Source organism: Hippocampus zosterae, chromosome 2, assembly GCF_025434085.1.
Source record: "Hippocampus zosterae strain Florida chromosome 2, ASM2543408v3, whole genome shotgun sequence".
Classification (NCBI taxonomy): Eukaryota; Metazoa; Chordata; class Actinopteri; order Syngnathiformes; family Syngnathidae; genus Hippocampus; species Hippocampus zosterae.
In genome coordinates, this window is record NC_067452.1 from 17,718,489 (window position 1) to 17,790,577 (window position 72,089).

The 72,089-nt window shown below is 43.9% G+C and overlaps 1 protein-coding gene and 1 long non-coding RNA gene across 3 annotated transcripts; one reads left to right on the forward strand and one right to left on the reverse strand.

Moving 5' to 3' along the window:
* Positions 1–3,154: 3,154 nt before the first annotated feature.
* ccdc28a (coiled-coil domain containing 28A) lies at positions 3,155–9,675 on the reverse strand. 2 transcript variants are annotated; one of them, XR_007961335.1, is made up of 6 exons: positions 9,538–9,674; positions 9,120–9,376; positions 8,611–8,792; positions 4,610–4,764; positions 3,901–4,139; positions 3,155–3,458 (listed from the first exon to the last, which is right to left on the reverse strand). XR_007961335.1 is itself a non-coding variant. In XM_052057766.1 (5 exons), the coding sequence occupies exons 1-5, from the start codon at positions 9,311–9,313 to the stop codon at positions 4,085–4,087; spliced, it is 609 nt and encodes a 202-aa protein (XP_051913726.1). In that variant the 5' UTR covers positions 9,314–9,675; the 3' UTR covers positions 4,043–4,084. The 2 variants fall into 2 exon arrangements, 1 of the variants encoding a protein (XP_051913726.1); XM_052057766.1 differs by lacking the exon at positions 3,155–3,458 and adding an exon at positions 4,254–4,276 and having other exon boundaries at positions 4,043–4,139; positions 9,120–9,675.
* A 9,522-nt stretch (positions 9,676–19,197) lies between these two features.
* LOC127595858 (uncharacterized) lies at positions 19,198–27,090 on the forward strand. Its single transcript, XR_007961340.1, has 3 exons — positions 19,198–19,354; positions 23,309–23,480; positions 26,832–27,090. It is a non-coding gene; the product is annotated as an uncharacterized LOC127595858 (long non-coding RNA).
* The last annotated feature ends 44,999 nt before the right edge of the window (positions 27,091–72,089 follow it).

A 72,089-nucleotide genomic window follows, 5' to 3' on the forward strand; every position in this document is an offset into this window, starting at 1 on the left:
GTCTGCAGTTTTGGATGTCCATCAGGCTGGTGGTGTCTCTCGGCTCCGTGGAGCGACCCCATTGTCACTACAGCTACCTGAAGAGGATCCTTCCATTGTCATTCCCCATAGCCAGTTACGCGATATGCAGCAGCAAGATGCTACAATCAGCAGAGTACTCTTCTATGTTCGTCGGCATATGAGACCCACTGCACGCGAGAGAGCAGCTGAGTCGAGCTGTGTGCTTATGTTGTTGAGGCACTGGAAGAAGCTGAAAGTCCGTGATGGGACTCTATACAGAGTTAGGAAAGATCGCCACACAAACCGTAAGGTCTTCCAGTTTGTCATACCTGGGTCTCTGAAGCATCAAGTTCTGCGTGGAGTTCATGACACAGCTGGTCATCAGGGCTGTTCGAGGACGCTCTCTCTGGCGAGTGAAAGGTTCTTTTGGACTGGGATGGAAAACGATATCACAAAGCATGTGAGGCAATGCCAGAGATGCATCGTGGGTAAGACCCCTGAGCCAGACGCCCGGGCACCCCTGGAGAACATCCGCACTTCCTCTCCAATGGAACTGGTGTGCATCGATTTCTGGACAGCGGAGTCGGGTGACAAGAAAACCACTGATGTCCTTGTTGTGACAGACCATTTCTCAAAGTTGGCTCTTGCCTTCCCCTGCAGGAACCAGTCAGCAAAGCAGGTTGCCCGCTGCCTGTGGGATAAGTTTTTCTGCATCTACGGGTTCCCCCAAAGGATCCATTCGGATCAGGGAGCTAACTTTGAGAGTAGACTTATCAAGGATCTTCTCGAGTTGGCGGGTGTGCACAAGTCCCACACGACGCCGTATCACCCCATGGGTAATGGGATTGCGGAAAGATTTAACCGGACTCTTGGGGGCATGATCAGAACACTTCCCCCGAAGTCCAGGTCCAAATGGCCACAGATGTTGAACATGCTGACTTTCTGCTATAACTGCACAGTACATGAGACCACGGGCTTTGCACCATTTTACCTGATGTTTGGACGAGTCCCTCGCTTGCCCATTGACATTATGTTCCATCATGTCTTGGAGAATGCCAATGTTGTTAGTCACAATGAGTTTGTGAGCAACTTGAAGAAGGATCTCTCTGAGGCCGCACGGATTGCTCAACAGCATGCACTCAAGGAACAGACCCGTCACGCCCGGATCTACAACCGCAAAGTCAAGGGCTCGCCGTTAGCTGTCGGTGACAGGGTGCTACTAGCTAATCGAGGCGAGAAGGGAAAAAGGAAAGTTGCGGATCGTCGGGACTCGACCCCTTATGACGTAGTGTCTGTGAGGCCATCGATCAATGTGTACAGGATCCGGGACGGTGCCACAGGCAGAGAGAAGGTCGTACACAGGAACTTACTGCTCCCAGTTGACTTCTTGACGTTCTCAGGTCAGATGGGGCACGGGTCATGTTCAGATGGGTCGGAAATGGATGTATGTTGTGGGAGTGACAAGAGCTCAGTTTGTGATGATCAGGAGGACGCTCACCTGCGCACTGAGAACTGGCTCATGCAGTCACCAATTCAGGCCGAAGTAGAACATGAATGCTTCTCTGCGGAACCCGGCTCTGTTGTTGCGCGTCAAGAGGACGTCAGTGAGAGAGGTCAGTCAGTGGGCCATGACATCTACACCGAACCGTTGACAGACCCGGTGCTTGACATTATACACTCGTCTTCCGACTCGCCCCCTATTTAGACTGAACTAGAGGAGGTAGTTTGCACACAACCTCAGGTTGCGCAGGGCCCTGTCACTTTCACAAGGTGTGGTAGAACAATTAAGCCCCCTGTTAGGCTTATATGCGAGATGTCCTATCAAAGTGTCGGGCTGCCAACATCGATATGGGTTTAGTACGACCATTTAATTCATTTTTTTTGTTGCTAATGATGTGTGCCTTTTGTCACCATTATATCTTAATGGCTCTTTATTAATGGGTGTTGTTATGTGCAGTTTTGTGAAATGTAAATGGCATTTCATCTGGTCTGTGATGTGAATGGATTTTGGTACCAATCTGTTCCTTCACGCTTCTCTAAGAAGAATTCCTGTTATTGACTCTCTTGCACATGCTTGCCCGATAGCCATGGTTTTTGTCTGGTTGTCTTTCTGCTGTCTTTCATGTGTTGCCTCACTTCTGCATAATTTAAGGGGGGTGTATGTAACGGAGTGATATATTGCGGTTATTAAATTATGACGGAAGTGACGCAACAGCGCACGGTATGGCACCAGCCTCCCGCCGTAGTTCAGGTAGAGCTACCAGGGAAGTCACAGGGTAAGTCGGGTTTCATTGACGGTCCGGATTCATTCTAGTTTAATTACAATATTTCACTTTTTTTTCCCTTTTTCTACGGCGCGGTGTATTTAATTAGTTCCCGGATTTGTTCCGAGTCCACATTGCTTTTTGTGTCGTCATTTAATTTAAGTTTTATCGAATGAAAGTTTTTACCCATTGAGTTAACAGGTGGGTTTTCTTTGTTGCGCAGTTATTTACTCGACTGAAAAGCCCCGTGACTTCACCTATCTTGGCATACTGTGTTGCAGGTAATGCTTCTTTCCTTTTCATTGTACTCTACATAGTTTTTCGTGTTGTTTTTCATTTGACTATTAATGTGGCTGGCGTGTACCCGCGCGGTTCGTCGCGGCCGCCATTACTGTGCATTGTGCAGCCGTTCTGCTGCGTGTGATGCGTTCAGTGGCGTCATGTAGATACCAGTGAATGTGTTTTTTTGTCCTTTTCTTTGTAAATAGTTAATATACGATCACCTATGTTGTATATTTCGTTTTGTTATGCTTTTAGTTTCTTATGGATGATGTTTAGTTCAGGTAGAGCTACCAGGGAAGTCACAGGTTATTTACTCGACTGAAAAGCCCTGTGACTTCACCTATCTTGGCATACTGTGTTGCAGACAATAAAAAGAAAAGAAAAGCCACATCCTAGTGTCTGGTATTCTTGAGGCGGCAGCGACGTGGAGCTTGAGACCATCATAGTGGTGACCCCCGTCACATATGTGTGCCCTGCGATTGGCTGGCAACCGATTCAGGGTGTCCCCCGCCTACTGCCTGGAGACGGCTGGGATAGGCTCCGCGACCCTAGTGAGGATCAAGCGGTACGGAAGATGAATGAATGGATGTGGAGAAGTAGACAATTCATTTCAACCAATAAAGCTTTAATTACCCCATAAGAAATTAAGGCGTGGTAGTGACATCAATATTTGGGTTACTGGACTGCTTGCAGCCAAATAGGAAGCAAATGTGTGGACACAAACGATTTAATCTTGATGCTGAAAATGGTTAAACTTTTTTTTCACATTGTAACTACAATTTGATAAATCTGTTTGATTACACACTGATGGGTCTGAAGATATAAAGTGCAACAGAGTGCCATACAATTATTTGCAGCCAAACGATCTGTTAAGTTATTTGGTTAGAACGTTGCACTTCCTCTTACAGGACATGGTCTAGAACAGGGGTGCCCAAACTTTTTGGATCGAAGATCTACTTTTTGATCAACTAACCTGACGGGATCTACCCTTACCGGCGCGCGCACGCGGGCGTGCGCGCACGCGGGCGTGCGCGCACGCGCACACACACACACGCACGCACGCGCACACGCACACACACACACGCACGCACGCACGCGCACACACACACACGCACACACACACACACACACACAAATTTAAGATTTACCTGCTTTATTTTATTTTTTAAATATTTTTTTAGTGAAAATGAGACTGATTAGTGTGCAGTGTATATTAACACAAAAAAATATATTACTAACATGTACAAAGACACACAAATGGTTGTTTGTTTGTTTTCTTCTCGACACTCCTCGGATCTACTTGGGACCTGTCTTCGATCTACCGGTAGATCAGGATCTACCTAATGGGCACCCCTGGTCTAGAACAAGAAATAGATGCTGGTGACCAGTCAGATAAAATGATATATAGTGCCTAAACTACGAGGATCTTGATGTTTAGTAATATTAGATTGGCAGCGCCTTCATTAGGCGCATCGCATTTTGTTTTTGCCTTTCACGGGCAATAAGCGGGTTTCTGGCAACGTCTGGCAGAGAGGCATTCACATGCTGGCAGACCTCGGAATCTCCTGGCTGTCGGTCAGATTTAGTTTCTGGCTGGAAGTGGCAAGTTCAGGGAGAACACAAGCACAAACTGTATGCATTCCTCGAACGCAACAATAGGCATTATTTACATTTCACATGAGGTCTGGCAGATGCCAATAAGGATACATAGATGAACTCAACTCCTCCAGCTGAAAAGGAAAATTATAATTAACTTTTCATTTTTTAGAATCAGAAGCATATAGACATACAGTATATCTGTTGGTTTTCAATGAGGGTTGAGTTTGGGGTGCTGAGATGTCATGGGATGAGCTTGGGTCTGTATCTGATGAGCCATTCTCAAAACGAGAGAATGCCTGTGTCATAGAAATTGAATTTATTTTAAGGATTTTAACACCTCTTAACCAGGGGTGCCAATTATAAAGGGCATTGTACATTTACTACTGAGGAAAAGGGGCCTCCAAACAATAATAATGGTGCTCCAAGAATGTTTGTACAAAACTGTAAAATGTCCAAGGTCTTACATTCAGAAGCAACTTGTCCATGTTGGTATCCCGGGCTGTTTTTCTCTGGTCGTCTGGCATTTCGTCCTCCTCACCATACAGGTCAAAGTGTAAGCGGGCCAACTTTTCCTGCATCTCCCGCACATGCTCCATCTGCCCAATGGAGCACTCATTACCTGGGACAGACAAAAGAAAACTTTGTAAACTCTGGTGTATAAGTTCCTGGTGGGAAGAAAATACTTTAGGCTGAATTCTAACTGCAGGTGGTCACAATTCGAATTTCGTGAAGACGTCTTATTTTATGTTAGTTTTTTTATCTTTTGAAGACACACAAAGACTCCCACCAAAATGCAGCTGGAAACCCTTGAAAAAGTAAATTTAATTTGCGGCCTGCGAAAGATTTTCTCAAGCCCCATATCGGTAACAGGGCAATACATCAGATTTGGAAACACTGACCTGGAGTAAAAACCTCGCTGAAGGTCTCCAATTCCAACATGACAACATGCATTTTTTAATTTGCTTGTCAGATTTTATTTTTTCTTTACTCTGCCATGTTTGATGTGTTACATTTGACAAGGCCCCTTCGTGAGTCGTCACCTTACCGTGGTGGAGGGGTTTGTGTGTCCCAATGATCCTAGAAGCTAAGTTGTCTGGGGCTTTATGCCCCTGGCAGGGTCACCCATGGCAAACAGGTTCTAGGTGAGGGGCCAGACAAAGCACGGCTCAAAGACCCCTTATGATGAACAAAATATATGGACCAAGGTTTCCCTTGCCCGGACGCGGGTCACCGGGGCCCCCCTCTGGAGCCAGGCCTGGAGGTGGGGCTCGTTGGCAAGCGCCTGGTGGCCGGGCCTACACCCATGGGGCCCGGCCGGGCACAGCCCGAAGAGGCAACGTGGGTCCCCCTTCCCATGGGCTCACCACCCATGAGAGGGGCCAAAGGGATCGGGTGCAATGTGAGCTGGGCGGCAGCCAAAGGCGGGGACCCTGGCGGTCCGATCCTCGGCTGCAGAAGCTAGCTCTTGGGACATGGAATGTCACCTCTCTGGCAGGGAAGGAGCCCGAGCTGGTGTGTGAGGCAGAGAATTTCCGACTGGATATAGTCGGACTTGCCTCCACACACAGCCTGGGTTCTGGTACCAGTTCTCTCGAGAGGGGTTGGACTCTCTTCCACTCTGGAGTTGCTCACGGTGAGAGGCGCAGAGCAGGTGTGGGCATACTCATTGCCCCCCGGCTCAGTGCCTGTACATTGGGGTTCACACCGGTAGACGAGAGGGTTGCCTCCCTCCGCCTGCGGGTGGGGGGACGGGTCCTGACTGTTGTTTGTGCATATGCACCAAACAGCAGCTCAGCATACCCACCCTTTTTGGAGTCCTTGGAGGGTGTGCTGGAGAGTACTCCTGCTGGGGACTCCCTTGTTCTGCTGGGGGACTTCAATGCTCACGTGGGCAATGACAGTGAGACCTGGAGGGGCGTGATTGGGAGGAACGGCCCCCCCGATCTGAACCCGAGTGGTGTTTTGTTATTGGACTTCTGTGCTCGTCACGGATTGTCCATAACGAACACCTTGTTCAAACATAAGGGTGTCCATATGTGCACTTGGCACCAGGACACCCTAGGTCGCAGTTCGATGATCGACTTTGTTGTGGTATCATCGGATTTGCGGCCGCATGTTCTGGACACTCGGGTGAAGAGAGGGGCGGAGCTGTCAACTGATCACCACCTGGTGGTGAGTAGGCTCCGATGGTGGGGGAAGATGCCGGTCCGTCCTGGCAGACCCAAACGTATAGTGAGGGTTTGTTGGGAGCGTCTGGCGGAATCCCCTGTCAGAAGGAGTTTCAACTCCCACCTCCGACAGAGCTTTTCCCATGTTCCAGGGGAGGCGGGGGACATTGAGCCCGAGTGGACCGTGTTCCGTGCCTCTATTGTTGAGGCGGCCAATCTGAGTTGTGGTTGTAAGGTGGTTGGTGCCTGTCGTGGCGGCAACCCCCGTACTCGCTGGTGGACACCAGCAGTAAGGGATGCCGTCAAGCTGAAGAAGGAGTCCTATCGAGCCTTTATGGCCTGTGGGACCCCAGAGGCAGCTGACGGGTATCGATTGGCCAAGCGGGCCGCGGCTTCGGTGGTCGCCGAGGCAAAAACCCGAGCGTGGGAAGAGTTCGGTGAGGCCATGGAAGCCGACTTCCGGACGGCTCCGAGGAAATTCTGGTCCACCATCCGACGTCTCAGGAGGGGGAAGCAGTGCACCACTAACACTGTGTACAGTGGGGATGGGGCGCTGCTGACTTCGACTCGGGACGTTGTGAACCGGTGGGCAGAGTACTTCGAAGACCTCCTCAACTCCACCAACACGCCTTCCTTGGAGGAAGCAGAGCCCGGGGGCTCTGAGGTGGGCTCTCCTATCTCTGTGGTTGAAGTCACCGATGTGGTTAAAAAGCTCCTCGGTGGCAAGGCCCCGGGGGTGGATGAGATCCGCCCGGAGTTCCTCAAGGCTCTGGATGTTGTGGGGCTGTCCTGGTTGACACGCCTCTGCAACATCGCGTGGACAACAGGGAGAGTGCCTCTGGATTGGCAGACCGGGGTGGTAGTCCCTCTTTTTAAAAAGGGGGACCGGAGGGTGTGTTCCAACTACAGAGGGATCACACTCCTCAGCCTCCCTGGTAAGGTCTATTCAGGGGTGCTGGAGAGGAGGGTCCGTCAGGAAGTCGAGCCTCAGATTGAGGAGGAGCAGTGTGGTTTTCGTCCCGGCCGTGGAACAGTGGACCAGCTCTACACCCTTAGCAGGGTCCTTGAGGGTATGTGGGAATTCGCCCAACCAGTCTACATGTGTTTTGTGGACTTGGAGAAGGCGTTTGACCGTGTCCCTCGGGGAGTTCTGTGGGGGGTGCTTCGTGGGTATGGGGTACCGAACCCCCTGATACGGGCTGTTCGGTCACTATACCACCGATGTCAGAGTTTGGTTCGCATTGCCGGCAGTAAGTCGGAATCGTTTCCAGTGGAGGTAGGACTCCGCCAAGGCTGCCCTTTGTCGCCGATTCTGTTCATAACCTTTATGGACAGAATTTCTAGGCGCAGCCGAAGCGTTGAGGGGGTCCGTTTTGGGGGCCTCAGTATTTCATCCCTGCTTTTTGCAGATGATGTGGTGCTGTTGGCTCCTTCAAACGGGGCTCTCCAACTCTCACTGGAGCGTTTCGCAGCCGAGTGTGAAGCGGTTGGGATGAAAATCAGCACCTCCAAATCTGAAACCATGGTCCTCAGTCGGAAAAGGGTGGAGTGCCCCCTCCGGGTCGGGGAGGAGATCTTACCCCAAGTGGAGGAGTTCAAGTATCTTGGGGTCTTGTTCACGAGTGGGGGTAGGAGGGAGCGGGAGATCGACAGGCGGATCGGTGCAGCGTCTGCTGTGATGCGGACGTTGTATCGGTCTGTCGTGGTGAAGAAGGAGCTGAGCCAAAAGGCGAAGCTCTCAATTTACCGGTCGATCTACGTCCCAACCCTCACCTATGGTCACGAGCTATGGGTCGTGACCGAAAGAACGAGATCCCGGATACAAGCGGCTGAAATGAGTTTTCTTCGCAGGGTGTCCGGGCTCTCCCTTAGAGATAAGGTTAGAAGCTCGGTCATCCGGGAGGGGCTCAGAGTCGAGCCGCTTCTCCTCCACATCGAGAGGAGCCAGATGAGGTGGCTTGGGCATCTGATTCGGATGCCTCCTGAGCGCCTCCCCGGTGAGGTGTTCCGGTCATGTCCCACCGGGAGGAGACCCAGAGGAAGACCCAGGACACGCTGGAGAGACTATGTCACCCAGCTGGCCTGGGAACGCCTCGGGATCCCCCGGGGAGAGCTGGAAGAAGTAGCTAGGGAGAGGGAAGTCTGGGCTTCCCTGCTAAAGCTGTTGCCCCCGCGACCCGGCCCCGGATAAGCGGTAGATGATGGATGGATGGATGGATGGACATTTGACAAGGGCAAAAAATAAACAACAACAAAAACACAATTGTGTCACTTGAGTCATCCTTAAATCAGCTAACCAAAAGCTTGCAGTTTCCCTGAATGGAAGTCATTGAGAAGGCTGAGAAGTCCATTCTCCATCTCCTGCACGTCAGAGACATCCGTCAAGAACGAGTGCTGAATGATGGGTGCCACCTGGTTCTGATTTGGGCTGGGACGAACACTGGGACCCATTTGATACTTGGTTTTGTCACGAACTCCCCTGGAAAAAAATAACACAAATTAAAGAAGGCATTTCAAGCATACAGCCCCGGGCAAAAACTGGCTACTGTTGCAACACTGCAGGTAAGCATTGTGTTCAGCAGTCTACAATTTAATGACTAGGCATACGATTGTATGATTTTTTTGGAGTAAAAAAAAAAAGACGAAAAATAATACAGCATCGTATTATCGCATTCCAAATATCTGTGACTTTATGTTTGGTGCCTCTATGTATAAGCCTTTTAATCGTATTGCACACAACCGATTTGACACATTGAACTGAAAGTATTACATGGTAACTCAAGTGGTGAGCACATGTTGCTGCTACCTTTTATTCTTGCTCTTCTGGCTCGAATGGGGGCCCGTGCCGTGGCTGCAGCCGACATGTTTCCCCCCGATTGAAGCACCGACTTTCCGAGCAGAGCCGCTGGTGGGAGTCGGCGTTGCCACAGTCACCGTGGCCGACGCCGCTGGGGTAGTGGGGGTCCTGGGGCTCTTTCTCTTCAGTTTTCGCTCCTCCATAACGGCAGGCAATGGTGGTGACCGGTTAGCAGGGTCGAGCGCACGTCATGACAAGCCAGCACTCAATACAACAGCCGTATTAACCATAACCAGAACCCACATAATCGCAAGGGGAATGTAGAACGTCCGATGTTAGATGTGAAATTTAAAAGCATATGACACGCTGAAAAACGCATGTAAACAAGATTGTCAGTCAACGTCTACACCCTAGCCGCATGTCTTACCGAGTGAACCAATCGGTGCAACGAATAAAACAAATACCAACAAAAAGAAACCAGGAAATAGGCGCTTGTTTCTCGTCAATACCGACCCAACAGTTGCTGTTGTTTCTTCTTCTTCTTCTTCTTCCGTCTCCTCTTCTTCTTCGTCCTCTTTTTCTTCTTCTTTCGTATTTTGACAGCTGTTGGAAAATACCGTTGAAGAGCATTACCGCCACTATTGGTGCAGAGTGCGAATTAAGGATAGAAATACATTAAATACATACCTCATCCTAAACATCAGATTTGTTGGCTTTAAAATCCGACACAATATTTAAAAACATTGGCTTTTTCAAAACATTTCTATGATATCAAATCACGTTTCTCTTTTTTTAAAATCTCAGTTATGTTTCGTCTTCCGAGAGCACATACACTAATTAGTATGTGTTCTGGGAGGTATTGCTAAATGTTCTGCGGTTTCTTCTTATCAACAACAATGTCATTTTCATGAATTAATATTTTTCTTTCTTTATAATGGTGCTATTCACTCCGTGTATACAAGTGTAATCTTGCATTGGTTCTTGTTTCCTGTCTCTTGCTGTCTGTTTCTTCATCTCTCGATACGTTACTCCCTATTTTAAAGAACAAAGCTTATTTCCAAACTTGTTAAAATAACCCCAGGAACCGACACAAAAGAGTCAATTCAATTCAGAACTTCATTTGAATATGTCAAATTTAACCAGGAATACACAGATGTCGACAACAGAATTACAAGTCTAAACCTCATTATAAATTGAAAACCAGAGTCCACTTGAAAGGAGAACGTGGTGGGTTGGAAAAAATCTGCAATCCATCAGAATCAACATAAAAAGAGAAGAATACTTACATCAAGAGTTAAAGCAGGTTGACTTGAGTCTACTTAAACTCAAGTTCTACCAATATGTTGCACCCATTCTGTAGTTTAGTTTTCATTTGCTAAGGGATATTTCTTTTGTCTATGAATGTTGACGAAATTAGTGTGTTGTTTAGGGCTAGTTTTTAGTCTTTTAGAAAACTTTTGTTCGCCATCTGTTTGGAGTTTTTGCTGCTTTTTTTCTTCGTCTTTTTTTAGATGTAGTTACCGAGAGTAGTCACTGGATGTCGCTAAACAAACACTCGATAAAAATACCAATTTGCAAAAAAAAAATCTTTGCAGGTTTGTCAAATTTTAAGTGATCAATTTTTCTTGAAGAATATATTTAGAATGCCTGTTTTACGTATTTAAAGTTGTAGTATTTGTTAATATAGCGTGCAGGCTATTCTGTACAAGGCACACATATTGAAAATCGGCAAAAAAATAAAATAATCCTGGAATAAGACGCAAAAGAGTACGGTTAGACAATTTTCTCGGTCCACTTGATGTCCCTCGACTCTCCCTTTTCCCGCCTTTGTGAGCTTGTGTGTTTGTGCTGCGTGACAGAGATTGAGTGAGGTGAACCATGGCTAAAATTCCACAGATGAACACATTTAGACTGAGTCCTCACAGCCATTAGGAGAAGCGCGTACCATAATTGCAATGTAGGATGCTGTTTTCAAAGCTAGTTCAGTCCTTTCTAATGCTGTTCGAATTATGCATTCAAATTCAGACGAATGACAACTCATCTAATTACACACTTCCTTTTGCAGCTAATTTTAAGTTACCGGTACCTGCAGTTTTTTTTTTAATGTGAGAAAAGAACCTGTGTTACTTTACTTAGATGTATTAAAGCTACCGGTACTCTATATTATTATTTCACATGGGAAATACATGTATAAGTTCTCCCTGTGGAAGTGGCCTTCATTGGCAAAGTAGTACTTTACTTTATATTAGTTGGAAATTGTGTCTTTGTAAGAGCTATAAAATCTGTGTTTAATCACAGCGTACAGTACTACCAAAGGTTGACATTCCAAACGGCGTGTCTTGTATGTTTGTTAGCGGGGCTGAATACGATCAGGGTTGGTGAAATTGACTACATATGGAAATGCTTTGCGCTTTGTGTACAGTAAGTGGTGGTATGTAACAAAGAGCTGTTATACACCAATGAACCGAAAAGAAGAAGAAGAAAAATAAGACAAAGAAGATGATGATAATGGATAGACAGGAATAGGAGTGCAAGCGACTGAAATTGGATTCTACCCTTGGCCACAATGCGCGTTAGGATTCTTGTCATTCAAAACGTTTTTGGCATTTCAGGAGGTAAAACAGCAGCAGGCAGGCCCCAGCATGCCCCCGGTGCACTTAACAATTCAATAGATTGGCCAATAAGTGTATGTGAAATGTATGGAGTGTATGTGTGTGTGGGGCAGCATGGTGGTCGATTGGTGAGCACGTCGGTCTCTCAGTGCAGAAGTCCGGAGTTCGATTCTGGCTCCGGCCTTCCTGTGTGGAGTTTGCATGTTCTCCCCGTCTCTGTGTGGGTTTTCCCCGGTTATTCTGGTTTCTTCCCACATTCCAAAAACACACATGGCAGGTTAATAGAACACACTAAATTGTCCCGAGATGTGATTCTGAGCGCGAATGGTTGTTCCTGTATGTGTGCCCTGCGATTGGCTGGCAACCTGCCCGAAGACAGCTGGGATAGGCTCCAGCATGCCCGCGACCCTTGTGAGTTGTGCATTACCGTTATAAAGTCAAATCAGGTCCCACCCGGGGAACAGAACACAAGAATAAAATGCACCAGATTTTGTACTCTTCACAAGCTTACCATCATTAAATGTGATGTAACTAGCTCTATTGCGATATTTGTAAATTCACAAAAATTATCTTGACAACCCCGAATATAGTTCCCCACTGCTCCAATTCCTCAGCCACTCTTTTTGTCTTCAACGTTGGACTCCGGCATACCCTATCGCTTGTCTCCTCATCACTCTGTAGAGGGTCCAGCTGACATTTTGTCTGTCCGTTGCCCTGAGGATATCCAGGAGATGCAGACGTTCTTGGCGGATTGCCACAGAGTAGCCGATCATTCCTGATGAGGGCCTCCTGGACAAGGAATCAGAAGACAACATTAAAAAAAAACCAGCGCCTGTCAGAAGCACTTCGCATATTATCCGTGTGTAAAAAGTAACTTTTAGGACTTTTGGAGGGGCACATGCACAGCAAGCAGTCCTGGCCTCAAAGCCCATTCTTACATCCTTTTGCTTAATCTTGCATTGGCCTCTTCATTATTTTCCAGATCTGTTACTTGCCACAAGCTGTGCCTACAGATATGAGACCAATTGATGATAGACGGACAAGAAGAATGTTGGATGGCAGGTCCTCAAATCTGGATACAAACTTCTTCATCATGCTTTTCAATTCATTCTCAAAACCAGCATTTAGTTTTTTTCACCTTGCTTGATGTTAAGAGATCATTTTGTGAGTGATAGCTTAGACAGCCTCTCTCCATCTATCTCAAGTACATTTAATGATTGCATGACCGCGTGTGTGTGTGCGTTTGGATGTGTGCGAGAGCGAGCGAGTGCATAAACTTGATTATTTGCGAGTGTTTGAATAGATCCATGGTAAAATGGTGCAGCCCCCCACCCCCAGAGGCAAATTGTTATGGATGCTGTGGTGCTCAAATCACTGTAATTTGGTTCTTTTAAAACATACTAATTACAGCAGTGTGTGTGTGTGTGTGTGTGTGTGTGTGCGTGTTCGCGAGTGCACTCATGTGCGCATCAATTCGTTAGCCTACCCTTGATTGTTTGTTGCCACCAGTTTCTTTAGCATGCCTTTGTTTACTGCTGCAGCTGTTGCATATCACTTTGGTTTCTAACACAATAACATCAATACTTTGGACCCACTGATTGAAAACAATCCATTAAAGCTTTGCAATAAAAAAAAATGATGTTTCCATCACTGCCACAATTAATTGAAATCACCAACAAATGAAATGATACACATTCATCTTCAATGATGTACTGTCCACATACAGTATATATTACTATATTTAATTGAATTAAAATGAAAATGTCATAATTAACTCAAATGAACTCAAAATTAATCGTGATTACTCACACATTTTTTACCGTTTCTGAATTTCTTTTATATTTTTTGTCCTATTTTTCCCCGTTTTAATGCTCTCATCAACATGGAAACATGAATCTGTTTTCTATGTGCAAAATGCAAATATTTACTGAAACAACGATTTTCAATTTTACATGAACATTTTTCACTTGGAGCAGTTATTCACACATAATCTCTCACACAATATTTCTGTCTATCAACAACAGTGAAAAAAATATTTTGCCACACAACAGCTCCTTCAACACCTCTTTTTAGGGAATCAAAACAGAGCAATATAAAAGTATAAAATGCACATCTAAGGTAAACTAGTACTCAGCCTATAGTGGATTTAAGCCATGGTTGCATATTTCGCTTTTCTCAAGTTTCCTTTGAACACAGCAGTCAGGCTATGTTGATTCAGTTGGTCCTTCTTGCACGAAAGTCTCTCTATGGATTTGTGTAGACATCATTTCAGATGACTACACTTGTTTCAAGGCACAACACAACAGTGGAGACGTTTTATTTTCAGTGTATTCGCTACGACTGCCCCGCTGAACTCTCCACGTGGCTCAGCGCACCGTCTCTGTCAGACAAACACAGAGAAGCTCCACACCCATTATTTATATGGACACGGAACACGGTAACCTTCCACACAAAATAGTTCCAAACAAATAACTATGGCGTCAGTGGCATACATCGTACTCAACAGGCTACCTGCTCTTCATTCACCAGAGGCTCATCAACCAAGTCTCTTATTTCTCTCCCGAAACAGTGTCTTCTCCCGCTTAGTGTACCTTAGCCTTCTCCGCTACGTACAATCTCTGTACACAGCTTGTAATGGAGGCTCTCGCTGGCAATCCGTAGTGGAGTCGTTCGACGCAATGCAAATGATTTCAGCTTGAGTCTGGCTGTGGACAATTTTGACAGGCTTGTATGCAGTAGCCATACATTTAGCTATGGCTTCAGCAAATTTGTTTTTCGTCTTGTCATCCATTTTCTTCGCTTTGAAATGATCCATAGCTGTCTGTCTGAGATTAGGGGGCAGAGTACTCACGTCTGCTGTGTGCTTGGCCATTAAGTGGTATTTCAGACTCGACGTGCTATGATGAAAGCTCAGTTTAAATTTCCACTGACAACTGCAAGAAGGAGAGATACCGACGCTCGTTCCTACCGACTACTGTCAGGCTGATGAATAAAAAATAACAATCATAATAATAATAATAATTAAATGATGTGAAGGAAAATTGTAAATAGTACTGCGATTTATCCATTTTGTGTTCATATTGCATTTAATTGAAAGATGTTTGTTGTTTTTTTTTTTCTCTTTCTCCTTTCTTCTTTCTACATACATTCTTGCTGCTGGAGGCTGTAAATTTCCCCAGTGTGGGACGAATAAAGGATATCTTATCTTATCAAGTTTTCTTGTCAGTGGAATAACTTTTTAAAAGTAAACTTTCCATTCATAAACTCGGTTTATCGGTTTCTCGTGCTGCCATGGCTGGCAAAACAGACATGGGTCTGGACTTCTGCAGCGCGCTTGTTGTTTTGATTCCGGTTTATTTATAGAGCAACGTAAAATCCGCTGTGACGTATGTCACGTTAATCTCGCGAGAAAAAATGTAATCACGTTAAAATTAATGCTGATAAAAATGCGCTAAACTGACAGCTCTAATATATATACTGTATATATAAAAAAAAAATCCTCATCTCACCCCTCGGGTGGTGTCCGTCCCTCATTCAGCTCGGGTCCTCTACCAGAGGCCAGGAAGCTTGAGGGTTCTGCGCAGTATCCTTGCTGTTCCCAGCACTGCACATTTCTGGACTGAGATGTCCGATGTTGTTCCCGGGATCTGTTGCAACCACTCATCTATTTTGGGGGTCACTGCCCCGAGTGCTCCGACCACCACAGGCACGACTGTCACCTTTACCTTCAAGGCTCTCTCCAGCTCCTCTCTGAGCCCTTGGTATTTCTCGAGTTTCTCATGTTCCTTCTTCCTGATGTTTCCATCACTTGGGACTGCTACATCCACTAGAACGGCTTTCCTCTGCCCTTTAACTATGATCACGATATCTGGTTGGTTCGCCATTACCATCTTGTCAGTCTGGATCTGGAAGTCCCACAGGATCTTCGCTCTGTCATTCTCCACCACCTTCGGAGGTGTTTCCCATTTTGACCTTGGGGTTTCCAGTCCATACTCCGCACAGATGTTTCGGTAGACTATGCCAGCCACCTGGTTATGGCGTTCCATGTAGGCTTTCCCTGCCAGCATCTTACACCCTGCAGTTATGTGTTGGATCGTCTCAGGGGCCTCTTTGCACAACCTACACCTTGGGTCTTGTCTGGTGTGGTATATCTGGGCCTCGATGGCTCTGGTGCTCAAGGCCTGTTCCTGAGCAGCCAGGAAGAGTGCCTCTGTGCTGTCCTTCAGGCCAGCCCTCTCTAGCCACTGATAGGACTTCTTGAGATCAGCCACTTCAGTTATGGTCCGGTGGTACATCCCGTGTAGGGGCTTGTCCTCCCATGATGGTCCCTCTTCCAGCGCCTCATCTTCTGTTCCCCATTGTCTTAGACATTCTCTGAGTACGTCATCCGTTTGAGCCTTCTCCTTGATGTATTCATGGAGCTTGGATGTTTCATCCTGGACAGTGGCTCTCACACTCACTAGTCCCCGGCCTCCTTCCTTTCGGCTTGCGTACATACTATATATATATATACAGTATATATATATATATATATATATATTCATTCATCTTCCGAGCCGCTTGATCCTCACTAGGGTCGCGGGGGGTGCTGGAGCCTATCCCAGCTGACTTCGGGCAGTAGGCGGGGGACACCCTGAATCGGTTGCCAGCCAATCGCAGGGCACACAGAAACGAACAACCATTCGCACTCACAGTCACACCTAGGGACAATTTAGAGTGTTCAATCAGCCTGCCACGCATGTTTTTGGAATGTGGGAGGAAACCGGAGCACCCGGAGAAAACCCACGCAGGCCCGGGGAGAACATGCAAACTCCACACAGGGAGGCTGGAGCTGGAATCGAACCCGGTACCTCTGCACTGTGAAGCCGACTGGACTACCGGGCCACCATATATATATATATATATATATATATATATATATATATATATATATATGATGAATCAGCCACTGTCATCTTCTGATTTGCAATGACGAGTAAGGCTTTTCATTTTTATTTGAGGGAACTACTTCATGTGCAGTTCAAACAAGCTTTGTTTTGTTTTGAATTGTTTCACAGGAATCGCTTGAGGTCAATGTACATGAAAACAAAATTGGAACATTGAAGTTATATGCACAGGCAATTTGGGTCTTACCCCGAACTAGTGACCTGACGTAGGTTGTGACGTGGCATCGGACCACAGACTAATCTGTCAGGATAATATTTGGATCAATCATCATACAACTCGGCTACGGGTGAATTATGGTTGGAAGGGGGTAATCGGCCAGATTATCTGTATGTGTGTTTACCAGGCTTCAACAAATAGAGAGCTCTGTGCCAGGCAGGTGTGTGCGTGTGTGTACGTATGCGTGTGGCGCACACAAACCTTTGTGCCAGCTCCTTCACGCCCTTGTGTGCCAGGTACGGCTCGTCTTTGTGTGCGCATGAAAGCGTGCCACATCTGAAGAAGGAAGAAAAATGCACATTCTCGCGGGGAGAAGAGGAGGCACGAGAGGAGAAGGAGAAAGGTGGCCTTAGCTTTCCTCTCATCATTCAGTCCAACACTTCTTCTCCTTTCGTTTGGTTCCATGCACTCGGCTTTCAGTTCTTTCCGTTTTGTGGCATTCCATGTGCCGCCACTCCTCTGCTGTCCTGCTTTCTTTGCGCTCCATCCTTTTTCTCTCTCAGCCGTCTTTTTCCCATCCATCTCTTCTTCCTTCTCGTCCCAGTTTCCAAATGTTTGGATGGCTTGCTGCTCCGGTCACTGCTCAGGGAGGCTGACAAGCTAAAGGAGAACATCACAGACAAATGGCTCCAATTTCAACGGAGACGATTTTGCTACCTGCACATCTCCACATCCCAAAGCTTATCAGCGAACCCAGCCCAGGAAGCATTACCGAAACTGGTCCGACATCACACGCAAGCAAACACCAAGCGTCCAGAGATAAGCCTTTCTGCTCTCGTCTACGCTGGTTGCTCAGCACTGCGGAGTCAAGCACAACTCTATAACACTGGCATTCAAACAGGCACAAGACAAACCTTCCACTGTCATCCCAAATGGACACTACTGCTGTCACCATGAACACAAATCAGTTGTGAGTTATGTGAAGCTGATGGACACTTTGAATTGTCGTAAAGACTTTGGAGGAGACGTACTCGAAGCATGAATGCGATTATTACCCCCTGCAGACAGTACTTTGGTCCATGTTTTTCATGCTACTTGTACTCTATTCGCACAGCACTGCCGTTCCCAATCAAGTACGGTAGCTTGAATGACAACCGCTGGCAATTAATACCGGAGACAACATATAAAGTCCATATACACAGACCTCACCTTGATTACATCGATGCCGCAATCATATTGAATGTGGCAAGGAGAAGCGATTTGGGAAGATGACTCATTCAATTGCTCCTTGGAGTTTGATCATCAAACGGAAACTTATTGGATTAATACTGAACCTTTTGGTTTTGATTGTACTACATTGTTATTCTAACAAAATGTTTTGATTAAAGATTTTGTGGCTAATACAATGGCCACATCCAATATGGCGGACATACTGACATATCGCTCGCAACAGGCCACTAGGCTCACGGGGATACCTGAAGTAGAAATAATATAAAAAGGGAAAGAAAATTGATTTTCATTTTACACGTCAAAAGAGTTTGTGACTCCCATAGTTACTTTTGTGAAACAGGTTCAGATAGCTTTTATTTGCCGACTCCAATCTAAAATGTCCCTCCTCGCTTGCTAGACTGTGACTGCACTAGGGACAGTCTTAATACATAATGTAGAAAAGCTCCACATCGAATGTATAAAAACTGCGATCAACTGTCACCAATTTTAAGTCAGCAGTCAGGACAGTTAGCACTCATGGGGGAATTACACTCAACATAAGCAGCGGCACAGAAGTTAAGGGCAGAGAACAGGTGAAATGAGCAGACCGTAGCACACTGTCCAATTTCTGTTGCATTTTCTGCTCCAAACAGATGGACTTCAGACTGATACATGCCAAACGTGAGGAACAATAAGGTTAAAAACACCACATGACCGGTTCTTGCGGAATTAAAAAAACGACTTAAATGGAATGTGCCTTGTAGACCAGACTCAGCTAGCGCGTGTACCTGCATTCACTGGAACAGTCCAACCAGTGTTCACATACGAAAATCAAACAATGACGAAATACAAGCAATGCTGAAATGCACCTCGAAGGGTCTTACCCTCCTAACCCGAAGCCTCCAAGTCAGGATTTAAACTCAACCTTCTTGATGAGCCTTACAAATGTGGAAAATGGTGTGTATATACCTGTATGTGTTGACCACTATGGAGGCTCCTTCTCACTTGGCACAGGACGTCTTACATAATCTTCAATTTAAGCCATCACTTCCTTCCTCTTCCCTCCCACTCATCCTCAACGCTGCCTTCATCAGCGCACGCTGATTGAGTGTCACTCTGCAGGTGTGCTGACCTTTCACCTGAGGTGCTCGTTCTTCAACACTTCAAGAGGTAAGAGCGATTGATGTGAGATCTTTGAAGGTGCCTGTGTGTGTTTCTTTTGAGCTCCTGCAGTTAAGGAACCAAAGGTCCTCGGGGTATTAGAGCAGGAGATCAGGATATCGGCTCACGCACACACAGTGGCATCTCAGCGACCTCTTGGTGAGTTCAGTGGCAGGGCGTGGTGAGAGTGGTCGTTTGAACCTGAAGATTTTAAAGATCACACACATACACACACACACACGAACGGCATAAGAGCAGGCACAAACATAATCACTGCACATTGCACAACACACAATGTTGATGAGGCTTCTGCGTTTTGGCGGAAGGACGGCACTGGGAATCCAACTTGCTGGATAGAGAAATTCCTCACGTGAGATTGACAGATGTGGGAAAACTTCAGATGAAGGAGAAAAAAAAAGTCTTTAATGTGTGTGGGTCTTGTAAGGTCAGATAGAGCAGGCAGAAGCTTGAAGTAGGAGGAAAGGTTATAGGAAAGGTCAGCATGATTTATTTAATCACAGCACAATCACACACACACAAACACCCACACACACACGTCTCGATCAGGAGATGATCGATGTGACAGAATGAAAATGGTGTTCTTTTTTTCATTTTTTGGACCTTATATGTACATGCAGCGTTTATTTTTATTTTTTTTGTGTGAATTTTTAAGTGTGCTTTTTGACCCAATTCTCCAATGGGTTAATAAACAAACCTCCACACTTGATGCTTTCCTGGAATGGGTAAAAAGGCCTCCAGCGGAAGAAAGAGAATAGCTGAGTGGTGCAGCGCATGCAAAGAAGCCTCATGAAAAATGAACGAAAGTACTTTAGGAAAGCGGATGTAATTAATGTTAGCGATGAAACAAAACTGTCATTCGCTCATCTTGCTTGCGTGGGGGATGGAAGACAGAGGTGGGATGATGATGAGCAGATGAAAGCAGCGCACACCTGCCTTTTGTGGCAGCGGATGCCCCCAGGCAGAATGTCACAATGGTGTCTCAGTGACACTGCCAGCCTCATTGACCAAGTCCCCCCCATACTTTCCAAGCCGCATCCCCACTGACCACCACAACCACCACCACCAGCGCCCCCTTGTTCACTGCGTCGCTTGCGGCCTTGCTAGTCCTTTGCAGGCCGTGACCTTGGTGGTCACACAGAAAAACGGCCATATGGGGGAGACCGAGCGAGAAAGCGAGGTTTAAGTAATCCCTCATTTGTCTTCATTTTCTTCACCTCCTTCCTCTCACTCTTTCACATGCACCATATGCACTCTTTTACCCCCTCTTCCTCCCACCCCCTTGGCCGAGGCCGCGGCCAGTGCCCCCGCCACCTTACCCAGGGCAAGGGCTGCATATGTTAAGAAGGTGGGTAGAACAGAGTGGCGGCAGATGGCTGAGCCCTAAGGCTGCCACGGCTGGTGGTGGTGCTGGTGCATGGTTAGGCGATAGGAGATCCCGGTTGTGCGTTTGTATGTCTGAATGCGAATGCCGTTTGCTCATGATTAGACAGCAGGAAAGAGCCTTTAACCTTATTCGGTCGGAAATTCTTAAAAGTGTTCAGTCGTGGTACATTACAGTCGTGAGTAATTGACTACAACTAAGGAACAGATGGAGAAAAAGAAACCAGGGTTGCTCTCTTACATCCGATAATAATAATAAAAAAAAGAATTATTTTTTCATGAAATAATATATTTCTAATAATATTAGAAAAGCCTTATCCAGGATCATTATCCTGGATCCACTCCCAAGTACACATAAAGTACGTTTTCACTATTTCTTTACAACAATTTAAAATAGTCAGCGCATAGCTTGCATAACAGCTTGCATTGCTTTCAAAAAATAAAAATGTTTACATTGCCGATATTTAAGAACACGCAAGAATGATAAAACTAGACTAGGGGGAGAAGACTGATGTTTTCTTTTCTGAAATGAAATTGTTTACAACAAAATGACATTTTAATTAATTCAACCTTATGCCACTTACATCTAATCAGATTTAGAATCACAATCCTCTTTTTGGCCAGCTATGTTGAAAACTCACAAGGAATTTGTCTCTGGTCAAATATATATACGGTATATATATTTTTTACAACTGGCCTTAATCTTCTTTCATAGATCAGTAAAAATGATGCAATTAAGCCACAACAATGCACATGTCAAAAAGGTCACAACAAAGATGTGTAAAATTGGGAACAAAAATTCTAGAATGTCACAATGGGTTTTTAAGTCAACTGTTGAAGAAGTTCATGGCAAGAGCCAGGTAAGACGCTGTTGGAATGGCTGATGGCTTCAGCGTGCATCTACATTATGAACACCTAAAATTTGAATACAGTCCATGACTAATGGTTCTGTCAGAGTTTATTTTAAAGCTAAATTTCCATATGTCTCACTTTAAATGCCAAGTTCATACAAGTTATTTTGTGAACATTATGTTCACAGCATTAGTCTTTAATTTTTTGCTGCTACAATACCCTCAGAAAATGAAATACTGTCAAGAGCAACTTAAATCTCCCGTTTTCAGGCCCGTAATGTGAAAACGAACAGCACAGTGAAATAAAGTCTTGAACAGTCCGCATAAAAGCAGGTTTTATAAAGTGAGAAGATCTGAAACTGATTTTGAAGCGCACGTCTGAGTGCAGACGCTGCTGTCCAAGGAGGAGACATTACATACATCTGGGGAGCAGACAAATGCGGCAGAGGTGTGACTTTTGTCCTTCATTTCACCCACAATCGTCAGACGAGGACGATTGTGAAGATGCTTGGAGGTATGGCACAGCTGCTGCGCTCTGAAGCGCACACGCACCTTGCAGATATGGGCCGGCTGCCATACTTTAGTCTGGATAATAGGCTGCTAAGGGCGCAGCTTGCTCGCACACGCGCACACACACACACACACACAAAACCACATGCGCACAAACACACAAGCACACGCACAAATTCAAGAGACAAGTTTATCTCATCTTGTGAGTGTAGTTAAGTTGCAGCCTGTTTAGCACTGTTTAGCTCCACCTGTTGGATATTGTCGCTGCCGGGTAAATTCCTTGCATCCACAAAATCACAACCTTTGAGGGAAAAAAAATCGTCTTGCTTGTTTCATGCTTGCTAGTATTATACCTTCTTATATTGATATCATTTCCGGGTGGCCATCACCACCAACACACCACCACCTCAAAAATCATGTTCAATCAGTTAATTGAATTTACAGAAATTGTTCATTTAATATGCTGGCATTGATTAAAACGGTGTGGACATGTTGCCACTGTTTTGCCTCCTAACAACACAAAAAGTCTATATTATATCACAAAAAGACGAGAGACACTGACTGCAGTGTAATTGGCGGATATTAATCTACGTGCAAATGTACCTTTGTGCCTGATGCGCTTCTTTCTCCAACAAAGCAGTACACTAGTAATTGTGTACAAAATAAGCCTGCTGCAATGTATCAAACCTATTTTAACTTGATATTGTCGGAAAAAAAATCAGACTTTCAATTCTGAGGCAACAGAATACCACAAAGCTGCTGTGGAATGAGGAAGTGGTGATACGACCATTTTCGTGTCCAAAGGAGTTAATAGATGTGTTCTCAAGAAATTTTCCACATTTTAACTTGGCTAATAATGTGTAGTAATAACGAGCAGTGCAGCAAAGGATCAAAATCAAGTTGTGAAGGAATATGAAATTGACCCCCTTGGGTCATATGAGGGTATTCCACCCAACAGCAGTGATATTTAGTTTGCATATCACAATTATCTCATCGATACAAGCACAAACACCCCTCAGACTCCCAGAAGGTCATTGGCCTGAGGACTTCTCGTTGAAGTGATGATCTTTGGCACCAAGCGGCTGGAGGCCGATTTCCGGTTTCTCATTTACATGCTGCTACTCATGCACGCTTTCCTTTTCTAAAGTCATTGCTCTACATCTAGACTGCACAGACCGACGACCCCTTGGCATTGAAATGTGAATAAGCACGCACCAAAATCTAATTGCAAACCAGCAGGCAATATTTTTTTTTAGAGTTTAGAAACAACACATCCTGGGTTCTGTCTCCAGTAGAAGCCCCTCTTTGACATTCATCTTCGCGTTTCTTTGTGTGTTTGTGTTTTGAGTAGTGTAGCCAGACATACCTCCTGGTAATAGATATTAATGGTCCCGGGCAGTCCTCTATGGTGCAGTGGCTGAGAGTTGTCTGTTTGACCTCGTCTTCAAGCTGGGCGACCTGGAACCCAGGGGTGGTTGGCCCTGTAGGGATCTGTGTCACCATCAGCATGCATTACACTCAAGGTAAACGCACACTGTTACTAGCCACGTCTTGTGGGCTTGGCACACTGTTCGTCAACCTGATCGTGGAGTATGTGTCTATTTTTTTTTCTAAATATGCTTCAACATCTTTTTTTGTGTATTCGAGTTCATTCTGCAATAGCTGCAAAAATATTTACACCATTGATTCTGGTTTGCCACATGATATGTACTTTCTATGATGGCTTTTTATTCATTTTTATGTGGGGGTCGACATTTACCTCCTAAAACAATGTGTGTCCTTCCATTTTTTTCTCCTTCTGTCTCCAAGTAGGTGAATGTCAAAAAGCGGGGAGTAGGGTAAACAGAACTCCCAGGGGAGTTTTGGCCTTTGGGTTCACAGCCGGGGGACAAAAAAACTAGAGGCAGGTGAGGCAACGAGCACAGGGAGACAGAGTGGACGGAATAATAGCAAATTTGAAAAAAAAGAAAAAGAAAACAATGGAAAATGGAAAAATGAAAGTCGCAAACCATCTGTAAAGTTGACGATCCTCTCCTGCCAATCCAACTGAAATGGAATTTCACCGAATGTATCATTTGTCTTGTGTAAATATCTTTTTGGTGTTGCAAGTTTCCATAGAAGTGTGCCTTGGGTGAACATAATAATCTGATTCTTTTTAAAAATATATGAAAATTCATTTGCCTCCTATAGCGGCAGACCCACTGCCACACTCGTTGAGGAAGTGACTGTTTCTAAGTGTTGCCCACTAGCACAGAGCCAGTCCTGTCGTCTCGGCCTCCCGGCGTGGCAAGCAGGCACTGCTCGCCCTGGGCAAGTGCTTCGCTGTGGGAAGGAGCCTTGGCTTTAAGTGGTTCTAAGTGGCTCTCGCTGTTTGTCTCTTCGGCTGTTTATATTTTTTTTCCTGCGCTCGTCACGGGCGGGGAGGGGCCTTCTAGCAAAGCGAGGCAGCGAGGGTGAACACAGCGAAGCCTGCAGCGCTGCGTTCACATTTACTGTACTTGTGTGTGCATGCCAGTCGTTTCATCATTAGAAATGTTATGCCAGGGTTTTATTATGTCAATCTCATGCGAGTGATTATGCATGTGGTTTTGTATTGACATGGCCAAAAGGTCCAAGAGTGACCTTCTAAGATGGCATTATTTACTATCGATCCACCGCCGTTGTGCGTTTGAGCCTTGCTGGGACTTCAGTGCCGACAATGCTGCCATTGTTCCGCTTTTAAGGACGCTTGGTGGTCTCGACTTGACTCAGCGTTACTTTATGAAGTTGTGGCGAGCTGCACTTACGAATGTGGCCTCTTAGGTGGACGTGAACGAGGATGTTCAAACGCAGAAATTGGCCGCACATGGCACTTACAACACACGCACACAGGCACACACACACTGCACATCTTCAGTGGCCTCACTGTCTCAAGTTAAGCAGCAAATGAACACAATTAGCCACGGCTCTGCAAACACACACTGGGGTATTGTTCTGCTCACACTCACTCAAACCCTAATCTGGTGCGCCAGAGGGATCCTGTGTGTGTGTGTGTGTGTGTGTGTGTTTGTGTGGGGGGCAGTCGAGGGGAAGGAGTTCAGAGCCCAGCTGACAGAAGGGGCTTCGAGGCCTTTTTCCCTCAGAGGTTTACACGACGATGATCAACTCCTCGCGCCTTAGTCCTTGCTGCGCTCGCATCAATACACACACAGACACACGTGCGCGCACACAAATGCTCTCTCTCGCTCTGTCTCTTTGAGCAACGGCCCATTTAAAACAATCAGAGACGCGCGCGCACACCCTTCGGTCAAAGCCAGATGTTCCTGAGTGAACAAAAGCATTAAGTGACAAGTTACTCTTCTCAACAGCAGGTTGAGCCTTGGGTCATGATTAACACGCACACACACACACGCTCAGTGGCGTGCACGCACTTGCACTGCCATTCTCTCCAGCAAGCGCGTGTGTCTAATTGACGACTGGTACATGATTTCTTGCAAGAACACCAACACAAGTGGCTGCCTAATGACTGCACTTTAAGAGGCCTCCGGGGCCTTTCTTGTGGCGGCGGTGGCTTCAGGCCCATCGCATCAGCAACCGATGGAAAGACGAGCACGACAATGTGATGACACAGACATAAGTTGCTGTCATAAATACTCTAATGACGATTGTTGTTATCAGGTTAGTCAAACAGGACAGACAGCTGAGAGGGTTGTGACTCCTTCTCGTTCGACTCATTTCCCCGCCCTATGTGAGGCGAGTGTTTGAGTCGCTCTGTCGCCATGCCAACTGGACAGTGTCTCTCTGTGTCACACGTGCAAACTGGTGCATTCAAACCTCTACAGGTGAACTTAATGTGACCTTTTCGAAGCTTTTGAATGTACAACTGTTAAATGTTTCAGTACTTTTTGCCCAATTGATATGGTGAACGGCAAAATTCACAACAGGCCTTAAATCGGCCAATGAATGTCCTGGCTCAATTAGAGGTGGTGTTTCAACAGTTTGACATCATGAGACCAAGATGACACCTAACAATGGATCACTGCTACCTTGCCATTGTTGTGCTTCAAACATGCATCTACTGTATGTGTAAATAACCATGCAGACATTTGACACACACTCAAGTCAGTCAGTCTATCTTCAAATGACATAAGCCAAGGAATTACATCACCAGCTACTTTGAAGTATAAGATTCCTAAAAAAAAAGACAGCGATAGAACCTTTTTTAATTGCAATATGAGTAAAAATCCTATTTATACCGATGATGACAGTAATTTGTTTACTTAATTTGCCACAGCGGTTTTGAAAAAAAAAGTCATTCCCCACGATCCACTTTATGGATGAAAGCATGAATGAAAATCCCATGAAAAATTACTGAAACCACGAAGTTTGAAAATCAAAAGATCCTTCACTTTTTTTGAAAGACTTTCTGCATCGATTTTCAAGAACATTTCAAACATCAGAGTTCGCCGCTGTTGGCTCACAGCCTTTATTCTCGCTCACTCCAAAGGTTTGCAGTTGAAGACAGTGTTCAATTCATTCAAGCAAGCATACTGGAACTGAAAAGAGCCTTGCCCAAACTCTTCCTACAAATTTACAATTATATGATTGTGCGCAATAAAAAAGAAATATCGGTGGTAAGTTTGGGGTCGTTTTCATCAATTTATTGAGTATTTCCATAATTGTCTTCCCTTCATGTAGCGTACTACGGAAAGAAACCATGCACAATTCACATTCCAGTTGAGATGAAAACGTGGCATTCTGAGAGGACGACTGTTAGTGCTGCAGCATTCAGCCATCTCAAAGTGCACCAGATGTGCTCGCTTTTGCAATTACTCCAGCAAAAACAACACTAGCTCAGATGTTTTGTGTACGTGTTTGTGTGTTTGCGTACACAGCCTTGTTGGAGCAGTAAATGTCTTCCGTTTGAGCTGCTGGCTGACCTTCTAGCACTCTGGCCTTTTCCAGTGTTCCCACCTTCACCAGCAAGGCAACTGTGGAATTGCATGTGTCAAGCTCTGCCACCTCCCCCATCTCGCAACGTGCCTCGATGGAAACCTTTGGCTAACGTTGCAATGCGTTCCTTCTGGGCTTGCATTTCCGACAACAGTGGCTGCTTTGTTTGGACTCTCGATTTAACCAATCAATACCCAATACAAAAAAAGTTTGTGTTTAGGGCATTTCTAACAAAAATCAACAATTTCAGTTTTTGAGGGGGGGGCGGGAGGGGGCTAAATATTCGTCCCCAAAGGGTGATATTTCACAATGTTTTAAAAAATAATGGAAACAGCTCAATAAGATTTTTTTATTCACAAGTCAAAGGTTTGAGGACAATGAATTCACTTTTTTGGGGGGATTGGATTTTATTGTTTTTTTCCAAGGCATAGACATGGCGCAAAAAATACTGAATAATTACATTTTTGACTTTAGTGACATTAGTGACAGGACCAAGAAATAAAACAGGAGATCAGAAAAGAGGAAAGCAAAACCAAAAAATAAAATAAAAACGTAACAGCAAATGAAATTCAAAAACAACCAAACGCAAATTAAAAACACACACGCACACACACGACAATTAAAGAGAGCCAAGTGGAAGGGACATGCAATAGATTTAAAAAATTGTCTTCATCATATGTTGTTGCTGCTCAGTATATTCTTTGAGCACGCACTGCAGTTACAAAGGCTGACCAGTAAGTAGCAATCTGTAGCACACTAAACCCCATTCTGTGGATTTACATTTGATGTGACTCTCGATTCATTTGATGTTTTTGATAATATTACAACCTAAAACATGTTGCTTTTTAACCCTTGCAGGGACAGCGGTTACTAGAGTGGACAGCTCATTATGTTATCAGGTTACAGAGTGCATGAAAACGTTAAACATTTTAATATGTTTTTAATATGTCACAGGACAGTCACTATATTTTTAATAGCAAGTTGTCACTTCTCTATTACAAAAAGGTCTGTGTGTGTGTGTGTGTGTGTGTGTGTGTGTGTGTGTGTGTGTGTGTGTGTGTGTGTGTGTGTTTTGTGGGTCTTCTTTTGTTTAGGTCAGTAAGTATGTTAGTGTGTGTGTTGACCTGCTAATCTGTGTGCTTTATGGAGTGCTGTTCATACATCAGACTCGACTCTGATCCCAAACCCAAACACAATGTCCACCTCCCACTTCCAACACACACAAACACACACATGCACAGGCGAGTATGCACGCACGGTGTCTTCGCTGCACAGAGAAAAACACACGTGATTAAAATGTGGATGATGCAGTGGCCAAAAACACAACTGCACATACTAAACAACATTCAGCTTTTATTTAAGTACAGCGCCTTTTTGTATTTTTTTTCCCCGCCCAAAGGTCAGTTGTACGGATCCTGCTCAGCATCCCACAATCCCAAATTCAAACACAGACTCTTTATCAGGAAACACACTCGCACTCCCACATAATCCTTGCATGGATAACTACACCTGGGAGTTTGTGTGCATTTGCATCCATGTGCTGCCGTCCTGCGATGGCCGCAGTTTTTTTTTTCAATTTAGAGAAAAAAACATTCTTTTTGGAGCAGAAGCAAGAGTTTGTGTATTGGAATGAAGACAGCACATTTTTCGGAAATGGAGAAATGGTTATATGGTGGGTGTGCCTTGATACCCTTGAGCAAGGCCTGGAGCCAGGGCTCCAGACTTCACCTGACTAGTTGCAGCTTGCCCCGAGAATTTGAGACCGTGTATACATTTAGGTTACAATAAATGTTTCATCTAAGAAAAAAAGGTCGGACATTCTGTTTTCATGGATTGGATTGGATTGGATACAACTTTATTGTCAAATGTACATAAAACACAGATTAAATCTCATGATGTATGGCTTGAGTTAAGGAGATGAATTCCATTAAGGTAACTGCAAATTCAATACCCAAAACATGCAGGAAACACCCAAATTGCGGATAAGAATCACACTTTTTGCCTTTATCATGAATGTAGTGTAGATGACAGGAAATGCAAATATCTACTTTGCAAGTCGATTTTAAGAGTGTGCTCCAAATGTTTAAGTTAAGGGCCACTGTGCTTCTAGTAAAAAAAAATAAAACAAAAAAATTGGTATAGAGACCTGCATGAGGGCACCCAAAGCTGAAGTTTATACGGCTCTTTGAATTGAATCTATGACCAAAAAAACCCCAAAAAACGTTGGACTCCCATGCAGACTGCCTCTAATGGGGAAGCAAGAGTCGTCATGCAATAGCATTGAGTCCTTAAATGGGACACGCCGAGGTTTCCTTGTTGATGTCAATTAAATCTTTAATTGGTGCATGTGTAATGTAAATACAGTCTGCTTTAACCGCTGCTGCTCCACCGTAAAACAGATTTTCTCCCTCATTAGGCAGTCACTCCTTCAAGTGGCTCTGTCCCCATGGACCTGCCCTGCACAGGCCTGTGTGCGTCGTGCATGCATGTGTGCGTCTGTGCATGATCGGAAAAAAAAAGAAAAAAGGGGGCGTCTACGCATCCATTTTTAACAACAAACATTTGACAAAATAGAGGAAAACGGCAACATAATGAAAAGTTGTGTCTTCTGGCAAAGTATTGAACACATGCAAAAATCACCCTTCTTCGTATATCCTTTCATGCACCCTTTTCTCTTCAGTCAAATGCTGATTGCGCCTTGAGCTACAGTCATTGTTCAGGATGTAATTTACGTCTCATCATCTGTGGGTTGGGGGGCTGTTTGAATGGGGCGGCGATGAAAAGAACAAGTCCGGATTGAATGAGCAATGTCAGAGTTATTTTTTTTTTCTTCCAGGAGGTATGACGTTAATGTGAACACGAGTGTGCTGCGTGCACAGTCCCGCTGCTGTTCCTGGGGTGCAAATGTCTGTGGGTTCCAAATAATACAGGCCAAATAAAATTGTGGACTATTGGTGGCCTTTGCAGATCAAGATGATCAAGAAAGAGGAGTCTGGAAAGAAAAAAAAAAATTAGAAAGAGAGGAAAGCATAGAGGAAAAGACACCATATGTTGTACACCTGAGCCCTGCGAAAAAATGGGGTGGGGTTGGGGCAGTGTAAGGGGTGTTAAGTGGGGGATGATGGGAGAGAATCACTTCCACTACACGCTCATTACCACCTATTCATCTGGAAGACATCTCTGAGCATATCCGCGGCAGGCTAACTTAGTGTATTTGTTTGCATGTGGGGGTACACTAACGTTTTTCTAGGTGAGCATGCCGCACTCCCCCCGACCACACACAAAATAAGATTAGTGGCTTCATATTGAAGCATATTTACATCCCTTTCCTTTCACTTTCCCCCCACGTGACTTCCATCCTCCTGCCGCGCTCCCACTTTGAAGGCTGCAATTAGCTCCTTTATTAACATGAACAACACAAGCACTCACGTCTTCTTGGGATAATGGAAGATGCCGGGCGCTACAATATTCTCCTGCATTGTCCCTCATGTGGCCATTTGAGGCTTTTTAATATTGACACTGAACATACACAGGCAAAGCAATGAATGGTCAAGGACAGCCGAGGGAGCTCAAGCATACAGCACATGTTGCATCTTCATGAATCATGGTGGGTTTCATTTCAACTCCAAAATTCAAACTCCAGAAGACCAAATCGGCACAGTGACAGACAGTGAAAGAAAGCTATGGTATTCGCTCAAATCATGAGATGTGCAATACGCATGCATTCAACTCCAAAACAAGAGTGTCTGTGTTTGTTTATATTTATTTACACGTTCACAGTTTTACATGTTGGAAGTGTATAATCTACTCCAATGCACACACAGCGGCCACAATCGGAAAACATAAACTGTTCCGACTAGTGCATAGCTCTGTGAAGTTCAATAAACCATCAATAAACAATAGCTTACAGTTAGTTTTTTTTCTGAATGCTAAAACTCTCACAGTGAAATGCTGCACAATTTCTCAAACGATTAATATTTATCGCAAAACCACTCGCAGAAAAAAAAGCACAAACACTGCTTTATACTGTGTTTGGAATTTTCAAACACACAACTCGCTAAGCGCTCAATTTCAAAATGATCCACACGCGTCTTGCAAAACTGCACACATCTGTGGCGATCATTTACACGATTCTGTCAACAGACTGGCCACACTGACAGAGGAGAAAACTGTTTTAGATCATTTGTTCACTTTGCAATCAGACTCAACGCTGTAAATAAGCCGCAGCTAAACTGCCGGGGTGTGGCGTACAATCGAGGGAGCAGGAAGAGTGAGAAGAGCGGGAAATAGAGGAAGCCGAGAAAGAAGACGTGGAGGTGAAGAAGCAAAAAGGAGAGGACAAGGAGGACAAGAAGGTGAAGGAGGAAGGAAAGTAACTAAGAGAATTAGACAACAGCGCTACAATGGTGGACCATGTACCGTAATTAGTGTGGAATGAATCGTGGGAAGGGCGACCCGGTGGTCCAGTGGTTAGCGCGTCGACCTCACGGTGCAGAAGTACCGGGTTCAATTCCAGCTCTGGCCTCCCTGTGTGGAGTTTGCATGTTCTACCCGGGAGCTGCGTGGGTTTTATCCTACGAACTCCGGTCTCCTCCCACCTTCCCACAAAATGAATGAATGACTTGGGGATGACATGATGTTGATTGAGTTTTTTTTTCTTCATCTACTCTGTGAAATTAGTTTGGTATTTTTTTGTGTGTTTTGACAATGTTTTGTGTTTATTTTGATGTTTACAGTAAACTGAATCAAAATCAAAGACAAAAGCATGACCTCAAACTGACCTAGCCTACTGTCTTTTGCTAGAAAGCAAAAGACAGATGCAGTTTTCATTCTTTACATCAGTGTGTAGTTGGCGCATTGTGTGCTTGCGATGGCTCGTGTTAATGGTATGATACAAAATACAAGGCACGTGCAACTTTTTTGTCAAAAGTGCAGTATGTGTAACATACAGCACAGATGAAATTTCATTCCTCTCGAACAGACAAGAAGGCAACAAGAGGAGCCGCTGCGGGTGCCCGCGCCGCCATCAACAGAACAGTTAACATAAAATGACAAAATAAAACAACACAACACATGAGACACAGACAGTCGTGCAATCTTAATCACTTTTCCTGCATACACTTTGTTGTTTGAAGCAGTTATAGATGAAAGAGGAGCAAATTAAAGTGTCCTTTTCACCAGTGGATCAACGACGTCATGCTGAAAATGTGCACACGTCTGCTACAACCTACATTTGAAAGCAACAAGAAGCTGTAGCATCCATTGACGAAAAAGAGATTGTCTCTCATCTCCTGTACCACGTAATCCGCATCAATTCCAAACTGCGACTCACAGTTCCACATACGCATCGGAGCTCTGCGCTGACGCTCCTTTCTTCTCATTGTCGACTCCTCAAGCCATACATCCATCCAGCCGCAGACTGTCCAACAGCATTGACCTCTCCGCTGAACAAAGCGGGACTGCCCATAGCAGGCGCAAAACACAAAAACACAAGCGCCCCATCCAGCCTCTGTCGGCTGACTGTCCAGCAATGGCAGTCAAATGGCGCAGACATTCCTCCCAATCAAAATCAGTGCTGGTACACGCGTGCAGCCGAGAATGCGCGACCACCAAGCACAGATTCTTCTTCTTTAACAAATGGTGTGGACAAAATTCTGAAAACAAAACAACCCCCCCCCCCCCAAAAGAATACAATTCTTTCCAAAGGTTTGAAAAGATTAGCATGACTTATTTGCCTTTGCAAGACATCTACAAGGTTTTGCCATTTTGAGACACAGTGCTTTCATTTTTTGTTTTTGTTTTTAGGTTAGACCTGTCAAACAACTGCCAACAACTTCTATCTGGTCACTCTCCAAAATTCATGGCGATAATCAGCATTAAGTTTTTCAGCAAATGCAAGTCATCTCCCATGGATCCCATTTTAGCCCCGTGCTTTTCTTTGGTTGCGTCATCAACACTGGTGTTAACTGAGGCCAGTGTGTCCTTATATGGGTCTTTATGTGTCAATCTGGGTTCTTTTAGACCTCCAAGATATGCCGTCGTACTCTTGGAGTAATTGTTGTTGCCTGAACACTCCTCGGAAGGTTCGCCAATTTCATCCTTTGTGGATAATCATGCTAACCTGATTCATTGGAGTCCCAAAGCCTTGGAAATTGTTTTGTAATCAATTACAGACTGCAGTATTTTCTTGTTTTCACATTTGTTTGTGAATTTCTTGCATCATTGTCCCCTTTATGTTTTATGTTCCCCATGTTTGGCTTTAGAGCAATGGTTTTCCTTTCTTTAAACTCTTTTGATTTGATTATTTTCCAACTGTTGAGACATTAAACCTGCTAGGTACTGTATATGCATACCCCTTTTTCTTAAACGTTCATCAATAGTGTCGCATGGTGCTCAACTTTCTGTGAGTGCTTCACATCCAAAGAGAAGCACCACCAACATCATCATCATCTTTGGCACAGAAAACCTGAGCAAGTCCGACCAAGTCCGACCTAGCTTTTTTTTTTTTTACACAATTGCTATAACTGTGAAGTGAAATTTTCGTTGCACGAACGTGTAATGACAATAAAGGCCAATCCAATCCTATCCAATCCAAAGCTCTCAACAAACACCCACTGCAAGAAAGTACATTTTCTCTCATTACCTTCTTCAAAGGATCAAATCAAGGTCTTCTCCAAGTGTGCATAAACGACTCAAAATCTGTCTGTGTTTTTATACGTGAGCTTCACGGCCACAAGGATGATGACACGAGTTACGCTTTAATTGTTAATTTCACACATCTGCATAAATGCGCGCATGAACGATGCAACAATTAGATGAACAAACAAACAAAGGGTATGAGAATTACAGCACACAACAACATGAATAACAACATTTGCCATCACAGGAAGCAACAGCAACATCAATCAGAGTTTCGTTGCATTTACTAAATCTGTCTTCAGGCACTCTTTCCCACCGTTTATGTGTTTGGGCATTGACATTTTTACGTGTGCATCAGTACCCATATGCTTGTGTGAATCGCGCAGCTGGCAGCCTTGCAGACAGGTGGGCAGGCAGCGTTCGCCTTCCAAAGAGTCGTAGCCCCGCAAATGTTTCCTCCTCGCCACCGCCATCCTTCCCGGCTTTGCCCCCCACCCCCTTCCCGCCTCGTCTCGTGAGCTGCTGTTGTTTAGTATGTTGGCCCAATCTGGAGGGACATATGCAGCCGCGTGACTATCCCCTTGTTTGGGCTCCCAAGAAATTGTCCCACATAAATATTGCAAATTAGTGAGACCAAATGGCCTTTTATGGATTCTTCTGTCACCGGAACAATTTCAAATGGCAGCTTTTATTTCCACTATGATGTACATCTGTTAATGTGCGAGAAAAACAACAACAGCTTTTTGCATGCCAAATTTGAAACTTTTTTTCCCTTTTAATTGTCCAATTTTCGGAAACACAAACTTTGGTCATTGTACGTTCACATGTGATAAGATAATGGCGTCTGTTATTGTTACCATTGAGATAACTTACAATGTCACTCCAATAGCAAGACTGTGTGTGTGTGTGTGTGTGTGTGTGTGTGTGTGTGTGTGTGTGTGTGTGTGTGTGTGTGTACGTGCATGATTTTGTATATGTGGCGCAGTTTATCATGCCAGAACCCTCTGCCCTTCTTTCGATCTGCTGAAACCCCCTAGGCTGAACCAAGGTCAGGTCGCCCCTCCTTCTTCAACGGAGGTGGATTCACCTCAGACCACATACACTTTGTACAAATGCGTCAATCAGGTAATGTCTCAATAAACTACACTTCCCATTTGGGGGAGAGGGGAAAAAGGAACATCCTCCGATACAGTCAATGGAGATGAAAACAGGCAGGAATTATGAGAGTAGTGAGTAAAAACAAGTCAAGTCAAGTCAAGTCAACAGTATTTATAGAGCACTTTCAAACAGCCATCGCTGCATACAAAGTGCTGTACATGGAGCGATTTAACATACACAATAAACAGTAAGACGAAATGGTAATAAAGGCGGTAGAAAGAACCAAGCAGTAAAATCATGCTGAGTCGAACGCCAAAGCATACAAGTGGGTTTTGAGGAGGGCTTTAAAGATGGGCAGTGAGGAGGCTTGCCGAATGTTCGGTGGGAGGTCATTCCAGGGAGAAAACAGCTTGTCAGTATGATGTTTGTGACAGGGAAAAAGAATCCCAATAAACACTTAACGCAGATAATATGGTATTCCTTGTTTGCAAAACTAACACGAAGAAAGCAAAGCCGGCGTTTCCCCTCAACCGTGCAGAAGAAAAAGCAAACATTGACAGAGCGATGCGCCTTCGCACAATCTTAAGACGTGCTGCTTCCCCAGGGGGAGAGAACAGACTGGGCTTGCTGCCAGACTCTAGTCTACCGGATAATTACTCATATCATCTCTACACACAAAGATTTGAGGACAATATTAAGCACATTTTCCTCAGAGAATATAAAAAACAAAGTAAGGTAGAACTAGCAAAACTAGTATGAGGGGGACTTTCTCTAAGTACTTGACTGCAGTTTTGTATGATTATTAAATGGGACAAACAGTCAAACACAAATACAAAATGAAAACACTCACAAAGAGCACAGAGGGGACAGTAACTCTGAACTAATCGCGCCATAAAGGGCCAACCGGAGCTGGAGTCAGAACTTCTGACGTGTGTGTGTGTGTGTGTGTGTGTGTGTGTGTGTGTGTGCGTGCGTGCGTGCGTGCGTGCGTGTGCACATGTGTGTGAGAGATGTGATTATCAGCCTAATTGCACTTTATAAAACCATTATCTTTGTGGGAGCTTTCTTATATTTTTATATTTGTATTTTAAGTCACAGGGCTATTTTTCTTATTTAGAGAAATGAAAAAAAATAGTGGTCATATGCGATTTGGAAGTGATGATTAGCAAAGCAATATATTTCAAAAGGGAAAATTGATTTGATAGATGGTTGTGCCTCGAGATATGAGTTTAATTGGCTCATTGACCATGTTCGCAACTCAAAACACCAGCATCTCAAATTATCTATTTCATTGAAATGAATGGAAATAGATATCTGGATTAGCCCAGCGCCCTGCAAAAATTGTAATGGGAGTTTATGTCAGTGTGGTGCTTTCATCAAACTACACCAAGAAAAACAGCACACTTGACCCTGTTTATCTAAATGTGCCTGTTTTGAGGGGGCGGCCCACCCCCCTGCAAATAACGGTTCACCGCATATTGTGGGGCCAGTTCTGATTTTGGCATGTTATCATGACAAATTGTTGCATTGTACTGAGGCAGCGTCTGAAGAGAGACGTGTCCCTATAAAAATGAATTACAGCACAAGCATCTTTTTGACTTTTTCAAGCCAGAAAATTCTACTTGTCAAACACAAGCCCAACATCGACAACCTCCCCAAACAGACAAGTATAGCATGTACCTGTTATTAGAAGCTAACGCTGATAATTCTGTTTGCTAATGCTGTTTTGTTCACCGTTTGCTTTTTAGTGCTTCTGTGTAATCTGGCGGTGCAACTACTGCGATTGTTTGAAAATGTAGAACCCCACCACACCGAGCAACCATGACTTGTCCGGTGAAATCTATCCGTCTGGAACGGCCTGCGCAAAGACACATTTTAAGTTTAGTTTTGTAATTTCCTACTAGATGCCTCGGCATGTACTCGAGGGACATAACTTTTTATAAACAAGTCATTCAAAAGTCACTTTTTCTGTAACACGTCCCCTTTAAGACAGGCCGGCCACAGCTCATCTAATTTTGAGAAGAAATTAATTTTGTTTGTTAGTTGCTAAACTTGAAGCCACAATGATAACACCCATTTGGAAAGACACTGCACCCGACTGGAGTAGATGAACTTCAGATGTGCTCAATTGAATCATCTTCCATTCACATCGCTTCTCAGTTCAAAGGTAGAAATTGGAACAGGAGAAAAGGTCAAATTTCTTTCATGGTCTCTAATTAATCTGTTTATAAGTAAAAGCATTTTTGTTGCATTGAAGGACAAACAAAAACATGGACAAGCAGGTTGAATTGAGAAAACTCCAAGAAGAATGTGGCTTTGTGTGTGTCTGTGTGTACATGTGTCTGCGTTACAATGTTAGGATACCATGGGTGTCTCAAGGTGAGAATCGCTTATCAGATGTGTCTTCAAGGCGTGCTCTTGATTTTTCGATAACGAAGCACACACATACACACACAAACAACGCCTTAACGGGCAACACAGAATGTGGTCACTCACATTTTATAGCTAAAACTTGTCCATGAACGCCCATCCATTTTCTCTAACCTGCTCAGGCATGCAGAACGCTGGAAGCGATCGTAGCAAACTGGACATGAACTGGTCGGCAGTCAAGAACAGGGCACATACAGAGACGGAAAACCATTGACACTCACTTTCGCACTGCCACTGAGTGGAAACTGAATTTATTCTGTCTGCATTAAAGTACAATGCTGTCATGGCAGACAGAACCTCCCTGTGCCCTCCCTGTGTGTAAAGAGTAAAAATAATAACAATAGTTATGATCATTATGATATTAAATAATTTGCCATGTAAGTCATATGATCCGTGCTTTAATCATTTCAATGGGTTCATCATTAAATAAAAATCAATCGATCAATAAATACAAGAGCTGCAAATACAAAGGAGAATGAAACAGAGGTATTGCACATTGAGTGACTTGGCGGCTACACACACACACGCACGCACGCACACACACACGCACACACACACACACACACACACACACACACACACACACACACACACAAATTGCCAACTTCGCCATTTGCTCGCAGAGCCCTCACACAAGAGACAATTCTTACTTGCCTTTGCATTGCCAATGTACGGTATGTGTTGTATCACACATGTACTGCACATGCCAATGTTTAACTCTCTTCCTCATATAATATTTCATGAATGCGTGTGACATATTTACTGTCGTGTTTCTGTCGGCCACAATTCATTCATTCATTCATTCATTCATCTTCCGAGCCGCTTGATCCTCACTAGGGTCGCGGGGGGTGCTGGAGCCTATCCCAGCTGTCTTCGGGCAGTAGGCGGGGGACACCCTGAATCGGTTGCCAGTCAATCGCAGGGCATGTCGGCCACAAAAGCATCTCAAAGTGCACGCTGGAGTCAAGAAAGTACAGTCCCACTGCCAGCATGTGGCAGTGCTTAACACTGTGCCCTTCTCAGCGAATTATAGAACCACGAGAGAAGGTCTTGGCTGGTTGAGGACATGCAGACCTAGCCGCCATTTTGAACCAGGCCTCGATACTGTATGATACACTGCAATATTGGTCGTCCACTTTGCGTCACCTCTGGCGAAGCCACTTCTCCAAGCTGTAATGCTTGTTTGTACCACTATTAAGTGTTGATTATATATGTTTTGGGAGAACACAAATTAACTACTCATGCACTCGAAACGAACTGTCAATGGTTCTTGTAGGAAAACAAATGCTGTTTTTAGTATGTTTTGAGATTGGGGCAGTAGTGCTGACTTTTTCATGCCTGATACCAAGCCAACTAGCGAAGCAAACTTGGCATATAAATTTGCGTTAATTTTGGCGAAGACATAATCTGCTTTCTATTTTAGCTGAGACAGAGATTTCTTGACCTATTGCTGGTCCTGGCGAGAAGCCAAGACACACATGCTCTTCTTCCGTGACGTATAACTCCTGTTTTGGGATTAGAGACGCTGTAAGCAATCTCTGCCCCCCTCCTGGTGCGTGCTGGTATGACAGCTTTAGACCTCAGCAAGGAAACCACTCCAAGTGTGTGAACAGCATGTGGCCCATGGACGGGTAATTGCCCTTCCCTGGTCTAGCCCAAGCCCCAGTTCACACATTTATTGATTGATCGAGGTCTCCTGCATCCTGCATGTCATTGCACCACATAAGATGTTCTATAAAATAAACATCATTTTATTTCTTCCCTTGTGAATGCACGCGTGTGTGTGTTTGTGTGTGTGTGTGTGTGTGTGTGTGTGTGTGTTTGTGTGCGTGTGTGTGCGCGCGTGTGTCTGCGCTCCAGTGTTGTGTCCAAGGACCGGCAACCCGAGGCCAAGGCCAAGGCCAAGGACTTGCCTCCGAGGCCAAGGCCAAGGACCAAGGACTGATTTGGAAACTGAGGCCTAGCCGAACAAACGCGACGACTGTGCAAAAATAACTAAATAAATGACACCACTGTTACAGAAAGGCTTTACACGCTATTTAAACTGCCGATCGCGAACGGAACGAACCGTGATTGAAACTAACTGTGATGCCGCTCTTTACACGTTGCGCTAACTGTCACCTGTCAGCAGCAGACCCGCCCCTCTTAAAGCAACAGAGTTAATCCATCAATATGGGTTTCCTTCGATGGAATTTATTAGATTCATTCATGATGTTAGCGGTCTTTTGACAAGGGATTCGAGGCTTTAATCCCTCATTGTGTCCGAGGACTGGCAATCCGAGGCCAAGGCCAAGGCCAAGGACTTGACTCCTAAGGCCAAGGCGGAGGACCAAGGACCGCCCCTAGGTCCTCGAGCCGGTCCTCGAGGCCAAGGACCGGCTTGAGAAACACATCTCTGCTGCGCTCGTGCACACATCTACATGTGAGAGTGCCCGCATTGGACAGCTCTTTAAAGTAGTACATGGCCTGAGGCAGACCAAGTTGAGCAGACAAGACAGGCAGATAATAGAGGGGCATCTGTGTGCCAAGGACTGGACCTCAAAGTCACAGGATACATATACACACACTCACACACACATACACACACGCACGCACGCACACACACACACACACACACCTGAGACGGCTACCACATACATCCTCTGTCCTTGTATGAGTCTATTTATCATTTCTACATTAATCTGAACGATTTTCGAAGATGTGTCCTTCTCAATCTGTCCCCTGCTGGCTTCTGTCCTCTTCCTCGCTCTTCCCCCCGCTCATCACTCATGTCATATCTCCATTCAATTTCACATATCTTGAATTAGGTTTAGATAGCCTTAAGTACCCCACAGTCCACTTCAAATAAACCCATATTATTCAGCGATCTACAGATAAACAGGGTGGGGGTTTGTGGCTTGTGAGTGTGTGGACAATAAAGTGGGTTGTCACCACATCATGTGACAATTCTATTTTCAGCGTATTTTCAAATTGGAATCATCGCTATACTTCCCATTGAATCAGACAATTCTTTCAAGCCTGCTTGTCATGCAGGATGCGGGGGGAGGGGGGTTGAAGTGATTTAGCATTTCATTGTGCACAAAAGTCAAGGTCAGTCAATGCATTGCCCTCATTTCCTTACTATTATGTCCATTAAACTAATTGACAATTTTTTAATGCAATTTTTGAATCAGAGATGCAAAAAACGTTTCGAGATCAATATTTCTGAAAAAAGGCCCGGTTAAGCAGCAGGTGGACTTTTTGTCACAAATTTCATTGTTATGAACTTTACATTTTTTTTATTGTTTGTATTATGCACTACTGTGCACTACTCCTGAACACAAGCAACTCAAAAAACTCAACGAAAGATTGCATGAATAAAACACAACAATCACTTGCACAATCTCTGCACAGACAAATGGCAATTTTCCTGCATCATTCAACATCACGCGGCCATCAGTGGACGGTGAGAGACATGAGCCTGAAGACATTATGAAAGATTCACAAGAGTGACACGCTCTGTGGGGTACAAGTCACAATGAGATTAATTACTTCCACGTCGCTCAAAGCACAAAGTTTTTTGCCTGAATGTTTATTACCCTTGTGTATATTTATTACCCTCAAAAATACAAAAAGTACTTCATCGAGCCTCACAAATAAGAACAGGGGCAAAGCTTTGGTACAAAGCTTGACAGCCTTTCAGCTTTACACAATTGGGATTTTGGACCAGATCAGTGAAAAAAAACAAAAATGATTTCTCATTACTGATTGATGAATTGATGAATTAGAAGATGGACCGATCTATTCAGTTTATTTCAAACAACTTCTTCCTTTAATGTTTATCTAAAACAGACGACCCCTAGTATTTGCAGAGGCTTGGCCCACGAATAGCCAAAATTAGCATATAATTGATGCCCACTGAAATGCATTGGGGGAAAAAAAAAATCTAAAATTCCCCCCCAAAATGCTGATAACCATTCAAAACATTGAAACTGTGAGGCGGGGATAGAGGGGCGGGGTGGAGGTGGGGGGTTCGCTTGCTTTTGAAATTATCGCCGTCATTGGTCAATCGACAAATTATGACACTACCACCGCTCACTGATTTTTTCTATAACATGCAAAACTATTTTCCGATCTGAAGCATTTGCCACACTACATTGTTTTACTAATTATAAACTATGTTAACCCTACACATTAGTCTGGACATTTGTGATACACCTCAGCGTGCTTAACGCTTTACTCTGTAGCTATTTCAATACTTATTTAGCAATATTTTAATACTAGTCAGTTGAACCAAATTTGCTTAATTAGTTCATATAAAAAGTACAGCGACACACCCACCTTTTATCCAGTTATACACTAGATGTGAATGTTCATTGAGATGACAAATAAACCATTTACTTTTTCATTTTGTGTTTATTTTATTTTTTCCAAACGTGTCAATGTCTTTTTGATTAATTCCGATGTCTGCCCTATAATTTTCATTCTTTTCAGTCTCTTCTTTTGTGCCTTGGTGGGAAAGAAATGCCCCGCTGACCCCTTGCTTGGGTATGTGCGCCCATCAGCCCTCACCGTCGCCAGTAAGTGTGCCAGTGTGTGCCTTTGTCTGCTCAGGAGGAGAGCAGGCTGCGTACTGTAATGGTTATTTTGTCTCTTGCTATCCAAGCCTCTTTTATTCCCGTTGGCCATGATGGCCTAACATGTGCCTGTCACACAACCGTGATTCAGTGCACTAGCACACTGGCAACTCATACTTTAGACACACAAAAACATACACACACACCTAAGAGCAGGGCGTTCATTGCCTCCTCGGTGGAGTCGTGGGCGGCATAAGAGCCACATTGCATTCTTGTACCAATCAAGCACTATTCAATTCTTTTCCAAAGGACTGACCACATTCTGATCTCAAGATTTATATGACTGGAAGACTTGCAGGTAATTCGCTGTGTTGAACTGAACTTATTATTTTGGCGTGTGCTTATACTCTTTCATTGCATTTGTTACTTGTGTGAGGCTTCCCCGTGGTCCCGCTGAACAACTTTGTGATTACATAATAATATTAAAAAGATGATAATCTTAGTATCATACTTATCGTAAACTAACAAAGTCAGTGTAATACAGTGTGATAGAAAAAGACCCAGTAATTGTATATACAGTACTATCTTGCAACGTTTTCAAAATTTATTCTAAAATGCTTCGAAAAAAGTAGGGTTGTTTTCCATGGACTATATTGGTGTTTTGATAGTCATGTCACACAAGAAATACTTCTAAACTTATGTATGTTGTGTGTGTAAAGTCACGCTGGCATGTTCAAGTCATATCAAAACCAGACCAGCACTCATCTTATGCCAAAAGTTACTCTCTGCAGTGGACACAGTGCATCAAAACAACTGTGACTTCAAATATCTGAAAAAGAATTGACAACAATGCACTGACATAACGCCAAGCTTGGTGTGTTGCACAAGAAAATACAAATTTGGAACAGCTGGTTCTTGACTGAGAATATTCTCCTTTATTCAGTTCATTTTATTCTCAGGGCAATGAATTGATCACAACTGGACTATTCTTGTTGTCTAAGCAGATGTTTTGACTCTCATCCGAGCAGGTTTCTTCATCGGTGCATGCAACCAGTCTTTATTAGACTGTTCTCTGGCGCCCGTGAAGCTAATATTTCATTAAATCAGATATATTTTCCGCCATCACGGTCTGGTTTGGTGCTGCCCCCCGCACCTCAAAAAAAGAGTGCAGAAACTGACAGCAATGGACAGTTAAGACTGCCCAAAAAAGTCATCAATTCCTCCTTATCCACTCTTGGGGATTTGCACAGTTCAAGAAATAAGGGCAGGCAAAAATCCCTCTGATCCTGCGCGTCCTGGTCACTACCTCTTCAAACTCCTTCCCTCAGGTAGGCCCTATCGATCTATGCACACTAAAACTAGTAGACATTTCAAAGGTATCTTTCCTCTTGCCATTGACTCCCTCAACAGTTGATTGACAATTCCATAGTGGCGTTTTGTCAATTTTTTGGACGCTGAGCTTTTCTGCATGATGATTGGATGATCTGTCTAAGGCGGAATCTCATTTTGATTTGATTTTGATGAACCAATCACAGATCTTTTGGTGTGTGCATCTGTGGGAGCATTTTTCAATTCTCATTCTGTTCTGAGTTGAACTGGAGACTTCTTCTTCCTCTTCTAGTGACACTCTCTTTGTTGAAAACGATGAGCGACAGATTAATATTTTATTTCTCATGTATTTTATAGCAGTTGCTTGTGTTCTGTGTTGACTGACTTATATCACCACAGTTAAGACCCTGGAAAAGACGCCGTGTTGGTATGACAGGGTCACAGATTATTTTCTTGAAAAAGAACGGAGAGTAGAATTCACATATAAAAAAATGGACACATTTTATGAAGCAGGCCGAAATTGAGCTTCCCCTCCTTGACAGACCAGCATCCGCCACTGGCATGTAGATACCGGTAATATAAATTATGCTCCCCCCTGCTCCCCCTTCTCTTACTTTTCAATCCAACAGTGTGTATAGCTTCTCCCCCAGGTTCCATTTTGCACAGTAATGACTGTTGAAGAGTGCAAACTGTTGTTCGACATTTAGAAAGTTGTCTGAAGAACAGAGCATTGCGTGATTGAGTTCTGTCCGATAAGTACTTATTCTCGACTCTAACACTCTTGTTGATTTTGCTCTTTGCATTTCTGACTCATTCGAGCTTTTCTCAATATTTGACACGAGACATCTTGTCATTTATTAAAAGGCAATCTCTATCAAACAAGATTTTCTTGAAAGAGCAATTAAAGACATTGAGGAAAAAGAAAACGTATTCAATGATTCAAAGTTGGACATCTTCCTTTAATTGAATGAGTAGCGGGAACAAAAAAATAGTTAATTAGTTTTTTTTCCTATTGATAACTTTTGATGAGATTGCAACAATTTGCATAAAAACACAGTTGAATAGTGTGATGTGGACCACATCAAGGTCAGCGCTTTTCTATTCATCTCATCCTCTTGTAGAGATGCTCACGGTTTACTATTGAAGGTTTCAAATCAACTTGGAGCTTCCTTGCAAATGCATAAAGCGCGCAGCAAAGATGCCACACCACACCGCACAGTGCCGCATGGGCACCGACGGTGAGCCTTTTCTATTTGCCTATGTGGTCATTAATTCTGTCAAAGCGCCGGACTTAATAAGTGGATGGCTGAGGAGCTGAGCAGGACGCAAATAATAACATGTGATAATGCCGAGCCACAAAGGAGGGGGATGCAGCCTACCATTCAACAAGATGGGACTCGAGGTAAACATGCACAGTAATTATATGTCAGCGCGCTTTAATTATAAGGCCACACAGACTCACAAATGCACACATGCGCGCACACGCTGAGAGAGCGAGAAACAACCGGGACCGGATGTGACGGCACATCTGTTAAACAGCTGAAATGAAAGAAATAATGATTCAATGAATGATTCCCTTGGAAATGACACACATACACGTGCACACAAATGATAGCAAAATAATATAAAGTCAACTAAGTTGAGGAAGAAATTCACCAACACCGGACTGGCGCAGGAATTCACTTGTCGACAGTCAGTTAAAATCCTTCCACTCCCAAGTTGGAGAAGCCTCCGACCTTTATTTGGCCTTTCGTCAGATGTTAGAGATGTGCGGCGCTTTAAATATGATGAGAATTTAGGCAAATTGATTCTCTCAAGGTAGCGTTTGGGCGGCTGAATGGACGGACGGAGAGCTCTTCAAAATGGCAATGAGGAGGATTAGGAGTGGCTATGGAGTGGACAGATGTGCCCTAATGTGTTTTGGCCACATTGCTGCAAGGACACATATACTTGCACACACACACATATACTTGCACATACACACATGCACACACACACACACACACACACCAACACACACACACACATTCGCATCGAACATAATAGGATCCTTTACATCATTGCGTGGCAAGACAAAATCGTTTGAAAAGATGAATGAAATGGATATTTCTAACTTGTTGCTTCTGCAAGCAAATATCTTGATCAGGGAGTGACAAGCACACTCACACGAAGTGTGATCCAGCATCCTCTGCTGCAGATTTCAGCCAATCACACAATTAGGCCGCTGATGACCCATCTGTCCGCATGATTGGCTTATGGCTTTGACAGGTTGTGTGAGTGTGCGCATGTTTTAACACACACAAAAAAAAGGTCAGAAGAGACCCCCTAATACATCTCGCCAGGAACAATTTTCTTTTGTTAGCCACAAGCAGCATCACTTTGAGCGGCACGCTGAGTAATGTGAACAACTTAATGGCACTTGATCCTGTTTGCCAACTTGGAGAAACGATTTCACTCAATTAGATAACCCCCATCACCCACTCGTAAGCCTGCGAATGATTTGTAACGTAATAGCCTTGTTATGGCTTGGAAGCGGGCTCTGTAGGAAAAGACAGACGCAGGCCATGAAACAGGCAAAATGGTGAAATAGAGAAGATTGTCGCGTCGATGTAGACAAACTGCCTTTGATCCACATCGGAGACATTTTTGGACAGAGGAGAACACACACATTTCCCACACGCACACACAGCCTCGCTCTATTTGCTGGCTATTAACAGTGTGTGGTGCCGCAAGATAGGAGCCTCGATAGAATCTTCTCCGATGGTATCTGTTATCGAAGTACACGCGTCCTTCAGCCGTCCATCATCCTATCGCTCCTCTCATCTCTCCTCTGTTGCTCTTGCCCTCCTCCCACCTTCACTCCTTCCACCTCAACTTGTCTCCTGGCGTCTAACCTTGTTTACTGCCACCTTTGTCTCACATCGCAACTTATCAACTCGCCATGCCCCGTCTTTCTTCCACGTCTTTCCACATTTTCTAGGATGGCTTCCTAGGGCCTCAGCAAAATGCAAAATATTGGAGTGTGCATGGTTGGTGCCATCCGACTTTCAAATGGTCTGGCTGCAACATTCAGAAAAAATAAAGAAAAAAAATCAATGCCAAAGCAAGAACCTCACACAATTCATATTCGCCACATTAGAGCCACCGAAGGTCAAAGGTCAGATCATTGGTTACATCCTCGGCATTGTGCAACTTTCAAATGGCCTTCTTCAAACTTCCAGAGATTTCTGTTCAGTGCCTGCAGAGCAAGGACCCTATTGAATTTGAATGATATAAAGATTTCAATGTATTTGCCTTTCAATGTTGTGCTCTTCAGATAACATGACTGTGAGGATACACACAACCAACAAAAACACACACCACATTGTCCTTTTAACCAGTGCTCAAGACACACACACACACACACACACGCACGCACACACACACACACACACACACACACACACACACACACACACACACACACGCATGCACACACTAGCCCGACACTGAATTCAATTTTTAATCAATTTCCGTATTTTTCTTCAAGTGGTCTCTTCAGGTAAATGGCTGCACTGGCTGAATTGGCTGATGGCGTCCATCAAGGATGTCTGCTAAGTACATTGCACCGCTGAGAGGAAGGAAGGAGGGTGGGGGCTTGGTTGGATGACTTCCCTCTCAACCCCTTGTCTAACTGGTCTTTTCGCTTTCTTCATCGCCTCGGCCCACCCACACACACACAACTACATGTGGGCACACACACACACACACACATGCACTCACGCACCCACACATAGACCTAGAGCTCTTCCAGGAAGCAATCAAGCTCTTGTGGAAAGGTTGGAGCAGTTCATAACAGTGCCGATCTCTGAGTGTTTCTTTGGGGCACGAGGTCATGTCTTAGCCGCCGCCTTCTCTTGGCCTTAATCATGCTCCAAAACCCAACCTCTGAGTCGGTGCTTGTGCTTGTGTGTGTGTGTGTGTGTCTTTCTGTCTGTCTGTCTAAATGCTCCTGAATGTGCCGTATATGTTTGTGTCTGTCCCTGCAAACAAATAGCCACACTTTGCACATCCTTCCCCAGGAAGTGTGTATGTGCGCGTTAGAAGAGCATCCTTAGCCAAGTACAAGGGCCACAAAGGTGATGGAGGAGATGAGGGAAATAGGAGGGTGAGATGGCGGATGGAGGGAATGGGTTGATGGGAAGGAAGGGCAGCAGGGTGAGAGGGGGCGTGAAGGAGAGATGAGAGGGGAAAAGAGAGCTCTTGAGAAGGAAGAGGCTGTTAATTATTCCTTCTTTCCTTCCTTGTCTCTGCGTTTTGAATCGGAGTCTGTGAAAAACTTACAGTAATGTACTTATTTCATAAAAAGTTATTGCTGTTTTGCATTAGTTCGAGCATATTCATCAAATGCCAACATCTGTTGCACAGAATATGAGGCTGTATAACCTGTATGCATGAAAACCAAAGGCAACATGATTTGTGCACGTTTGCAGGAAAGAACTCTAACGGATGGTAAAATGAAGTGAATGGGGACAGGCCACTTAATTTAATTTACTTTGACATATTACATGGCTGCCTTGCTTATAGCATCTGTGCCAATTAATGACCATAGAGGCATTATTTGTGCTTCAGGAGCTAAAAGACACAGTAAGGGACCTCATGGCCGCACCCAGTTAAATCAACACAATACAGCAACTGTTGTCCCAAAGCGATCAAAGAGCCTATTGGCTTTTTTTGCTTTGTGACGCAAGCCCAATTTTGAATTACAGAGAGCGAGCTTCTGATGTGCAACAGTATGCCAAAACTCATATTTGGACACTTGCATGGAGACAAGCATGTTCTTGATGTTGCTCAATAGGCCACGCTCTTTCAGGGAACATCAATCAACACTCACTGTTGGCTTGCCACAATTTCAGGTCATTTCCATTTATTAAACAATTGTTTGTTTGTTTTTTACATTCCCTTTTATATATTATATATTAGATTTTCTTATGTTTTGTAAGATACAGTGATGAGTTTTAGAAACTCTCATCAAAAGAGGGTATTATACATTCTTGAAGAAAGTTATGACAAATACAGGCGAGTAAAAGACAAGAATTACACAGCAGTACTACACGGCATTTCTTAATGTGTTTTCATTTCTTAAGGGGGGTGGAACCGATTAATGCTCTTTCAATTAATTTCAATCTGTCATACTGATTGGATATTATGAGTAAAATGAACTTAGTCACGGCACAAGTGTCGCTGTGAGTCAAAGTGTCGCTGTATTATCATATCGGAGGAGCAGTTGTACCCTACAGTTGTCAAGTGTCAGCATGTTCCATCTCAGAACTGCTGGTGGGGCCCTTCAAGGCCACAGCAACACTGATGATGTATTAGCGAGACGGCGGCCATGCCCTTGTCCAAGCACGACAACTTCACAAGGTGATTGATGGAAGGACGGAGGAGTAGGAAAGGAGAGGAAGATGTGATGGATCGAGGAAGTGTTGAAAGCATGAGATGGCATGACAGATGGGAAGGTAGGTGAGATCAGAGGGAGGTGGCCGGTGTCGGACAACGTCATGTCATGTGTGGATCTTCTTGTTCCCAAAAGCTAATGCTGTTGTTTTACCATATGGTTGAAGTAGACTGTGTGTGTTTGAAAGGGGACAGGGGCAGAACTTGGCGCGCTGGGTTTCTCTGATGATAAATGAAAGTTTGATTCACAGCAGGACTGACAAAAGAATCTCTCATCCATCACTCTGCGCTGCTCTTCATCTCCTCAACTCTGCGGGATGTGATTCTTTGACAAGAGGATAAAAAAATTGGAAGTCAAATGGCGGAAGACCATGTGTGTGTGTGCGTGCGTGTGTGTGTGTTTTTCAAGGTTTGACGTAACCTTTGGGAAGTGAATTCTTTCTATTATCATACTAGCTTTGGGATGACAAATCAGTAATCTGTGGAAAAGGTGTTGAAAAAACAACATTGGCAAATTGAGGAAAATTCCATGTTGACAGGATCCAAAAATGAACTAGATCGTAAGGCGATCCCACAAATGTAGACTCAGACAAACGATGGTACAAAAAAAATATTTCTTTACAGAAAAACAAAGGACCGACACAAAACCAGGAAAAGCCAATATGAACAAAAAACGCTTGCAAACGGCAAGGTAATATTGATGCCCAAAAATACACAACATGAAACAGCAGAAGTTCAATAACACGAAACCTAAATAATCGAAAAGAATAACAAGCAATCCAAAAATATTTACTAAACAAGAAAACTATCAAAACAAGAGCGACGGTGACCGACCAAAGCGTCTAGAAAATTTATCTTGAGGAAACAAGGTCAATAATCACACAGCAGCTTGGCAGTCCTTAAGTACATGGCAAGTTTTGATTGGGAACAAGAAACAGGTGCATCACTGAAGAGACACGGCCTCCACCCCAGCTGGTGCTGAAAACAGAAACAATGACGGGGCAGAACGTGACACGTAAATTAAGCCTGAAATTCAAAAATAAAATATACAGTTAATCAAGCAATTGGCCGCTTTTATTCCACTAAATATAATCCACAAAAACATGATCTGAGACCCCTGCTGCTTCTTTGTCCAGCATGCGTATTTACTCAGAAGTAACATTTAAGGTGGAGAAGTTTTGCGAGATTTTCCATCTGAGGTGAGAATATTCGTGAATGAATCGGTTTGGTGATGTCTTGATATTACATATTATAAAATTCATTTACATATAAAAGTCACTTACATATGATAAAATTATATCCTCAAATATGACAAATGCACAAGTGCTTTAAATGGCCACCTGAAAAGGAATGCGCTAACGCTAGCTGACAAATAAGCTAAATGCTCTCATCAGCCACCAGCAAACTCACCAAGTGCCTTCCTGATAAAATACAATATACTGGTAGCCATCTTGAAATAATCATCCCTCATTCGACAATAAAACGAAGACAAACGGACATCAATGTCGCCAAGAAACAGTGTTTTGTGCAGGCTTTCATCCCACAGTTTAACTACGTTTCTCGTGACATTGTGCGACGTGTCGTCTTCACTTCACCCTCTGTCAGGTACTCCCTGGTGGCCATCTCTAAATAATCATCCCTCCTCAGTATCTCCAAGACACACACTACATCCTGAGAGCTCTCCCAGTAGCCTTCCTCTCCTTCCTTCCATCCTTCGGGGTCATTATCTTGACAAACACTCTTCTTGTAAGCCATTCTCACATCCCCACTGGGGTTCTCTAATTCTGTCGTGCGTCTGCGCTTGTGTTTGCATTGCGCCAACATCAAAAGTCACCTTTTTAAGAAGAAGAGCAATCAAACAATGCTCTGTCTTTTTCCAGCGTCCTCTCGCTGTCTTTTCTTCTGAGTGGAGGATTAACTGATTGACTTGGTCCTCTTATCCTCTGGGGAATACGCTTGATTTGCCTTTTGTCACATCATGCATGCACATCGGTTCACACATCTTAGAGGCGTATTGCCTGAACGTGTTACAGCGTTGATAAGCTTTTTAGATATGTGGACGTTCTGAATGTAAACATGTTAAATGTCAGGGATTTGCATGGTCGAGGACCCAAGTGCAGCGAAGCAGACAGGCAACACGGGAGAGCAAATGGAATCTCAAAGAACAGAACAGAAAGGCAAATGAGGTCCATGAATATATTAAAAAATACTACATTAACAAAGGTAAAAGAAAATAGATTTTAAGTAACAAAAAAACACTAGATCAAGATATATGCATATTTGGAGATGTGACTAGTGACGAGAACCGCAATAGAAAACATTTAAAACTGATGAAGAAAGAAAGGAACGAAGGAACTAAACAAGCAAACTGACAAGACAATGTTGAACACCTGTGGCTGAAGGAGCCGATGGGAAGATACAAGGGACTCGGATGACAAGAACAGGTGGACACAAAAAGGAGGACACGAGGATCTGGATCACAGCATCTAAAAATCAATCTCGAAATCAATCAACAAGAACACAGATTAAATGCGTGTAATATGATTGTGATCAAGGCGATCTCTCGATTTTACAGGAGGGTCAGAGCTAGGACAAAAGTTAAAAAGGGTGGGGCATATCTAAAAAGACTTTGAACTCATAGTCATAGTCATAGGCTATGATATAACTTGTAGCTGAAATGAACTGAGCACTAGTCACTAGTGTGCTGTTGCTGGCGTCTTACATTGCACAGATGGTAATATTTACGTTGCCCCAAACATGATGTTGGAATTTTATTTTGAATTATTTCTACAATATACCGTACTGTAGATGTAACATGCACAAATGTGTGATGTGATATAAGACCACAAACTGAGTAGAATGTAAGTCCAAAAAGCAGCCACAAAGTAGCTGTAGCTATGTGGAGAGAGCACCTTCTGGAGAAATGTGAAGGTAGACGTTGAGGCAGCAGACCGGGAGACAGAAGAAACGTGGGATTTCCTCTTAGGATAAGCTACAAAGACATCGTGAAATAGCTGGCATTGCAGGCAACTGATGAGAACGGAGGAAGAAAAGACACTTGGAGTTATATAATCATGCTACATGATTGTCTGTTGAACTTAAAGTCATTACATCATCCGAGCTTCTTAATAATAATCGACTGAAGGTGTAGTCTACCGGAACATTCATTATTATTGCTGTTGTTAATATTTCTCTTGAGATTATTTTTTTTCAAAGTTGATACTGGTGTTAGTTAAATCGTTTAAAACATGGCCTCGGAAAATAACCAGATGAGCGTATTTTTTTCCATGTGATGTAAGTAGTCATTTTGTTCTGGTGGAATTTATCAATGCATTTGAAAAAGAGGAGAAATCACAAGATAGATAATTTACAAACAATTTTGTGATTGAATAGGGACATAAATGTGGAAATTCAGACTATACACTCATCCACTTGTCTCTATGGGGTTTGATTTCAACAGTATCAAATGTAATCTAAATATTTGCCTTTTGGCTGACATAAAAGTAGCTGGCTTGAAAAAGATTGTCGACCACTGGCCCAATCCAACTTCTTAATGATACATTCATTGATTACGGGCTGAATAACATAGAGCAAATGCACCCTCATCTCGACCTGGAAAAAAATGAAGAAAACAAAAGGATGGATGAGAGAGCAGAGCAGAGCATCTCAAAAATGGAGCAAATGAATCCCGCTGGGTTTTCCAGAATTTTTCCGTCCAATCTGACTTGAAACAATAAGAAAGGCAACTGTCACTTGGAAGGTACTATTCCCCTGATCTCTGTTCCTGCCGAGAACCACATTGTTCCAGCAAGTATAAATAGAAATCAAGAAAAAGTAAGTTGGAGAACTTTATTCTCTTTAAAGCCCATCCACTTTTTAAAACCATCTTGGTCTATTGAGTCCAAAACCATGAGCCGGGGAATAAACTTCCACTAATGCTGGTCCATGTTTTCCTTCAATCAGGCCTTCAGTGGCAGTAGAAAGGATGCTGTCTTGGCTGCCATGACGCCGTATAGACAGACAGTATGGCACTAGAAAGAGACGTGTCACAAACCATATGCTTGCTTCAACACAATGGCTGCCGCATCGGCGAGCCTATCCTCAAGACGACAGAAATGCGTGCACACAAGCACACGCGCAGTCTCCAAAGGATTCATGTACACTCACACACACACTTTGCATGACATCCACAACAAGAAATATTGTATATCTCTGTAACAAACCAGCATTTTTTTTCCGGTACCGGTCGCAGCCAATGTCACACTTTCTACTTTGTGTACATTTCCTGGCTTGCCATTCCTCTTTCTTCACCTGCTGGTCTCGCGCCGCTTTTACATCGCAGCCCCAGCACCCCCTCACTGCCGCCCCTCGCTCTTCTTCTGTTTCTGTGCCATGCACTGAAAACAGGACGCGTGTGACAGACCAGGAGGCTCCTCATCGTCCCTGGGCGCCACCAGTGTTTATGTGTGTGTACACGCACACGTGCGTCTCTGTGTGCGTCTGTGTTAGTGTGTGTCAGCAGAACAGATGGACGCAGTTGTCAGCTTTACACTTCCTGTGGTCCCCTTGCAGTCCTTTTGGTGACCTGGAAGTATTTCTCAACACCACACTGGAAGTCTGGAAAGTCTCATCTGCAGACGTGCACAAACAAACGCACACGCCTAATACAAAAAAACTGCTCCTTTTTGTGTGCTTAACTTGCCCCGGCTTTAACCCCTAACTGAAGTCAAAACACCATTCCACGTACACCAAATCCTTCCACACCTTTACCATTACCATCAAGCCTATCTTTCTGCTCTCAAGTACATGAATAAAAAGGGCAACAATAAATGAAAAAGAAGTGGTATGATTTAAAACAAAAAGGTGATGGACCGAGTATGAGCTAAGGGAGAGATGACATGCAGTACTTTGACTCCAGAGACCTTGTTTTGCGTCAAGGCCTTGGGCTTGCCTGAAGGCACAGTCCTTCTCAAGGACCCCTTGGCTGGTTAGCGGCTGAATAAAAGATGCAAGGGGGACCAAGTGGTGTAAAAGGCCGGGGCTGAAGACAAACAGATGCTACCTGAGATGAGACAAAAGGAGGAATTCCAGTCATGGAATGAAATTCTGACAACTAGAAGGGGTGTTACGTCTCATTAATGAGACGTAACGTAACCTTTGGACAAGGTATTGTCAGTTTGGTGGAATAGATGTAGTCTGTCACAGCAATCAACATATTTTAGTATTATCCATCCATGCATTTTCTACTGCTTATCTGGGGTCGGTTTGCGGAGGCCGCAGCTTTAGCAGTTAAGCCAAGACTTCCCTCAGTCACTTCTTCCAACTGTTGCGGAGGGATCCAAAGGCATTCCCAGGTCAGCCAAGAGACATAGTCTCTCTAGCAAGTCCTGGGCCTCCTGCTGGTGGGACATGCCCGGAACACCTCACAAGAGAGGTGTCCAGGAGTCCGATACAGAGTATCAGCAGAGGCCACACCAATCCGCTTGTTGATCTCCTGCTTCATCCTTTCCTCACTCGTGAAGATATTTGAACTCCTCCAATGGGGGCAGGATCTCATCCCTGACCTGGAGAGATATTTATTCTTTTTTTTGGACTGAGGACCATGGTCTTAGGTTTGGAGGTACTGATTTTCATCCCAACCACTTTACACTCAGAAGCAGTGACAGTTGGAGATGGCGGCTTAAGAAAGCCAACAGAACCACATCATATGTAAAAAGCAGAGATGAAATACTGAGGCCAACAAACCGGAACCCCTCAATGTTTCTGTTGTGCATAGAAATTCTGCCCATAGATTGTAAACAGATTTGGTGAGAAAAGGGCAGCCGTGGCAGAATCCAACACCCACTAGAAATGATTCAGACTTACTGCCGACAACACAGACCAAATTCTCACATTGAGTGTACAGGGACCAAACTACTCTCATCCGGGTGTTCAGTACCTCATACACCCGAATCCACAGAGCTTGCTGAGGGACAGAGTTTAACACCTTCCCCAAGTCCACAAAACACATGTTGACGGTGTGGGCGAACTCTCATGTGCCCTTGAGGACCCTGCCGAGGGTATAGAGCTGGTCCACTGTTTTCTAGCCAGGAAGCGAACCACATTGCACATTTTGAATGTGAGATTTGACATCCCGATGGACCTTTCTCTCCAGCACCCCTGAATAGACTTTACTAGGTAGGCTGAGAAATGTGATTAATCTGCAGTTAGAAGGGGGACCACAGGGTGTTATATGTAGGGGAACCACCACCCTAAGAAGGGGAACCAGCACCATGGTCTGCTAATCCAGAGACACTGTCCCTGATGTCCATGGGATGTTGTTGAGGTGAGTCAACAAGGACAGTTCCACAGAAGGCTTGGTAGCTCCTTCAGCCAGAGACTGTTACACCGTGCTGCAAGAAGGAGAGATACCACCGCTTATCTTAACCGTAGGAGAGTTCCTACCGACTGCTGTCAGGCATAAAAAAAATTTAAAAAATATTAAATGATGTGAAAAACAATTGTAAACAGAACTGCGACTTTAATCATATTTGTATTTATATTGCACTTAATTGAACGGTGTTTGGGTTTTTTTCTTCTTTCTTCTTTCTACCCACAATCTTGCTGCTGTAGCCTGTAAATTTCCCCAGTGTGGCACAAATAAAGGATATCGTATCTTATCCCATCACATCTCATCTCATCTCATCTCATCTCATCTTATCTTATCTTATCTTATCTTCTCATCTTATCTTATCTTATCTTATCTTATCTTATCTTATCTTATCTCTCATCTCTCATCCAACGGGGTGAACCCTAATGTACAAGCACCAAACCAAGGGGCAATAAGTATGCCCACGCCTGCTCGGTGTCTCTCCAGGAGAACAGTGTCCAAAGCCTCTCAAGATGACTGGTAACAGAATCGAATCTGCGCGTGGAATCGAGCCCGACTATACATAGTCATAACTTCTCTGCCTCACACACCACGTCTTTAGCGGTGGATCAGACCACCAAGGTCCCTTTTGCCGCCACCCAGCTCACTGGCACTTGACAATTTTGGCCCCGCCCACAGGTGGTGAGCCTGTGGGAAGCATTAAATATACTATTTCAGTTCATAGTTAGTTTCGGCATGATTTTGTACCAACCACTGAAAACTGCTTTCTTAAAAAAGACATTGGTCCAGTAATGATCAACTTACGGTCGATAGGACATTGACATTAACCTTGGTGGTGTAATAAAAATGTAAAAAAAAAATGTTACAAATTAATGTGAGAAAAACTTAATGAAAACTATTTAGGAAAAAAGGAAGAGCACTTGAGAAAGGATCACAAATAGAGGGATCCCCGTCTGAGTTGGCAACATACTGTATATCACACTGTTAAATGTTAGTTTAAACAGCGTGAGAGCCCATTTAAGTAATTACTGGCCGGTGAAGCCAAGCATTGACAAATAGGTGAGAAAAGTTCAGAGGAGAATGGCAAAAAGCATTAACGGCATACAGTAGGTCGAGGTAGGAGGATACGGCGCATTAGTTATCTCAGCCGCTCAATATGCATTAATAGCATCGAAGTGCTTAGCATGTATGCTAATCATTCACACAGTCGGCGGATTATCAACACATGCTGCCAAAGGGTGTGTTCAATTGATCCCAGCCTGCATGCCATTTTGTGATCACTAACTTTTCTCTCTCTCTGTCACTTAGTCCCCATTCATTCTCGATCACTCTGCAAGACCACTGCATCTCAGGCGTCTGAACACTTGCAAATATTCAACAAAAAGGCAACTCATCACAGAGTGGCACAGTGAGGGGACTCTGAGGTTATCCAGCTAACCCTCGATGGTTGTGTTAAAATCTGAGCTAAAGATTTCTCTGCAACACAAAATTGCAAACACATATAAACCCGCACCGCCTGATTTTTTTACAGACTGACTCTCTAAGCATGACTGTGAATTGCTTGTGCTCTGATTATAAGGTGTTTCCTGCCTGAGTTTTGGGGAAGTCGGACCCGACTAAAGTACCAACACCAGAAAGTCTCACCAGAAAATGATGCACGCTGGAGACTGTTTCACTATGACAACACACATACTTTGTTCTGGGTGTCAAAAAGCTCAAGCATTCTCACAGAAAAAAAAAGACAACAAAAAACAAAAACTTTGATGTCAATTAAGCAAGAAGAGTGACTGAGAAAACAGTCGTCTTAAATCAGTGGTTCTCAAAACGTTTACACCATGTACTACATCAAAAATCACTTGGCTCTGCAAGTCCCACCATAACCACCAACATTAAAATGCAGTAATGTAATATGCACAAGAGTGCATCAAAAAACGGGCAGTGTTTTAATTCCCTGAAATGAGATGTCATCTGTGTGCTAATTATGTCAGTTGCAAAGAAGCCCTCACGTGAGGTCAATTGCGTCCAGTGGAGATTGAGTGTAATTATATTTCAACAGGTAAATTAATGCAGAGACAGTCGTGGTGGAAATTAAGAGATCTCCTCCTGATTTATGTCGCTCGTGAGCCCTCATGGTTCTTGGTATCTCTCAACAGTTCCTTTCTCTCCAATCACTGCTTGCATCCTTTCCTCCCGTGTCCCACTGTGAGGTCACAGGCAGCCTCCTTGTAGCATATGGACTCACTTCCTTCCAAGAAAATCCTAGCCAGATGAGACCACACGCACACACAGCGACACGTGCACGTGTACAAAATGCATTGAGGAATATACAGTAAAAACACACACACAAACTCACTAACAGAGTGGAAGGGGAAGTGAGGGAGATTATTGGAAGCAGAAGCTATCTGATCTCGTCTCATCGTCACTCTGACCCGGAGGATAAATCTTCTAGATTTGGAGTAATCTTGGTTTTACACACACATGCAAACAGACTCAATATGTTGGTAATCCACTGAAGGCCAGCTGAAGAAGTGTGAGTACTTAACAGACACATGCTTAATCGTGTGAGCCGTCGTAGTCTAATAACCTGGCACAAGCTTGCGGACGTCTTAGGGTCCACTAAGCGTGAAATACACACTTGGGTGGTGCCTTGTAATCCAAGTGTCACACACAGACGCAGCAGTGATCTTTAGCAGTCCTCAGTGCTAGCTTTTGGACACACTCACTTACTGTATGCAAGCATATGTAGGAGTACACACACACACACACACACACACACACACACACGCACGCAGGCACACACACACACACACACACACACACACACACACACACACACACACACGCACACAAACACAGAGCTGGTAATCTTCCAGCTATCTGAAGTGTAATCAAGAAGACGGTGGCCATATGTCTGAGGGTGCCGGGGCTGGTCTCGGCTGGTGTCCTCCATGCCTTCTAGCAACCATGCCGTTTCTAACATCAAGCTGTCTCTCTCAGACAACATGAACCAGTCAAACAATGTCCCACGTGCAACCAAACATTTTACATTTGCTTTGAACCATTAGATCAAAAATAATGGGGCAAAATGGCAAAAACAGGAGGAAAATGGTTTCTATTTTTTGGTAAAGTCATGCACACACTCGAAACCCGGATTTAGTTTGGAGTAGTAATTGTTTTCATTTTTCTTTAATGTTTTTGCAAAAAATGTTCACACTAATAGACCATATACAGTAAGGAGTGTCTAGTATTTCATGAAAATGTACGATGCAATGATCATGATATAAGCAAGGATAATATAATCTTTTTGGAAGAAGGGGGAGGGGCACTTCCACAGATGATGGATGGATAGATGGATGGATGGATGCACTCAGAGCACCAGACCAGCAATGAGGCCAACCTTTTTCGAGAAAGCTAATTGGGCATGAGACAATTACTGCATGTAAACTGCTGATTTTCTCATGTTCTTATAAGTCAGCCATGGAGTGTCTAATCCTTGTGATAGTTTCGGAGGTTGAAGCGGCATAACTAGAGATGAGCACAGAAGTTTTGATGCTAAAGTTTTGGTTGCTGTTTTTTTTAGAAATTATTAGCAATGTACTTTGTGTATTATAAACATGAAATCATTCATTGTGTACATTGTCTACCAATGGGTTGAGCTGGCATCTATGTTCCTGAAAACGGATTATCTCCTTTATTTATGTGCTCTACTGATTGGTCGAGTGGGTTGTTAAAAGGTGAAAACACTTGTCCTCAAGCTCATCAATATCATGTAAATCTGGCTGAAAATTTGGTGTGTTCAATGTGTGTGCATGTGCGCATCCTGCTCCCCTGTGTGGAGACAGCTGGTGTGACAGTGACCCCGACTGGAAGGAAGGAAGGAAGGAAGGAAGACTCACGCGTTCTTATGTGTCACTTGCCACAATTCCTGGGGTCATTTTGGGTCTTCTCAAGTTTCCACTGGTAATACAGTACTGGATGTTGCATTGGACACACACACACACACACACACACACACACACACACACACACACACACACACACACACACACACACACACACACACACACACTTAAAATACACACGCTTTGTTAATAAATCAACTCTAAAAAGCTCTGTGATCGTGATGATTTAGTCCAACTGCATGAAAGCAAAAACCAAAATGATTTGATGCCGAACGTCAATCCGCTCGCCCATCACCCTTTCTTAATGTCTATTTTTTCCTTGTCATCTGTCAAGCCTTTTCTTAATCCTCCACTAGGCCTTGCCTGATGAAATGACCATATCTAATCCCGTACTCCCCTTGGGAGAGATGTAACTCTATTAAGACAGTAAATCCATGTCCTTACAACTGCTACAGATGTCTTTCTCTATTATCCCTTCGTTCTCTATCCATCACAGTGTCTCCTCACATCAGTCTTAAATCTTATGAATCTGCCATCTCAATAATCTTTATTGCTGAGCTCCCAAAATGGTACTTGTTTAATCTGGCATTATGTTTTGGTGGATTTATTTTTTTCCTGCTTGCCAAATTCATCATCGTCGTCTCCCAGTGGTCTGAAAGCTTTTATTTATTTATTTACTTTTAATGAGTTAAGACATTGTGAACTTTTTCATTGTGTGATTGAATTGGCAGTGAGGAGAAACAAAGATCTAAGAGGTCAGAAAGCAGATCACGCTCATATGCAGCCAAATCATGACATTCTTCAACACAGCAAACACAAAGTTGGGGGGAGGAGATGTGTTTTCATCTTGGCTGAGAAAGCACTAACTTGACTTCAACATCTCCATAGCATAGAAATCATTAAATGTGTCAAAAGCAGTAAAAGTAGAAAGGCATTTAAACAGTGTATATAACTCTAACAAGGCATAGTCCAGTTTTAAGTAGAATTGTGTCAACAAACACCTGTTTCAGTTCCTGCATGAAGTGTGGTCACTCCGCTTTTTGTGCCCTTTGTGAAAACATGATGAGTGTCACTTTTCCAAGTTAAAAGAATATGCTGCATTTTCCACAGGAAACGGATTAAAGCTCCAGTATAGGGTGTGACCCAATAAATAAATAAAGAAATAAAGAAAATGTAATAGAAACATTCCGTACACAAGCGAGGCACAGCATGAAAATTGATCAAATGGTTTGGTATGCTTCCAATAGAAAATAAAAACCATCATTGGTGATTTAAAATACTCCAAACATTCAAAAGTTCCTGTTGCTGTTGTCGTGACGTTTGCCTTGTCCCAGCAGGTTCACCACAGTGAGCCACTTGAATGTGCTTATTTGATTTTATTTTTATGCCAAATATCCTTCTTATCAGCAAGCTACCTATTTTGGGACCGGCAGCGGCTGTGTATTGTGCCACTGGCCTGGAATCCAACCTGTCTGCATGAAAGGCAGCAAAATGTACGACTAAACTACCAGTGGCCAAAACAGACAAATGTATTAATAAAGAAATGACTGAAAATGAACTAATGAAATCCAGAAATGTGGTGTGCACACCTGCTAATATCTTCGGAAAAGATAAGAACCTTTATTTGTCTCACAATGTAGAAATTCCCAATTTACAGAAGCAAAATTATGAAAGGGAGGAAGTAGAAGAAAAAAAAGTATCAAATAAATATAAAATATAAATATAAGAACATTAAAAATGGGTGAGCAGGGGTGAGTCCAGGTTTTCAGGACCGTCTATTCAATAGCCTGACAGCAGTCAACTGGAAAGGGTGACGGTACCTCCCCTTCTTGCAGTGCATCAAGATGTGGCGTTGAGCTAAATGAATCAACAAAAGACCTTAATCATTGGTATGGGGAGAAAGAGCATTGTTTTTAACCTGGATTTAAAAGCATTTACACTTGGGGCTAGCTTCAGTTCTGTTGACATCTTATTCTATTCGTCTGCAGCATTAGAGCTAAATGGTGCTTCACCATGTCTGCTTTTGAGCTCCACTAATTGACCCAGGGCTGCTGACCTACTGGACCCCCCTACATCCTGTCCACCACCTCTTCCAGGGACTCCCTTCTGGTAAGCACGATCGAAAGGTGCGCACCAAAACCAGCAGACAATCAAAACAGCTTCTCCCCTCTCGCCATTAACTCCCTAAACAGTGACTCACAACTATAGTGGCTCTTTGTATTTTTGTACAACCTTGGGGGACAGTTTTACCGCACTGATCATTGTAACTGCATCTCTCATCACACTTGAACAATTGTCATTGATCAATATTCCACAGCAGCAGACACTTTAATCCCCTCAAGGATTTTCTGTATAATTGCACACTTTAAGTTGTACTCCAATTACTGCTACCAATCACTTTAAAATGGTGCAACAATTATCTGCACCAGTTGCACAACCGTCATAGTATTGTACTGCACAACTGATCACTTTATCTTTGCTCGAAGACTCTACACATTGTCGCACAGCTATCATTGGGTGGTACTACTGCGCAATGGTGCCCTTACATTACGAAATACTGTCTTTGTTTATTGCAATACTAGTGTAGCCTTTGCTACCGAAGACCAATTCCTTGTGTGTTCTGCATACTTGGCCAATCAAAATGATTCTGATTCTGACTGTACTACAGCTTTTTGATGCTCTTTTCAGGGAGCCCATTCAGAGGACTCTTACGATAATCAAGTTTACTGGAGATAAAAGCACGGATATTTAGCGGTGCTGTACTTTCAAATGCAAATCATCTAGATCTTGCGATGTGATAGTGACACAAGAAAATGTCACAGAGTTTTCAACAAGTTTTGGAAAATAATATTATTGCAGGTCACTCTTGCCATTTGCCTCCTGATATCATAGTGCTGGGTCACATGATTATATATTTGTTTAGTCAAGACTGTGGCCAAGTTGTTTCCTCACGAGCAGAATGGGTGTTGACAGATTCTTCCTGATGTTTAATGTAAGCTCCACATATACATGCGGCGAATGCACAAAAACAAAAGCCACGAGCGGGCCTCATCATTTCAACACAGGAAAAACAAAGGCTATCTCATACGAGAACCAAGGTGGGTTTAACCCTGCAAGCAATAATGGGACATTTTATGGTAGTATTGTTCTGCTATATGAGTGGTTCAGATTGAGGTGACGCGAGAAGAAGGTTTGCAATGATGACCTGCGGGTGGGGAGCGCTGGCAAAAGAAGCTCTTGATAGACACGGAACACAATGAAAACACATTCATTATTAACGTATTCATTTGCGACATTCTTCTTCCAGCCCTGGCAGCCAAGAGGTGAAATCACTTTTACTACTCAGACCAAAAGTCGAGGGCAGGTATGGGATCACGGCGCAGCTGCTTCCGTCAGGATATTACCATTCGCGCACAAGTGCGGCCTCGACTCATCCACAACTCTTACAAGGGAGGGAACACATACTGTATGAAGCACTCTCTTTGTACGCTTGATTGTCATCCAGTTAATCTACTTTCATAAGTGCATTTTGTCGTAAGCCACTATGTGCTCCTTTGCTCGCTGTACTCTTTTCTGCTCACTCTTGGACTCCATTGACCGAAGTCACTCAATAGAATCAGACAGCAGTGTCGGCTTCAAGCAGGACACAGCCTGTGGCAAGGTGATGTGTGTGCCCATCCATCCATCCCTCTGATTTGTGCATCTTTCTATCGCTCCATTTATACTTCAATCCATACCTACATCATTTAATCAATCCCTACCTCTTTTTTATTCATTTACCCTTCCACAATTCCAAACTGACACACCTTACCTCCTGCCCATCCCCTTGCCTCCTTCCTTACATATAGCCAAACATACCTTCCGGCATCCATCCATACCTCCTTGGAGGCTTCCAAGTATGCCTTCACTCCTGCTTTGTCCCTTATTCCCTCTATCCAAGTCAATCCCTCTCTTAATGTTTCTCTCCGCCCTTCCTCAATCCCTTCACCCAACCTTCCCTTTGTCACTTGCTCTCTAGGTCATTTGTATATTCATCCCTCCCCATCCCTATAGCCATCCACCTTCCTTTCATTCTTTCCTCCATCTTTCTACCAAGGTCGAGAATCATATGGTGCTGGAAAACATCTAAGTTTAGTTGAAAAAAAGTGTGTGTGTGTGCGTGTGCGTGTGCGTGTGCGTGTGCGTGTGCGTGTGCGTGTGCGTGTGTGTGTGTGTGTGTGTGTGTGTGTGTGTGTGTGTGTGTGTGTGTGTTGCACAGATGAGCCAGGTTCAAAGGGTAATTATTCAAAGTCAAAAAAAGATGCTTGGAACAATTACACAAAGTGCACAGGGGCTAGATGCACAAACGGTAACAAACAGACAAGGATTGGCGAGAAACCAGCAAACGCATCGAGACCAGACAATGATGCACACCTGTAAAAGAATTGAATGAAAGGAGAAAGTTGGTTGGTGAAGACAATTAAAAAAAAGTCAAAAACGTAACTGGGCTTTCATATGTACTGTACATCACTTTTCTACCTTCAAGATACTTCCACTCATTCACTGATGACGTTAAATATCAACTGAGGCTGGGGGTGCAGTATCTTTTAGAGGGCTGCAGGGGCTGAGGGGAGGGAGACGACCACTCAAGCACCTGAGCATGACACCTCACACTTGCAGGAGGGCAATGACAAAGTATGAGGAAGTGACAACACAGGGAAAACATGAACCCAAACCGAAACCTGAACTACACAACAGTCGTCAAACACTTTTAAAAAATGGACAATCTCATAACAAACAGTGGCTTTTGGGTCCTATCCTGTCCCTTCAGGCTGCTCATGAAGAGACAGACTAGCAACGAATTCCCACGATCGGGTTTTTGGAGGCATTTTCTTGTCGGCACGCATGAAATGTTTGGTTGGATTGGCTTTGCGTAATTTAGCCAAACATTATGGCTGCTGCGGTGTTTTAGTAAACAACAGCGCACCATCCCTTTCACAGTCAATTCAAGCAACAGAAAAGTAATTTACCGTAATCAGGCCGTCCCCGAAATTCACATCATGTCTACATTTTAATCAACTTCCATTTTTAAGTATAAATTACGGCCTGCACTTGGTCTCACTTCGAAGTTGCGTACCACACGTACCATCTTCTTTTCAACTGACACGTTCCACATCAACCGACAGCAGTAAATTACAAAGCTTAAAAAATCATTCAAGCCACCTCTCCTGGTTTTCAATCAATTTACCTTGACGAAATGACATGTAAGGGAAGTGTTTGTTGACTAGTGGTGCCGTTGGAGGGTGCTTCACCTTTTGGCACCTGCAAAATCATTTGAGGTCATGGTGAAATGTACTCAAATAATCACACCAAACCCTTAACAATTATGCTTTCCTGGCGCCCATCCATTCGTCCATTCACCCAGTCCTGCCTTTGTCATCCATCCGTTCATTCAGCCATTTCAGCACATCCGTTCGTCCATATTCGCAAATCAGCGTGTCTCCTTCGCTGTATTCTCCTTTCATGCACCCATTGGTCAGTCCATCCAGCGGCAACTAAAAAGTGCAGCATCCAGTGCCGCATTGTGTTGGATATTTAATGTGAAGCAGTAATTGAATTACACAAAAATACATAAAAGACACAAACCTGTCTTATAAGGTGCCATTTCTCGAGTGTGTCTATTATAATTCAGCTTTCTGCCAGCTCTCTGTCCAGGGCCACGGTAGTGTCAGTCTTTGTTTGCCAGACGAACAGCCCAGTGGACATGACTGGAAAAGGCCAATTTTTTTTAAATTAGCATATGGGAACGAGCAACAAGCAGCTGCTCGAACAAGAAAAATTAATTGAGAAATTCTGATGCTTGGATAGTTGTGGGCTCCAGTGCACCCACGACCCTTGTCAAGTCAAGTCAACAGTATTTATAGAGCCCTTTCAAACAGCCATCGCTGCATACAAAGTGCTGTACATGGAGCAATTTAACATGCACAATAAACAGTAAGACCTTGTGAGGATAAGCAGTTCAAATAATGGATGGGTGGATAATCAAATGTTATATCATTTATGAAAACATACATAAAAAAATAATAAAATTCCTCGTCTCACCCCTCGGGTGGTGTCCGTCCTCCATTCAGCTCGGGTCCTATACCAGAGGCCAGGAAGCTTGAGGGTTCTGCGCAGTGTTCTTGCTGTAAATTTCCCCAGTGTGGGACGAATAAAGGATATCTTATCTTATCTTTTTCTGGACTGAGATGTCGGATCTTGCAACCACTCATCTAGTTTAGGGGTCACTGTCCCGACCGAGTACTCCGACCACCACAGGCACGACTGTCACCTTAACCTTCCAGGCTCTCTCCAGCTCCTCTCTGAGCCCTTGGTATTTCTCGAGTTTCTCGTGTTCCTTCTTTCTGATGTTTCCATCACTTGGGACCGCTACATCCAGTACAATGGCTTTCCTCTGCCCTTTATCTATGATAACGATATCTGGTTGGTTCGCCATTACCATCTTGAGGTGATTCCCATTTTGACCTTGGGGTTTCCAGTCCAGACTACGCACAGATGTTTCGGTAGACTATGCCAGCCACCTGGTTATGGCGTTCTATGTAGGCTTTCTCTGCCAGCATCTTACACCCTGCAGTTATGTGTTGGATCGTCTCAGGTGCCTCTTTGCACAACCTACACCTTGGGTCTTGTCTGGTGTGGTATATCTGGGCCTCAATGGCTCTGGTGCTCAGGGCCTGCTCGTGAGCAGCCAGGATGAGTGCCTCTGTGCTATCCTTCAGGCCAGCCCTCTCTAGCCACTGATAGGACTTCTTGAGATCAGCCACTTCAGTTATGGTCCAGTGGTACATCCGATGTAGGAGCTTGTCCTCCCATGATGGTCCCTCTTCCAGCGCCTCATCCTCTGTTCCCCATTGTCTGAGGCATTCTCTGAGTACGTCATCCTTTGGAGCCTTCTCCTTGATGTATTCATGGAGCTTGGATGTTTCATCCTGGACAGTAGCTCTTACACTCACGAGTCCCCGGCCTCCTTCCTTTCGGCTTGCGTACAGTCTCAGGTGTGCTGGATTTGGGATGGAACCCTCCATGCATGGTTAGGAGCTTTCGGGTCTTAACGTCCATGGTCTGAATCAGCTCACTGGTTTCTGTGATCGTTACGGTAGAGATCGCCCTCAGTGCTGCATTCACACTTTCCATGAGACTTTCAGTGGGTACTTCACATAGCCATTATAATCGATTTCTAGGTTGTCCAGCTTTCATTCGCGGCATGACCTTAGCTTTCAGGTCAGTTGCTGCCTCGCTCAGCATTTCATTCATTGGGGCTGGCCTCCCAATCTCATCACCTGCATTCATTGATCTATCTATCTATCTATCTATCTATCTATCTATCTATCTATCTATCTATCTATCTATCTATCTATCTATCTATCTATCTATCTATCTATCTATCTATCTATCTATCTATCTATCTATCTATCTATCTATCTATCTATCTATCTATCTATCTATCTATCTATCTATCTATCTATCTATCTATCTATCTATAGCCAGCCATTAAAAGAAGAATTGTGATTGGAGAAAAATCAATATCACTTCTCAAAGTGGTTGGTGCCCTGCCTGCTATTTGTTTTTCCACACAAAACAACGGTGTACATTCTTTCCTAAATATACTCATCTACCAAATTTTAGATACACGTTAAATCAGTGTCATTGTAGCTGGACCAAAGAAAAGGAGGTATGGTAATAATAATAATAATAATAATAATAATAATAATAATAATAATAATAATAATAACTCAAAGTAATACAAGCAAGAGCAAAGTGGGGAATGGAAAGGTCACAGGTGTGACACAAACACCGCTTGGTTTTTGTACAATTTTTTAATTTTTATCTATGTTCATGAATCAAGAAGTTTCGTGGCTAAAGTGACATTTTAGCATGGAACACCGTGGGTTTGCAGCAAGACAAATTTGTCTCCTAATTTTGTTGTCATTACAGTTGTTAGAGCAGCCATCAAATCGCCTGATAAGCCAGAGGACATTATGCTAATGCTAACGGGGCCGCTAGCACTTGCAGGTTGGCGGTGTCGCCGTTTCTCAGGTGACCCCGAGACACGGCGCGAAATGTCAGCCTGTGTGCAGGCAAAGTGCGCATGTGTTGAAGAGAGATGGCTCCTGATAAAGGAGGAGCAGACCATAACCACGTGAAGACGCACGAGCGCGCGCACACACACACACACACACACACACACACACACACACACACACACACACACACACACTCGCACACGGTAAGCTCAGCTATTAATTAAAGTTCATTGCTTCAGTAATTAGCGGGGCGGGATAATACCAATAAGTGACTTATTGCCCCCTGAGGTTCTGCTCCTCCTCCAACTTTAATTGAATGACTGACATTAAAAACTTCAGATGCACTTTGGCAAGGTTGACTAAACAGTTGTAAACAGCAAATGGAAGAATGGAATTGCTCCTCAGTTTTATTATACGAGTCATTAACACGACAATACAACTTGCGCATAAATATACACGTAAAATATTTACATTTTCCCTTCAACATTCTTCCAGGGGGTTGCACATCTAGAATTTATTGACGGTTGATGTTTTTAAGGACATAATTTGTCAATATGTGCCCTGTGATTGACATATCAGAATCGGAATCATCTTTATTGGCCAAGTATGTAGAACACACAAGGAATTTGTCTCCGGTATAACACGCTGCACTAGTATCATCGTAAACAACAAAATCATTGAACCATTTTAGAGTAACCAGTAGTTTTGCAGTACCATTTTGTGGTGCAAGAAGAGTGACTACGTCAGTGACTGTTTAAGGAGTTAATGGCTAGAGGGAAGAAGCTGTTTAAGTGTCTACTGGATTTGGTGCGCATGGATCTGTAGCGTCTGCCTGAGGGGAGTGGCTGAAAAAGGTGGTGGGCAGGGTGCGGGGGATCCAGGAGGATTTTCCGTGCCCTTGTCTTGATTCTTGCAGTGTGCAAGTCCTCAAGAGTGGGTATTTTTTCTGCCGTCCTAACTGTCCGTTGAAGTCGGATTTTGTCCTTTTTTGTGGCGGCTCCAAACCAAACCGTGATGGAAAAACACAGGATTGATTCGATGACTGCCGTGTAGAACTGTCGTAGCACCTCCTGTGGCAGGCCATGCTTCCTCAGCAGCCTCAGGAAGTACATCCGCTGCCGGGCCCTTTTCAGGATGGAGATGGTGTTGACTTCAACCTAATTTGACCTTCTCCAACTGTACAATGTTTCATTCCATTTTGCACAACATTATGTTTTCTAACCAGGAGCGGAATGGCAAAACTGGATGCCCTGTTGTACAGTATATGCCTTTCTATCATGCTTCCAGTCTATGTGTATCTCTGTTACTGTGACGCTCGGTGACACTCGGCTCAGTGGCCATTTCCCTGTTTGAAGCGAGGACTGTTGATCATTTGCTGTTGTTTTGTTCTTGTTACGTCGGAATGGGAACAGGAAGAGGAGAGCTCAACTTAACTCTGTGATGTGGGCTCACTTTAGTTTATTCTACCATGATACCAACTCTAATGGACCCAGGAAATGTATCGGTCATTTTGAGTGCACAGTCTTAGTCTGCCGATATCCAAATCATGTAAGCAAGTCAAACTTGTCATTACGTGTACAACTGTCCTGTGAGAATGCTTGCGGTATAACACAAAAATGGATTCAAAGTGTAATGTATCCATGTTACAGTGTATTTCCATTTTAATTTTGTTCCCCTTTGAAAATATTTCTAATCGTTGATGGTTAAAAAAAATATACTCTTTGACTCCTATGATTTTCCATGATGCCTTTCCAGGTCTTGCCTCTCGTTCATGAGTTTTCGAACATCTTATTACTCAAGTACAATTTTCATCAGTTGTTTCCTTCAAGCTCTTTGTTCGCTTGCTCTCTCGTTGTCTCTCATGCAGCATTAATTACCTGGCCTTTGAATGTGCACAAAACTAGCTGCACGACTTCCTCTCTCTCACACACACACACACACACAAACACACACACACACACACGACGGGCCGGGCGCACAATGCCGTACATAGAGACCGCTTTGCCATGCACCTTTGTGCTCCTTTGACCTTGAGGTCTATACAGGAACCCAACTGTGCTAATCTTTCACGCTGCCGTCATTGCTGCATTTAGGACATTGAACACACATGCGGGCCTTGTAAAAGGTGGAGCGTTAAAAAGCTTTTGTCCTCACTATTGACTTGGAAGCGCACTGGCCTCATCAGATAGTCGTGGCAGCGCTGTGAGTGTTATTGGCTGTCCTCCCCCTGACTGGCTAGACGGACACTGCCTGCAGGAATGTCAAACCTCCAACATGCATTCTGATGTGGACACCTGCTGCTACGAGCTCTGTGCTTGTGTGCACACAGCACAGTGTACACGTTTGCGCACCTCACTCATCTCTGAAGAGAGTGACAGGCCCCGGGTGCTGTGGAAACCACACAGGTAGCAAAAATAAAACGGCATGATAGTAAATATCGCTGCTGTCAGCAATTGTTTTGCATTTTTTGATGATTTGTGAAAATTTTATGTAACATATTTACACCGTATTTGAATTTGCCGTAGTTTTGGTTTCTGGTGATTGTTTCAAACTTGCGAGGGAAAGTCTTTGCCATTCACAAATTTGTGTACATAATTTACAGACATTACGTAATGCCACACAAAACTTGCAGATTGACTTTGAAAAATGTGCAGGACACAGTGAATGCAAACATGGCATACTCATTACGTAAAAAGGCCTGCGTAACATTTTCAGTAAGGTCCTGAATGGCTGTTACAGATAAGACTGGCCATCAATCAAACCAAAATCACACCACTGTTTCTTTATATTTTGAATGTCCTCGTGATGCTCGTGATGAGCAACTCAGTATTAGTATTTCAAAAACGTCGAATGTGATAAGACAAAACAAAATCATAATAACCATATAATCACGCTTATTTTTAGAACTGCATGCTTCAAATGGGGGTGGGGTTGGGGGGGGGGGGCAACAATCATCTTGATGAGAGGGCAGGGACTGCCAGTGCTGACAGATTTGCAGCTATGGCCATACCATGAAACCTCTGCTTTATAGTATATTCACTGTTTAAACCAGGGGTGTCAAACTCATTTTTGTCGCGGGCAACTTTTGAGTTACGTCTTCCCTCGGAGGGCCGTTATGACATGATCACATTATTACTTTTACGGGTAAAAAAAATGATTGCAAAATCTCAATGTCATTTATTACATATAACATTTTGACATTTCGGTACTTTTTTTAGCAAGGATCATGCGGGTGGACACACATGATTTCCTTTGGGTGGGTGGCCACACAAAATGAAGTGGCGGGCCACACCTGTGGTTTAAAGCAATTCGAAACATTTTGGGGTAAATCTGTCAGTTCCTCATAGGTTTTCACTCTTTATTGCCTGATCTCTGTCCTCGTGTGAATGCAGTGAAAACATTTTTTGTTTTCTCAATTTTATTTCATCAAGTGTTGGCACAAAATAAAACCGCAGGATTTTTTTTAAAGAGGACTAAAACATGTATCTGCATCCTCTACACCTCGGACTTCAGACACGCCACTCCAAAGTGCCACCTTCAGAAGTTCTCCGATGACTCTGCGATTGTTGGTCTCATTACAGAGGGGGACGATCGGGAGTACAAGGGACTGACGAAGGACTTTGTGGACTGGTGCCAGCAGAATCTCCTCCAGATCAACCCTAGGAAAACTAATGAGTTGGTTGTGGATTTCTGCAGGAAACAGTCCTCACCAGCACCGATGAACATCCAGGGTATGGACATAGAGAGGGTGACCTCCTACAAGTACCTGGGTGTTCTTCTGAACAACAAGAAGAGGATAGTTCGAGCGTGTTTTTTTTCCCCTCTCCCTACCCAGTGTTTTCCTTTCTGAATTTGCGGGACAAATAAAGGATATCTTAATCTTAAACTGGACTGGTCTACGAACACGGACACCCTGATTAGGAAAGGACAGCCGACTCTTCCTACTCAGGAAACTGAGGTCTTTTGGGGTTCAGGGTTCACTCCTTAAGACTTTCTATAACTCGGTGGTGGCCTCGGCCATCCATTATTGCATTGTCTGCTGGTCAGGCAGCATCTCAGCCCGGGACAGAAAGAGACTGGAGCGACTGGTCAGGAAGGCCAGTTCTGTCCTGGGCTGCTCCCTTGACACTCTGGAGGAGGTGGGCAACAGAAGGATGCTAACTAAGCTAAAAGCTATGATGGACAGTCCCTCCCACACCCTCCAACCCGCCCTGACAGCACTAGGTAGCTCCTTCAGCCAGAGACTGTTACACCCACGCTGCAAGAAGGAGAGATACCGACGCTCGTTCCTACCGACTGCTGTCAGGCTGCTAAATAAAAAAATATAATAATAATAATAATAATAATAAAGGGCAGCCCGGTAGTCCAGTGGTTAGCACGTCGGCTTCACAGTGCAGAGGTACCGGGTTCGATTCCAGCTCCGGCCTCCCTGTGTGGAGTTTGCATGTTCTCCCCGGGCCTGCGTGGGTTTTCTCCGGGTGCTCCGGTTTCCTCCCACATTCCAAAAATATGCATGGCAGGCTGATTGAACACTCTAAATTGTCCCTAGGTGTGAGTGTGAGCGTGGATGGTTGTTCGTCTATGTGTGCCCTGCGATTGGCTGGCAACCGATTCAGGGTGTCCCCCGCCTACTGCCCGAAGACAGCTGGGATAGGCTCCAGCACCCCCGCGACCCTAGTGAGGATCAAGCGGCTCGGAAAATGAATGAATGAATGAATAATAATAAAATGATGTGAAAAACAATTGTAAATAGCACTGTGACTTGTCCATTTTGCATTTATATTGCACTTAATTGAACGGTGTTTGTTTTTTTCTTCTTTCTTCTTCCTTCCCACAATTTTGCTGCTGTAGACTGTAAATTTCCCCCGTGTGGGACAAATAAAGGATATCGTATCTTATCTTATATGATGTTATTTTGTGCAGCCACTTCATAAAATAATTCACCTTCATGAGTGAATTTACCACACCACTTTTTTTTCTGTGTAGTAAGGTTTCACTGTAGAATGTTTGTATTGTTTGAATTGTCTTTATTTCTTTATTTGTACGCGTGGGTTTTGTGAGGTTACAGTTCATCGGTCCTTCTGTATGTGCCTAAATATTGCGCACATGCGATCTGTGCTGCCTATCAGTCACTTCAGTGCCCACCCTGAAACTTTCAATCCAGTGTTCACTCTGCACATGACCTGCTGCTTCATGAGAAGTTTATATTGAATCGTTCTTTTGTATTTTCACAACCATACAAGTATATAGGTCTCAAAATGTGTATGTGTGTGTGTGTGTGTGTGTGTGTGTGTGTGTGCGTGATTGCGTTCGCGTGTTTGTGAATGCACTTGAGTGCCAAAATCTTAACTCATGGGTCAACATACACTCAAAATGG

Bases quoted from the DNA above. Each gene is read 5' to 3' on its own strand.
- ccdc28a (XM_052057766.1), bottom strand. From the start codon at position 9,313: ATGGAGGAGCGAAAACTGAAGAGAAAGAGCCCCAGGACCCCCACTACC. The intron at 4,277-4,609 runs GTAAGACCTTGG...TTTCCTTTTCAG, and splicing joins TGGACAAGTTGCTTCTGAAT to CTGGAGGAGTTGAGTTCATC. The intron at 4,140-4,253 runs GTATCCTTATTG...TGCCACTTCCAG, and splicing joins GAGGAGTTGAGTTCATCTAT to CCAGAAACTAAATCTGACCG.